A 71,291-nucleotide genomic window follows, 5' to 3' on the forward strand; every position below is an offset into this window, starting at 1 on the left:
GCTGATGGTGGATCTTAGCTCCCTCCCTGTTAGTTGTTTGGCCTGAGGCAATGGAGCTCTGGAGGCTACAGACTCTTTGGTGGGGCTAATGGGGTGCTCATGGCAAGGAGTTCTTCCTGGAACTTCTGCTGCCAGTGTCCTTGACCCCACAGTAAGCCACAGCTGCCCCCTACCTCTGCAGTAGACCCTCGAACACTAACAGGTAGGCCTGGTTCAGTCTCCTATGGGGTCACTGCTCCTTCCCCTGGGTCCTGATGTGCACACTACTTTGTGTGTGCCCTCCAAGAGTGGAGTCTCTGTTTCTCTCAGTCCTGTCAAAGTCCTGCCATCAAATCCCACTAGCCTTCAAAGTCTGATTCTGTGGGAATGCCTCCTCCCTTACCGGACCCCCAAGTTGGGAAGCCTGATGTTTGCCTCAGAACCTTAACTCCAGTGGGTGGACTTCTGTGGTATAATTGTTTTCCAGTTTGTGAGTCACCTACCCAGAAGTTATGGGATTTGATTTATTGTGATTGCGCCCCTCCTATCATCTCATTGTGGCTTCTCCATTGTCTTTGGATGTGGGGTATATTTTTTGGTGAGTTCCAGAGTCTTCCTTTCAATGACTGTTCAACAGTTAGTTGTGATTCTGGTGCTCTCGCAAGAGAGAGTGAGCCCACATCCTTCTACTCTGCCACCTTGAATCAACCTCCTCCTTCTCATATTTCAAATATTTCTTCTGGAAATATTTAGTGATGTGCCTTTTCCCCAGTAATTTAACATAAAGTGTGGGAATCCTATACATTTGCTAACATGAATTTTTTTTAGGTCAGAATGTTTTCTCCTGTTATGTCTTTGATTGCGACCAAAAGCTCTTGCTTTTTCTTAAGGTGCATTACTTATACTCACAAATTTTTATTCTTTATTGTCCAAGTCTGTCACTTTCTAGTACTTTTTTTAACATCTTTATTTTTTCACTATAAGCTGTAAGATAATTTGTAAATCTTTGCAGCAAATGACTGATTACATTTTCTTCTTCGTCATTTCTGTATTTTACTACCTCTTGTTTCATATTTGTTTCCTGGAAGTGTTTCCTATTTATATCCATTTATAGTCCATCCTATTGACTTTTATTTTAGATTTTGTCTCTTAACAGTGAAATAGCATTATAATGGCCATATCTTAAATTTTATTGAATGTGCCAATTTGTTTTCCAAAACTTTTTTTCTGATTTTCAAAATAAGCCTATTTTTAGAGATTTCTTTTTAGGGTTTGTTACTTCATTGTTTACAATACCTTTTTCAAAAGCTATATATATATTTTACTTTGATTTTACTCAAATGAGGCAAGATATTTCCAGACTTAATATTTACTAATGAAAGTGACTGTGGGTTACCTGAAGCTGAGACATAATCAATTTTCTCCTGCTTTTTTTCATAGCGGGGATTCAAGTTGCACAGCACCTAAATGTCTCTAATTTTTGCAGGCATTAGTATATTATTTAATAACCAGTGGAGCATATGAAATGCTACACCACTTAGTTGGCACTGCTTTGGGTCTTTTTTAAATCTCTACTTGACCTAATGCACTTTACTCCTAAAAACTATCCCTCTCAATCTCAAAGCAAGCGTATTGTTAATTTACTGCTCTCTTGGCTTTTGTAATTTGCTAAATCTGAGTGGATGTAGATAGCTGGGATTGAAGAAACAAGGACAGGAACAGTCTTCAGGCATGTCCCAAAAGCAGCACCTTATGAACAGACTTCAGTTGGCATAGGCTGTGTGTCTCTGAGTTAATGAAAAATACAACATATCTTAAACAATTTTTTTTCAGGCAATATCCACTCAAAAATGAAGCATGGAAACGCTTTTTCCAAATCAAACTTCATCTGCCTTACACTTGGTGGAATTTCTCCAAGATTCTGGCATATGTTTATCTTTCTTTCTTTGGTATTAATATTCGTGAGTTTTCTTTTTTCTATTGTCTCTTTTCTCTATAGCTTTTTTAACGTTGGAACTTGCGAGGATCTGCATGGAGGATTAAAGCTAAGGTCAATTTAAATATGTCCATGTTTTGATATTTTTAGAAAATATAGTGCCTATGAATTATGTATTTGAGCTATGTAAAATCACATCTAATAAGAAATACATGACTATATTGTTGACAGTTTCTAAATCTGTGAACAAGTATGAACTAATGGTTTGCTAATAAACAATAGCAAAAATGATAAGAATTAATACCTTAAAATATCTCCAAATTCTGAATATAAGTTTATATTTCATAACATAATATCAATGTAATACAAAGCACTCAAATAATATCCAAAATGGCATCAATGATTGTGACCCCAGACTCAGAGATTCAGAGCCTAGAAGGATCAAATTCTGTTGAACTGTTTCCTTGTGTGCTGCCTCCTGCTGATCCATATTTGACCTTCCAGCTTTAGTGCTAGCTGGGTTTAAATTCTGCTAGGGATTTCTTAATTCTAATGCTCTGATTTCTGCTAAAGCACCTGAATGAAAGCCTTAAAACTCTCACTATCTGTTTATATCTTCCTCTGAAGGGAATGTAGGTTTGGGAGAAAGGATGAAGGGGAAAGATTGAGGAGGGAGGCTGTATCACCAGGGTGAAGAGATGACATCACTATTACGGAAAAAAAAAATCAGAGAACACAGAAGACAAAGGATGAGCGTATTGAAAGCAAACTTTGCCCATGTTAGTTTTGCTTACAGTGACCCATTACCTGACTCCTGTTAGTCCACAAATGATCTCTTATCCACTAGTCATTATTAGCTTATTGATATGTGGGGGTGGAGTGTTTGATCAGACAATGTTCAGGAGGTGGAATTTACTGACTTTGTTCAGTTGTTGAGCATGGTTTTGAGGTTTTGAGATGTCTTATTTGTCACAGCTTTTGGAATAGCTTTTATTTCTCTGAACATGAGTGTACAAATTAAAAAAAAAAATCTCATTAAAAACCAAGCTCTACAAAGACAGGGCATTTGTATTTTTCCCTTCTGTATTCCTGGCATTTAAGAGGGTATTTGGTACATAATAGTTGCTCAATAAATATTTATTTATTGAGTAAGTGGAAAAATGAGTGAAGTCAGCAATCATCAAAGTGCAGTATTAAGGTTGTTGGATTATAGAAAAGTCTAAACTTATGGTTACCAGAGGGGAAAGATAGGGGGAGGGATAAATTGGGAATTTGGGATTAACATATACACACTACTGTATATAAAATAGATAAACAACAAGGACCTACTGTATAGGACAGGGAACTATTTTCATTATCTTGTAATAACCTATAACGGAAGAGAATCTGGAAAAGAATATCTTGAATATTCACTTTGTTGTACACCTGAAACGTTGTGAATCAACTATACTTCAATAAAAAATGAAAACAAAAGTCTCCCCTTGTCAAAAAAAATGTTGTCTAATATAACGAATAGAGCCCTGAATGAGACATCACAATTGGATTCTCCTTCCTGTCATGGGACTAAATTTCTTTGCAACCTTTCTCCCATCTAAGTTTTCTCTTTTGTAATCTGAGTGACGAGAGAGTTTCTAATGAAGATAATCAGCATAAACTTCCCCACAAACTCAAGTAGCAAACCACATGTGTCATATTAGCCAGAAAATATCTGCTACTTTCTTCCTATAGATCTTTTGTTAACCTCGGGGCTTATGCACTGCAAAGCAGGGAGAACATTGCTGCTCTTGCTTTGCACTGCCACGTGGTATCACATGTGACAGATGATACCAGTCCACCCAGTGATGATGCTCCCTTGGTCCATAAAGCTGACCCTTCTACTGTGGTTCTGCAGGGAGGGAGGGTAATTAACAATCACTTGAGTCAGCCTGGGCAGCTCTTAGGTTGAAACAATTAGTTCTCAACTCTTTGAATCCTAAACCCAGCTGACTCCCAGCGTGCCCAACCAGGATGAAGACATGATTTAGTACAGTATTTGCCATCTTTCTGAACCAGAACCACCTCTTTCTTCCTTTCACAGCCTTCACACCTACAGAGAGTGGGCTGCTTTCTTTTAAATTTCAGAACATAAATTGTCTGATAATCCTATCTGTTGACTATAAGACACTCCTGTGTTTGACATATCTCAATTTAAATTGTAGTGCATTTAAGTACTGCTCTTCACTCTCCTCCAGGCTGGGTCTTTTAACACAGTATTTCATCACCCCAGGGTATTGTCAGATAGTCAAGAAGGCCACCTAGAAATCCCTTGTAGTCAAAACCTGATAGTCTCTTTTATCTGGGAAGGTGGGGAGAATAACTGAGATCAACTCTGATTAGGCATTTGGGAGCAGCTGGCAGCATATTGGTACAGAGGGGATAATTATATTTTATACTCTGGCAAATATGGTAACAAACCCTTTCCTTGGGCAATGGGGCACTTTGCCAGCCTTTTAAGAAAAATATCTCCTGATGCTTCCAGAGATTCCCAAACCTACCCTTTGGAAGGAACTCGGCTTCTTTCCAAAGATAATTTACCATTTTAGAAATTAGAATAGGAATACACCCTTGTTATCCATCCCTGGGCAGTGTGAATGGAGAAAAACAAAGCATTGTTCGCAGCATTGGCAAGCTATGACATGTCTGAATTTAATTTTGAGTCTCATTGTCAAAGCCAATTTGAGGAAAAATTATGAAACAGATAGAGACCAAACATTAACACCTTGCCCTCTACCTCATCAACTCCCTTTCCCATTCAATTTATCCTATACCCTACAATTGTAATACTCAAGCCCCCAGGAAGGACCTCACGTATATATGTTCCCCTCTGTCTTTCAGTGGGTTTTCAACTAATTCCTGGTAAGGTTTTAACTAGTAACTAAGGTAATGTTCACTGGTAAATACTACGGAAAAATTCTGTACAAGGAAGAATTTGCATTGCTGATTCTTTTGATAGATTATGGTTTTAATGTGTTTAGGGAGAGTGTTGCCTAATATTTCAAATTGACCTGGCCACAGAAGCCCTACTATAGGGGATTGGGGAAATTTAGGGTCTCCAGCTCGATCTCACAGACTTGTCAATAGGGACTCTCTGAACATCTGGTCACGGCCTGCCTGGTTGCATCAATAACATTTTCTTATACTCATTCTTCCCACAGGAAATGAAACATGATGCTGGAAGCTCACCCATAAAGCCTACTTTGGGTGTGGGATGGGGTGGAGTTGAAAAGTTTGACACTTTAGTGATCCCCTTCCCCTCCCACTCTCTTTTTTTTAATTGAAGATTAGTTGACATACAATATAATATGTTACAGGCATACAATATAGTGATTTACAATTTTACAGGTTATACTCCATTTATAGTTCTTATCAAATGTTGGCTATATTCCCTGTGCTGTACAATATATCCTTATAGTTTATTTTGTACATAATCGTTTGTACCTCTTAGTCCCATACCCCTATATTTTCCCTCTCCCTCTCCATCTCCCCACTAGTAACCACTAGTTTGTTCTCTATATCTGTGAGTCGTAGATTCTACATATAAGTGACATCATATAGTATTTATGTTTGTCTGACTTATTTCACTTAGCACAATGCCCTCCCAGGCCATCCATGTTGCTACAAATTGCAAAATTTCAGTCTTTTATATGGCTGAGTAGTAGTCCATTGTGTGTGGGTATATATATATATATATATATATATATATATATATATATATATATACACACACACACACACAATCTTTTTTATTCATTCATCTGTTGATGGACATTGGACATTCAGGCTGTTTCCATATCTTGGCAATTGTAAACAATGCTGCTATGGACATTTTCGTGTACGCATCTTTTAGAATTAGTGTTTTTGTTTTTTTCAGATATATACGCAGGAGTGAAATTGCTGGCTCGTATGGTAGTCTTATTTTTAGTTTTTTGAGAAACCTCCATACTGTTCCACAGTGGCTGCACCAATTTACATTTCCACCAACAGTGTAGGAGGTTTCCCTTTGCTTCACATCCTTGACAACTTTCATTATTTGTGTTCTTTTTGACAATAGCCATTCTGGCAGGTGAGAGGTGATATCTCATTGTGGTTTTGATTTGCATTTCCCTGATGATGAGCGATGTTGAGCATCTTTTCGTGGGCCTGTTGGCCATCTGCACTTCCTCTTTGGAAAAATGTCTATTCAGTTCTTCTGCCCATTTTTTAATTGGATTGTCTGGTTTTTTGATGTTGAATTGTATGAGCTGTTTATATATTTTGGATATTAACTCCTTATTGGTCATAACATTTGCAAATATTTTCTACTCTTCAGTAAGTTGCCTTTTGTTTTGTCGATGGTTTCCTCTGAAGTGCAAAAGCTTTTAAATTTAATTAGGTCCCATTTGTTTAATTTTGCTTTTATTTCCTTTGCTTTAGGAGACAAATCCAAAAAAAATATTGCTATGGTTTATGTCAGAGTGTTCTGCCTATGTTTTCCTCTAAGTGTTTAACTGTCACTGCTTGCAGATGACATGATACTATACATAGAAAATCCTAAAGATGCCACCAGAAAATTACTAGAGCTCATCAATGAATTTGGTAAATTTGTAGGATACAAAATTAATATACAGAAATCTGTTGCACTTCTATACACTAACAAACTATCAAAAAGAGAAATTGAGGTAACAATCCCGTTTACTATTGCATCAAAAAGAATAAAATACCTAGGAATAAACCTACCTCAGGAGGTGAAATGCCTGTACTCAGAAAACTACGAGACTGATGAAAGAAATTGAAGATGACACAAACAGATGGAAAGATATACCATATTCTTGGATTGGAAGAATTAATATTGTTAGAATGACCATACTACCCAAGGCAATCTACAGATTCAATGCAATCCCTATCAAAATACCGATGGCATTTTTTACTGGAACTGGAGCAAATAATTTTAAAATTTGTATGGAAACACAAGAGACCCTAAACTGTCAAAACATTCTTGAGAAAGAAGAACAGAGCTGGAGGAATCATGCTCCCTTGCTTCAGACTATATTAAAAAGCTAATCAAAACAGTATGGTACTGGCACAAAAACAGACACATAGATCAATGAAACAGAATAGAGATCCCAGGAATAAACCCACACACTTCTGGTTAATTAATCTATGACAAAAGAGACAAGAATATACAATGGATAAAAGACAGTCTCTTCAATTAGTGGACAGCTATATGTAAAAGAATGAAATTAGAACATTCTCTAAGACAATATACAAAAATAAACTCAAAATGGTTTAAAGACCTGAATGTAAGACCTCCCCCATTCTTCTAGAGGATCTACTCTGTCTCATCACATTAGTTTCCACAACACCATAGAGGTAGCGAGTAGAATGAAGAATTGGGAGCTTCTTCAGAAACGTTATTTCACTAAAGCAAAATATTATTATCTACATTTTCCTGTTTTTCTTTACTAATACACATGCTTTCTTTCACTGCCTTAACCAGTATCCATTATAAAATTAAAATTATAAGCATATCCAGTTGAAACTTACATAGTCAATGCTGTGTCAATTTTTCAGACCATCAGTAGAGAGCCTCCAAGGGGTGGTAAGTCTTTTATGACAGCCAGACTATGGTAACAATTGCCAGAATAGCCTAGAAATGCTATTAAATGAAAGTACTTTGAGCAGCTCTTCAAATGTAGGATGTGTGTGTGTTGGGGGCGGAGGAGTACTTTTAAATATGGTATTGCATTTTAAGAGACATTCCCACCGTTAGTAGAGATGACAAAATTTACAGAGAATGAAAGCAATGGATCCAATTTTAAGTATGATCACCCACATAATTCAAGTTCTAAATGTGTGAGTTGTCAGTTTTGAAATCATTTGCTTTACAGTCAGGTTAGATGTAAGAGCTGGGGGGGAAAAGAGGAGATGACACTAACCTGAGCTGTAACCTGATTGTACAATGTTCCATTCTTATTTCCACTTAAACTTGTGGGATATTGGTGTAGGCTGTATTTGAAATCTGTATCTCCAGCACGCACCAAAGCCCTGATTTATTTTTATTAATAATATAGAACACTTTTCTTTTTTTGGAGGGGTGAAATAATTGCATAGACTTTCTTCAATTACATTGTACCATATGTTGTAAGATAAGTTATATGAGCATATGTATTTCACTATGAACATGAGCACATCAAGAAGAGAACACAGGATATTTGGACACTTTCACTGTATGCCATCTCTTCTCCAACCTCATCAAAACCCCTGAAATCTCAGGAAATTTGGATGCTAATCACCTGTGAATCTTCTCACATAAAATTTCCAGTAGTTCCTGAAGTTAATACGACCAAAAATGCCAATAGAACAGACTTTGCTATATTACAGAACATCTGGTTCTGATCCTGGCAAGAGAAAATGAAAAGTAATGGAAACCAGTATTTTGCCAGAATATGTTTTTTTCAAGGTTCTTTTTTAGAAATGGGCAGAGATTCAATGGGCATCAATTCCAGGAATTGCTGGTTCCCTCCCCATTTTCGTTTCTATAGCTCTTTCAATTATGCACACACCCAGATTTATATGCAGCCATATCTTCTTTTATTTGTAGAGCAAATCTTCAATTCACTAGAAATTTCTGATCTATAACGTGGTACACTTGCAACAGAGTCAACATGATAAACCTTTCATGAAACAGGATTATAGCTACTAATTAGAACATGTTTTGCATTTACTATTTGAAAAACAAGTGGTGGGTGTTCACGATATGTCAGTGACACTGACCTCTTTTATTATATTCATATTTCTCAAAGCTTATAAATCCACAATAGATCTTATATTTCACAGAAACAATACTGTTCTAAAGACAAAATATGTTATTATGTTTGCTGTTAAAAAAGGAATTTTTTAAAATGCTACATTTAAACACAGAAAAATAATAGTGTAAATATATATATATATACTCATATATATGTATCCACATGTAACAAATATAATTTAATTTCATATAGAAGAAAACATCACTCTCTTTTGGATCCTTTAATGAAAAGGAATAAATTTGTCCATGGATTTAATATTATAGGAACACTTATCAATAAGCTACATTCCTAGAAAAGTATGAAGAGGTGTAACAAGGCATAATAAAGTGTTTGTCTAGGGATGCTTTACATTTCATTTTATTTGAAATTAAAGCCAAAGAACAGTCAGATGTTTATGACTCTGCTGGAAAAAGGAGAACATTTTCATTTTCCCATCTCTGTATATCCCCGCCTGCCCTGTAATCAAAGTAAATTTCTTGTGAAAAGTGGAATTTTAGATACCTTGGACAGGGAAAGAGAACTCAGTGAAAACAAAGGGATGATATGAAAGAAATCCGATAGGACATATGGGGGGAACAGGGATGGAGAGAAGGCAGGAATTCAGAAAATTAGAACTAAGTACTTTAAAGCAACCTATGGCATTATGAATGTTTTATTGTTAAACTAAAAAACATATTTCTATCACATTTATATAATTTCATTGTTTTGTGGTTCACATTACTGAAGGTTCTGATAGAGAGATTCAATCTTAATAAATTCAAAAAGCATTTCTCTTTAGTATTTCTATTCAACTTCTAGTTTTAGAAGAAAAGATCTGTAAAATATTAGGAAAATAAACAATTGGGGGTCTTTCCAAGTTTTCTCACAGTATTGACATAAATCTGTGAAATATGCCCTCCTCTGTGTCTTTCAGCTTCCTATTAGTAACATGGATCTATAACCCATGGTGCTGCCTTCTTCCCAAAGCTTGTGTTTGTTCAAGGACAAACACAATCCTATTTTTCTCATATCAGCAAATTCCCTAGGATTGAAGAAAAATTTGCACTAAATCCTTCAAAACATTAAATCCTGTGTAACCAAAATTAAACTTACATAAAATATTTTTCAAAGTTTTCAGCACTCCCTGTTATCCTTCCATATGTTCAGTGTTTGTTTTTCGTGCTGAACAAATAAAAAGGGGAAACTAGTGTTAAGAGAAGGATATTCGAGTTACTTTAGTGAAGTACTGCCTATCTATCAAAGCCATTCCCAGTTTTGGTGCAAAACTGGATGCAAATTTTAATTAACCTAATTAATTTGTGTATTCAGTGAAAAATGTGTGCACCCTAAAGGTTTAGGCAGGCCATGACCTCTCAGGTAACTACATGTTTTGATATGTGTCCAAACCCCAAATAAAATTTTGAAACCATTTGGGAAGGTCTCGAGTGAATGTTCTTGATATTTAAAATATGCTCTGCCTTACCATATGTTTGTAGAATTCTGAATATTGGCCAGTTTCTCTTTGCGAACAGTTGCAGTGCTAGGACTGACTTTTAGAAATTCCTCACTACAGTAGAGTGTCTCAAGGATCTTGTGAGTTTTGTGCGTATGAACTGTATGAATTTTTAAGTTTGGAAGGGGGGCAGTGGGGCTGGTTGAAATTCGAGGAGTAGGAGGCAAAATAGGTTGCAAAGAAGGACGTTGTACCCTTTGGAAATGGTGGCAGAATACGCGATGGGCAGCAGCACAGGTCTCTTTCCTTTGTGAGCAGCTTGGCCAGGTCTTGTGTCTCTGGACCACTGGCATGTAGCTGAAAGCAAAGTGCTGTGAGTCCCATGTGGTCAGGAGGAGAGCGCTGTGGACAGAGGCCACACTGGTGGCTGAAGGCCACCAGCTCCATGTCTTAAGGAGAGTTGAGGGCACTATCCATGGAGAAATAGAATGAGAGCTTTCAGAACCAATGGACTGGTTTTCATTCCAAGTCTGTCTTTCTAACTGGTGGTTCTGGGTAAGCTGCTTAACCTCTCAGAGATTTGGGTTCCCCATCTGTAAAACGGGGGTCATGGAATTTGTCTATACAGGGTTATACTAAGGATGAATGCTCTCCAAGTAAATGTACTAGTACCTAGCAGTCTTTCAATCAAGACTCTTCTCCCTCAGCCTGTTCTCCCTCCATCATCTTACCCATGCTTGAGGTTTAAACTGAGATATTTGCTGATAATCCCCAAATCTATGATGCAACTGTGTAATAAACCCTCCTCTTTAGTGTTTCAGACTCATAAAGCCAGGCCCCCCCTTCTCTCTCAATTGAGCTAACACAATAGTTCTCTAAACAGTCTCCCTGCCTGATGCCCTCAAATGCATCCTCCACGCATTTGGCAAAACGACCCTAAAATGCAAACCTAACAGGTCTTTCCCTTTTGAAAAGCACTCAATCATGCCTCATCACCTATGCAAGGTCTGCAATCTATGGTCCAAGGGCCACACACACACACACACACACACACACAAAGAGTGTGCAAGAGGCTGATTGTGGTCTGTAAAGTCTAAAATATTTACTCTCTGGACCTTGACAGAAAACATTTGCCAAGCAGGATACGCTTCAGGTCCTGACTCACACACAGCTCTCCCGGGTCTTCTCTTGCCCCTCTTACCTTCAGCCATACTGACCACTTGTATGTTGTTTAGTCATAGAGAATCTATAATTCCATGCCCCTGTGTGTGGCACAGCCTGTGATCTCTGTCACAAATGCCTTTTCTCTTATCTTCAGCGGGCTAACACCTACTCATTCATTAATTTTCACATCAGCTCTCTCCTCCTCCAGGAAGCCTTCTTTGAATACCTGCCTCAGGCATGCTGACCAAACAGAGTTCATTGTCCTTTCTTCTGTACTCCCATCATCGCTTATGAATATCCCTAATATTATAACTCACATTATATTATTTTTCTCATATGGGTCATACTTTCCAGCTTCTTTGTGTGCCTGATAATATTTGATTAGATGCCAGACATTGTAAATTTAGCCTTGTTAGATATGGATATTTTTGTATGGCTTTGCTCTGAGACACATTTAAGTTACTTGAAAAGAGTTTGACTCCTTGAGGTCATGGTTTTAAGCTTTGTTAAACTGGAAAAGAGCAGCCTTTAGTCTAGCGCTAATTTGGGCCCACTACTGAGTGATGCTCTGTGAGCTATGAGGTTTGCCACTCTGGCTGGTGGGAAAACAAATTATCCTCAGCTCTAAGTGAGCACCAAGTATTATTTCTTCAATTCATTCAGATGGTTCTTCACTTGGCCTTGGTTAGTTCCCTCGGCAACTGTGCTCTCAGTACCCTATGGAAGATTAGAGGGGTCTCCAAGGCTTGGGCCTCCAAGGCTCTCTGTGCAGTGCTCTTTTCTCCTGCAGTCTACCATCTACCATGAGAACTCCAGCTGCTTGATCTCCTAGAACTCTCAGCTCCAACTCCTCAACTCAAAGAATCCACTGAGCTCTGACTGGGTTCGTCCTCCTGGCATGGTGGCCTGGAAACTCTGCAGACAGTAAGCTGGGGCTGTCTTAAGGCTCACCTAATTAATTTCTCATCTCTCAGTAATCACTTCCTTTGTTGCCTGATGTTCACTGTCTTAAGAATCATTGATTTATAGATTTTGTCCTTTTTTAAGTTGTTTCAGCAGGAGGCTAAATTCTGTTACTTCATCTGGATCAGAAGCGGAAATACCACATTATTTTACCACTATTAACTTAGGACTGTATTTCCCCTTGCTAAACTGCGAGGTCCTTAATAGCAGGGCTTTCATTTCTAGCACCTAGTACCATGTTGTATTTTACACATAGTACTTTCTCAACAGGTTTTTTTAAACAAATGTTCAGGGAAAAAGAAAAGCATGAAAGAGACAGAATTAAATGGATCTTCCGTCTTCTGCAGGGTTCCCCTGGACACCGTTATTGCTAGAGCTCTCTTTAAACACACGGCTGAACTCTCTGCAATACTAATCTTAAAGCAACGCTGCTTACAAAGCCACTTCAAAAATGGTACTCAATACATAAAGTGGTACTCGGTACATGTACTGTTTATCACTATTCATCAGAGGCCATAAGAAACATGGTATTAGAATACAAAAATCAAACAATATTGCTTGACTTAGTCTGATAATAATAAGTACTAAAGCTCCCTGAATTACAGAGTTTCTTTCACTGATAATGGTTTGAACTTCTCTGGTTATACTTCCATGTTGTGGGAAGACAATTATAGGATGTTTAGCTAAAGAAATGTTTCAGTAATTGCTTTCATTAAACATTTCATGTAGATTATTATATCAGACATTATTACCTGACAATCTGACAAACCTGCACTCTTTAGTGGAAGAAAATGATATTGGATTGACAATTAATAACATTAAATGCCTAGTTTTACAAAAAGCTGTTGCTAGTGAAGATAGCTTAGAATACCATTAGGGATTGAATTATGTCCCCTCAAAACTTATACATTGGCGTTCTAACCCCCAGTATCTCATAATGTGACCTCATTTGGAAATAGGGTCACTGCAGATGTAATTAGTTAAGATGAAGTCATACTGGAGTAGGGTGGGCCCCTAATCTGATATAACTGCTGTCTTTTTTTTTTTTTTTTTTTTGTGGTACACGGGCCTCTCACTGTTGTGGCCTCTCCCGTTGCGGAGCACAGGCTCCGGACGCGCAGGCTCAGCGGCCATGGCTCACGGGCCCAGCCGCTCCGCGGCATGTGGGATCTTCCCAGACCAGGGCACGAACCCGTGTCCCCTGCATCAGCAGGCAGACTCCCAACAACTGCGCCACCAGGGAAGCCCCTGATGTCCTTTTAAATAAGGGAAATTTGGATACACATAGGGAGAACTTCATCTGAAAATGAAGGCAGAGATGGGGGCGATGCTTTTACAAGCCGAGGAATGTCAAAGATTTATAGAAAATCACCAGAAGATAGGCAAGAGGCAGGCAACAGATTCTCTACACAGCCCTCAGAAGGAATCAATTCTGCTAACAACTTGATGTTGGACTTCTAGCCTCTAGAATCGTGAGACAATACATTTCTGTTGTTTACACTACACCACTCAGTTTGTGGTACTTTATGATGTCGAACCTAGAAAACTAACACAGAGTTTGAGTGAGGATGTACATCTATTATCTAGTTGTCCTTAAACATAAGGATAAGAAGTTGGAAATTAACATCTCTTGCACATCTCTGGTAATATTATCTCATTTAAACATCACATTTCTATAACATAGGTCTTCTCATCCTTAATATACACATGATTGAATTGATACTCAGGTGAAATAACCTGTCCAAACTGTAAAATCAGAATTCTAAACCCTAGTTTATCTGATCCAAAGCCCATATATTTTTCTTTTATATCACCATACCCAGGATACATCAAATATGGAAGAAGCAGGAAACGTGAGTGTAGAATTTAGCTGATGAGCAATCTTAATTCCCCTTTGCCATGTAAGGTTAAAAATTCACAGGTTCTAGGGATTAGGACGTACACGTCTTTTGGGGGGGGTAGATTATTCTGCCTACCACAGGGTCTAAGGCAGGTTATATGGGGCTTGTAATAAGCCCATATAAAAGAATCATAGCAGAATTCTTCAGAGTTTTGAAATGAAGCCATTTCATCTTTGTCAGATATTTTTTCTCCTTTGGGGAAATAGCTAATTGTTTGACTTGCTAGTGAACTTTGATGGAGACTGACTCTTTAACGATGGAATATCAGGTGAAAATGTGTTGGAAGACAGTTCTCCATGGGTCTTTCATGTTTCTGCACATCTCATTTTCAGGTCTGTGTGATGTGTCCCTTCAGTACAAAGTTTGGGCAGTTTTGCTAAGAGCCCCTTTAAAAGCCTGGGGTTTCCTAAGTGCAGGGTTCCTCAGCTGTGACACAACGAATTATGTGTGCAGCACCCACCTGGGCCCTGTGGGATTTGGGGGACAAAGGAACTGATGCAAACATGAAGGTTTGTCTTTTTTTCACTCTGCCATGAGTAATAAAGTCCTTTGTGTCTAACCCAGGAATTGTGTATCTTCTGCCAGCAGCTCTGAAACTGTAGCAGCCTAACTTGTTAGCTTGCCAGAAGAGGAAAATCTCAGACCCTTCCAAGTTCATGAGCTTTGGTGACAAGGATGGGACGCTGACAGAGACATACAAGGCTTTCTGGAAAAGGAAAGAACAAGGGCTCCTCGTGGACTAGGTTAGGCGATCTGAGGAGCCTTCCCAGGATCCAGTAGCAAATGCTCTCACTCAAGTGGTGGGTGATATTGGAGAGTAAAGGTCTCTTCCTGTCTTACGTTTCAATGAGGCTGAGCGCCAGGATGTAGGGTAGAAACAGGCTGCCTCAGTGGTGTGTGTCTTGTTGCTCACTTTCTTCCAGGCAGGAAGAGGAAGAGTTAAGCAGGCTGTAGATCTAATATAGCGCTTTGCGTGGAACGGCATTAGAAGTTCATTTGGTTGAGTCATGATAACTCACTCAAAACCAGATGTGCCTTGCTTACTGCCCTGGAGTCTCTCTCTCTCCAACCCTGTTCCCTCATTTGCACCAGACCCCAACCTCAGCTACTTCCTCAGTATGCTGGAGAATATTGGAGAGGGAAGGATTCTGTCTTATATGGTTCTGTTAGCCATGAGAGCCCAGTCTCCATCCTACAGAGACCCAGCAGAGAAGAGGTGCCTGGATCCCACTGACAGGTTTTTGATCAGGGATCAAATGGGGCAGAAAAGCTAACAAGACCTGTTGAGTGGGGTCTTTTGGTCAGTTCAAAGTATTACTTTTGATGTTTTACAAATTGATGTGTTATACGCTTGTACTTCCTTGTCATATAAGTACCCAAGGAGATTATCCCAATCTGGATAGAGAGAAGTGCTAGTGGGACAACCTCCACTGCCACTTGCCACCAGAGGGGCTTCAGGATTGAATATGAGTGTTATTCTTCCCTCTGATATCTAAAGCTTTCATTATAGAGATGATGCTTTTTTGTTTGGCAAATTAGAAATTTCAGTCTCAGTAACCCTGACGAGCCCTGATGAGTTATCCTATAAAGATGGATTCACAATGCTCAGTCCATCCAGCAGCCAGAAAACAACTGCTGTGTCTTTACCAAAAAGGAGGTCCAGCACCTTATTTGACACATCGGGTACTGGAGATTGTACAAGTCTCTGGAACTTATGCTTTTGCCAATAGGAGCCTCTAGCAAAGGGATGCAGCCTCTACCCGGAAGCAGCCCTTGGGGTTTTAAACTTGTGTCCTCCCTGACATGCTACCAGGCATACACCTTTAGAAAATCAGCTACTAGCTTGCTACTGAGTTCTTGTCAAAACTTAATATCTGGTCCGTGGAGTCCTGACTTGACATTCCATTTTTAGGTGGTCTAATTTGGATTCAATGACTAGCAGTGGGAAGGGATCAAAAAGCATTGTTTGTCAAATGGAAATGATATAGTCAAGGAAGTACCCTGCCTGACCCCAGTGGCATCTCAGTTTTATATAAAAATTGGTAGCTATATGGGGATATATGTATACATAGAGCTGATTCACTTTGTTGTACAGCAGAAACCAATACAACATTGTAAAGCAATTATATTCTAATAAAGATGTAAAAAAAAATTGGCATCTATCCTTCTGGGGGAAACTTTATCCCTTACTCGCCCACAGGAAATTAAGCTCCCGGCTCACTGGGGACCCTGATGCTCAGAGATTCTCCCAAATGCCTGGGCCTGTTTCACCAATGTTGGCACTTTTTTGGGATACTGATCATGACTCCACACTAGCCCTTGAAACTAATCTATGTCATGCCTTTGCCTTTACAGAACATTTGCCATCTGATAATGATGCACCTTTTATCACAAAAACTACCTCTTCTAGTTCCCCTTCCCCTAGGCCACATACCTTAGCAATGCAATTTGGTCATTGAACGCAACAGTCCCCAGAAAGTGATAACCCTCTGTCACCTGTTCCCAGGTGATTTTCAGGATGAAAATGGTTGGGGAGGTCAAAGGGATTTATTTGAAAAATTGGGGATTCCCTTTTGAATATTATTGGGGATGATGCATCTTTCTTTTTCCTAACAGTAATCCCGGGCTAGCCTGGTCGATACATCTTCCAGGAGGGAGCCCAGCCAGAAGGGGGCCTACAGGAATCAAGCTTAATTCTGGTTAAGTTTTACAAAAGTGACCTTGATTATGTGGCACATGATCCTTCCAGGTGAAGAGACTGGGTACAAGTAAAGTATGGCTGGGAGAAAGGTGAAGTCATGCCCCAAATGGGACACACTGATTTTATTGTGGGAGAGGGGCCACCTTATACCCTGAGACATGTGGGACAAGGAAAGACATTGACAATCCTGGCATCTTCCTCCAGAAGGACTGCATCCTGATAGAGCTCCCCCAAACTGTTGCAAGTGCCTTAAAATGAACTGACTGCTGGTCTGCCATTCCTTGATAGGTGGCTTTGACCATGATTTGATCACCATTTCCTTCAGTCTTACTGTGAAGTCTATCAGAGGCAGCAGGACGTGGCCTGAGCCCCTGTGCCACTCACACAAAACACCTATCTCCAGATGTCCCCATCCCCATGCTCTGTCATTTCATGTGGTAGATTAGCTGGTGTCACGGACAAATAGGACAGATTGGACTGACTCCCCTCAGGTAGTCCCTCCAATAGGTACTGGACCCGGCTGTTCAAAATGAACTAGAATCGCAAAACCCAGTAGCCATTCAAGAGGCCATTTGGGAGGCACTGTCTACTTGTGCCACCAACTGATGTAAGTTTCGCTGAATGCCTCAACACTTGTAAACTCTTTCCTTCAAGGAACACCACGTGTAACCTCAGGACTGTGCTTCTTCTGTGGAAGCCAGACTTTTATTTGCTTACCTCCTTGAATACAAATCCACTGTGTATGCAGCACCCATTTGAGCTGACCGCCACATCTTCCCCATGGAACCAGTACAAACTCGTGGTCACCTGCATTGCCATGAGTGATCAAGTCCTGACCCAGGAGTCTTCTGCCAGCATTTATATGAAACTGTGGCAAACTCATTTCTCATCCACAAGCAAGGTAAACCCTTAGATCCTTCATAGTTATTGACAAGCCACCATCGTGAGCTGGGTACTCCTTCTGGCTATGAGGTTGAACACGTACAGCAGCAGTCAAATGAAAATAGTGTCCATGGAAACGGGATAAGCTGACCCAGAAGGTAAAAGTTAGTTGCATAAGCCAATTACTTACACCCTTAGCTTTTCTAGTGCTATGTTGTTTCCTCTTCATTAATTGGTATGGCTTTCTGGAGCGTTTCCTATGATCAGCTGGCTGGGAGTGAAGAAACTTCAAGCCTAGTCTGTTAGATTTTTCTTGATATGTTAACACAAGTTGAAGTGGGCTGCTGTGGCATACAGCCCCATTCAGCATGATCTTGAGATCTGCCCAGTGGAGAGGACTTCTTCACTTAGAAAGGAAGGAAGGATAAATCAAGGTCAGGTTCTACAGTGATTCCTGGCTAATGACTAATAGTCTGGCTGAGTCTTCAGTCCATATGTAGAAGATGTCCTAAAAATAGGACCAGAGCATGGGAATAGTCATATGCCATGTGATTATTCAACAAAAGACCTCTATCAAAGAAGATATTCTTAATAATCAGGCATTATTATTATCAGGATGGTCTACTCTGTAAATGATTGTACTTCTATGGAAGAACTTTTCTAGTTACCTCAGGGTTTGATCAATAGGTTAATGAACAAGGGGGCCATGGTGAGAGGGATAGAGGCTATTACAGAACAAACAATCTGTACTTTTTTAACCATCTTAGTTTGCCCAGGTTAGTGTAACAAAATACCATAGACTGTGTGGCTTCAACAATATTTATTTCTGACAGTTCTGGAGGCTGGAAGGCCAAGAGCAGGGTGTCAGCAAGGTCAGGTCCTGGTGAGAGCTGGCTTCCTGGCTTATAGACAGCCTCCTTCTCAGCTTATCTTCAAATAGCCAAGAGAGCAGTATGGTCTCTTCATCTCCTTATATGAGAACCTGTTCCATCCTGGAGGCTCCACTACCATGACCTCCAAATCCAATTACCTCCCAAAAGTTCTGCCTCAAAACACAACCAAATTGCATATTAGGCCTCAACTCAAATTTTGAGAGGACACAAACACTCAGTCCATAACATTAACTAAAACTGACCTGGTAACTGCCAATACAGAATGCCTATTTTCCCAGTAGCAGGGACCATTCCATTATGGAACTGTGTTGTAAGGACCCATTAGTTACCAGATGATAGGCTTATCAGGTTGAAAACATAATTATGGAAGGCAACATAACACAGGGAGTAGGAAGTGACTTGTATTCATTGGATTAGACAACTTATTTAAGGTTTTGGTTTTACTCTCCTTTCTTGTTTTATATCTGCTAGTAATATCTTCAGAGGACTTAATGTTTTTTATACTTTTTACAAGGTAAAGAATATAATACAGCTTCAAATCAAGTAAGACCTGATAATCATGAGGTTTAGTAATTTTACCATGGGTGCCTTCTCCAAGACAATGTTAGCCTTATAGAATATCCAGGATGACATATTTCTCAAAAATATCTCCGTGTAATTTCCCCAATTTTTTTCCTTATATATCTTAATTATACTGCCTTTAAGAATCTAACTTTTATAGATCAGTCATTATTTTCACAGCAAACTTGTGATCAAAATAGCTATTCAATATGTCTTATAGAAGCTACCAATGCCCTAAATTCTCAATAACTTTCAATATCTGATCTCATTTTGTCTAGCTTATCTTAATTTTATTTAGGTACCTTTCCAAATTTGCTTTTTGTCATGACATTCTACATTAAAAACTAACTTCTCCAATAAAAAAGAAGACACTAATTTGAAAAGATATATGCACCAAAATGTTCATAGCAACATGTCAAGATATGGAAGCAGCCTAAGTGTCCATCAACAGATGAATGGGTAAAGAAGACGTACATATCTGTACAATGGAATACAATTCAGCCACAGAAAAGAATTGTTTGCCATTTGCAACAACATGGATGGATTTGGAGGGTATTATTCTAAGTGAAATAAGTTAGAGAAAGACAACTACTGTATGTTATCACTTACATGTGGACTCTAAAAAATACAACTAGTGAATATAACAAAAAAGAAACAGACTCACAGATACAGAGAACAATTGAACAATCAACTACTGATTACCGGGGGAAAGGAAAAAGAGCGGAGGGGCAAAATAGGGGTAGGGGATTAAGAGGTACAAACTACTATGTATAAAATAAATGATATACAAGGATATATTGTACAGCACAGGGAATATAGCCAATATTTTATAATAACTATAAATGGAATATAACCTTTAAAATTGTGAATCATGATGCCATACACCTGAAACATATAATATAGTAGATCAACATTATCTCAATTTAAAAAACTGACTTCTCCAATTAATTTTATCTCAGTATATTTAGTTGATTGAACACGTATTTTTTGAGCTCTTACAATTTATATAGTATTTCCTTAGGATTAAGGGAATAGAAGGATGCATGAGACAAAGTCCTAGCTTTAGAGCATTGGCAGTTATAGAAATTTTCATCATTCATTTAGTAAAGCCTTCTCCCATGCCTCTAAAATGTTTGAATCTGAAGGGAATGCTAAAAAGACCCATGGTTGGAATAATACTCTTTAGGGTAGCGAAAGACAATATTAGCCTAAAGATACTCCAGCGCCAATAGACTGCCTCCCCTCATAGATATTACGCTATGAAGTCATATTTAGTTTAATTTGGGGTTCTTTATGTTCCATATTGACAGCCTCATGAACTGTTCAGTTTCTGCCTGAAAAATTGAATGCTGGTGTCTCTAAGAGCTTGAAATTTTAAACTTTGTATTTCTATTTTGTTTAATAAGCGCTTTTCATAAACCATCATTTCAACTCTTTGCTCAAGAAAAGTAAGTTCTGTTATAACATTTCACTTAACTTTGGAAGACAGTGTTAAGAAACTAGTCTCCAACAGGCAAGGAAATTATCATCTACTGCAATGTTAACTGAAATGAAGTTAAAAATAGTAAAACTTATTTCATAAATTGGCATTTTCTTTACAATTCTTCCCAATGTTTTTCTTTCTTTTTTTTTAAACAATTTACATTATAACTTTTTAAAATCTTCACAAAAGTGATATAACTGCTGCATAGCTCAATTATAATAACTGCACAGCAAGGACTTCCAAGCATCTTGCCCTTTGTTCAATTTTTTTTTTTTTTTTTGCTTCCTGAGAGAAGGTTATTGTACAGTAATTACACACCTTGTTATACCTTATGACTTTAGTACTGTACACTCTTCTCTGTTACCTTTTTAGCAAGAGGATGGGATGTGACACAGGACTAACAGCATGTATTGACAGGAATGAATCTTTAATAATTCCTGGCTCCAAACAGAAGCACTAATTATGATTAAGATAATTAGATTAAACTAATGAAAAAAGTACAGGTAATATATCCAAGTCCCTCCAGATTTCTTTCTCCTTCTTCTCCAGGATACAGACACTTTCAACAGGAAAGAGTTAAGAAAAGAAGTGTTAAGAAGAGAGAGAGAGAGAGGAATCACGAGGAGGACTTCATTTTTACCCCATACCTAACTTTCTCACTATCCAAATTCTGGTTTTCACCCAAGCAGGTTATAAAAAGAATGTATACCGGGCTTCCCTGGTGGCGCAGTGGTTGAGAATCTGCCTGCCAATGCAGGGGACACGGGTTCGAGCCCTGGTCTGGGAAGATCCCACATGCCGCAGAGCAACTAGGCCCGTGAGCCACAACTACTGAGCCTGCGCATCTCGAGCCTGTGCTCCGCAACAAGAGAGGTTGCGATAGTGAGAGGCCCGCGCACCGCGATGAAGAGTGGCTCCCGCTTGCCACAACTAGAGAAAGCCCTCGCACAGAAACGAAGACCCAACACAGCAAAATTAAATAAATAAATTAAATAAATTAAAAAAAAAAAGAATGTATACCATGCATGTGGTCCCCTCCATCTCCCAGTTTTCAGTTCTTCTTTCTTTCACATTTCAGTGAGTTAAAAATTAATTGTTAAAAGATGCCATCTCATACTTCTCTATAGTAGTTCAGGAATTATTCAGTATTACTATATCAATTTCAGATGAGTCCTAGTCCTCAAATTCAGGTGATCAATAAGCAGGTAAAACCTGGTCATACAGTAACTCATTTATTCAATATTTATTGAATGCTCATTATGGGCCAGACTCTGGTCTGGGACAACACATTTATTGGTGAGAAAAAGATATAAATAAATCCATGCAATCATGGAGCTAATAGTCTGGGAGGAGATAGATGCTGATTAAGAAATTAAGGTGAAAATCTCATAAAGAAGACGTATAGGGTGGAAGCATGTAATGAGACCTAGACTATTCTGGAATAGGACAAACTGATTTAGATAAAGTGAAGACAGGCATCCTCGTAGAAGACAATTTTAAATTAATCACAAAGCCTTATAGAAGTTAGTACAGGGACTTCCTTGCTGGCTCAGTGGTTAAGACTCTGTGCTCCCAATGCAGGGGTCCCGGGTTTGATCCCTGGTCAGGGAACTAGATTCCACATGCATGCCACAACTAAGAGTTACCATGCCACAACTAAGGGGCTTGCATGCCTCAACAAAAGAGCTGGTGAGCTGCTACTAAGGAGCCTGCCTGCCACAACAAAGACCAAGCCCGACCAAATAAAAATAATAAATACATAAATATTTTTTTTAAAAAAGGAGCTAGTACAGATATCTAGGCCTGAGAAAGGAGAGTTGATGGAGATTAAGAACGACAATCCCAGCAGAGAAAACATGTGCAAAGGCCTGGAGGTGAGGAAAAGCATACTGCAGTCCGTGAACTAAGAGCGTTAATGTGATTGGAGCATTGAGAGCAACGAGGGTGTTTCTTAAAGAGGTTCCTTACATTGCTGTCTTAAGCCCTCTTTTCATTTTACACTATGTCTATGGCTTCAATGAACCATGACTTTTATTATGATCTACAAGAAAATGGTTTACAATTTTATTTCTGTAGCTGAGACGTCTCTTCTGAACTCTACATAGTTATATACTACAGTCCACTCAAGGTCTCCAACTGACTGCCTCCAAGGCACTTCAAATTCCATATATAAAAACTCAGACTATTAACTTCCCCTGAAAATTATCCTCTTCTAATGTTCCCTGTCTTTTCATTATCTTATCTTAAAGACCAGAAATTAGGCTCCATTTTGGACAATTATCTCCATCTTCCTCCTCTACCTTACCCAATGTGTAATCAAACATGCTAATTTTACTTCTTGCCTGTCTCTTCAGTAGGTTAATTTCTCTGTACCTCCACCATCACTACTTAGTCTAAGCAATCATCAGCTTACTTCTGAACTACTAATGACCTACTCCTCGGTTCTCTTGCATCCATTTTTGGGTCATGCCATATTTATTCTCCACACTGCAACATTAAAATTGTTTCACACATTGTGAAATATCCTTTTCTGCTTAGGACAGAGAAAACTGGAAAGAAAATCACTCCCATCCTTACAAAAATGAAAACACTGGACAATCTACAAATTCACCTGTTTTCTTGAATTATTTATAGAGCAAAAGTCACAGGACAAGCAACACGTGAAATCCAAGGAAGACAGGTCCCTGAAAAGAGAGATGTGATTCTAACACTACATTATTTGAGGCAGATTCCACAGAGCAATGGTAAAAATGATTCAGCTAGAAATTTTTAAGAAACTGGTAAAAGCTGAGTGTGGGCTAACACGAGGAAAGAACTCCTAGGGGTGCAGGTATATGGGGAAAAAAAGAGTCCAGAGGACACATTACTTGTAGGTAGTACTGTGGCAAGATGGAAACAGCAGGCACTATCTTCTTTATTGAATAAAGTCCTTATACTGTAAGGAGGACAACAAACAATACCCCTCCGCTTAGGGCACTGTTAAAAATTCATTCCAATAATGAGTTGACTAGGTTGTATTTTTATTCTTGGTGGAAATATGAGAGACCAGATATGTGATTATAATGGATTTCTAGTTAAAATGAACTATCTATGACTTGTAGAAACGTGCTTTAAAAATACAAGCTGACAGGCTTCCCTGGTGGTGCAGTGGTTGAGAGTCTGCCTGCCGATGCAGGGTACACGGGTTCGTGCTCCAGTTTGGGAAGATCCCACGTGCCGCGGAGCGGCTGGGTCCGTGAGCCATGGCCGCTGAGCCTGCGCGTCCGGAGCCTGTGCTCCACAACGGGAGAGGCCACAACAGTGAGAGGCCCGCGTACTGCAAAAAAAAAAAAAAAGCTGACTATTCATAAGCTTTAAAAACAACTCATTGCAGCAGGTGGAGGGCAACAGGAAAAAAAAATCCTCTACTAATGGGGTGGCAGGAATATGTACTGTGTCAAGAAGTAAAGCTGGGAAAAGGGCAGGGGCACCAAAAAGGCCACATAACCTAAGTCCAGCAACACAGTGCTTCCTATGACTGAGGCTTAATCAGGAAAACAGAGAAGAACTCCATACTTCCTCCTACCACCATTCTAACAGGTTTAGAGGAACAAGTAGCAGCAGTATACTGATGTAAGAGAGACAGGAGCACATAGAGAGACCCTCTCTGAATGATAAAACAAAGGAGATTACAAATGATAAAACAAAGAGACTACAACTAAGATTGGAACAGATATTGAGGGAAACTTCCTGGCAAACCAGCTCCCATCTTAAGCACAAAGTAATGATAGAGGAATTTGAAGTCAGTGGTGCACTTATAATAACCATAGCAGTAACAAATACCAAATCCTGCTCAACTCTGGAAAAACAGACTCTGAATCTCACAGTAACAGCCTAGAACAAGAAAAGGCATGCCTAATTCCAGCCATAAAATCTCAGCCTCTGCTATCCTAAATATAATGTTCAAATTTCAACAACCAAAAAAAAAAAAAAAACTGAAACTGTAAGTCATAAAAAAATCAAGAAAAACAGCACAGTGGCAAAAGACAAAGCAATCTCTTTGATTTGAACCAGACTCAGACATGACACAGGTGGAAATATCAAGACAGGGACTTTTAAATAACTGTAGTTAATATTTTAAATGCTCTAGTGGAAAAGATAGAACACAAAATAAGATAAATTATTTCAGCATAGAGATAGAAACTATAAAAAAGAATCAAATGAAAATGCTATAAATGAAAAATATTTACAATAACAGAGATGAAGATTTCCTTCAATGAGCCCATAAGTAGACTCAACACAGCCAAAGAAAGAATAAGAGAAAAAGATAGCAGAATTACATTCTCTGGTGGATTGCATTTGAGGATTTCTTTATTGCAATAGTTTAATCTTCTACTATTACTAGTAAAGAACCCATTGCAATATTTAAGAAAGCTAATGACTCGCTTTAGGTAAAGGTGGTGGTGGAAATCTGAGTCTGCTTTTAAATCTGCTGAAGGCAAGGATGATGGAGCCACTTAATAAGAAATACTGGTGGAGAAAGAGGGAGAGGAGGCAAAACTTCTTCAGAACCTCTCTTCAGAAAAATAACAATTTAACTGATAAATTTTTTTTTCCAAAAATCCCATTAAGAGCTTCTGAAGATTGTTGTAAGAGCATACAATGAATAGAGAAAGAATCATTCACTACACTCTACTAGCTCTCAATGAGAAAAGCAAGAGTCTGTGGCATTTGAGTCATGGCCTTTCCCTTAACAACTCTCCCCAGTTTTGTGCTAGAGAAGCACTCTGCCAGGCATTTACTCCAAACAGGAGCAGCCAAAAAGATGGGGCTCCCTGTCCTCCCATCGTCAAGTCTGGAGCCACAGTTTTACCATAGAAGGGTCAGGCCAACAGCATTCTTTGTCCCCCAACTCCCACCCCCAGTCTCATGTTGTAGGAAGACTGTTCAAGGCAAGTGTAGTAGAAGACTGGGTCTCCTTTTCTTCACCCACTCCCCACTCATAAGATGGAAGTAATTCTCCAGGTGTGGCAGGTTGAAAATACTCAGTCCATGTTTGCCCTTACCTGATCTGCCTCCAGTTCAATGCCAGGAGGAGCAAGTCAAAAAAACTAAGGGCAAACCACCACCCCAGTGCCCATTCATAGAGTAGGAGCGTCACTCCAGTAAAAACATGATTCTTCCCCCAAGTGGCAAAGGCAGGCCATCAGACTAAGGATTCTAGAGCTCTACCTGAAAGAACCAACTGTATTTGGAACAGAGCAAGGAGATTCCATGTCTAAAGGCATTGTATAACAATGGATATCTTGGTAGAGAGCAATTAAGAGAGGCTGGTAGCTCCATGATTCTAGTAAAAGAGATGAGTAACCAAAAGTTTAATAGAAAGAACTGGAGAAAGAAACAAACAAGAGTCCTCTTGAGATCATAGTCAACTCTGGGGGTTGAGAAGGTTATGCACGTACATTAGGCTATATTCACTCAGAATCAGTCAGAGCAGAACATGGAGCAGACATGAAAGTTTTTCCCAAGCCACACTCAACCTCATCAATACAGGGTAGAAGCCTCACTGGCACAAATAGCTTAAGCACAATCTCTGACAAAACACTAACTTAACAATAAGCTACTGTGGCCAAGGGATGACTCCTAGAAATCCAGGCTTAAAAATAAAATCACACTCTCCCTGGCAGTCTGTAAGACTATGTGAACACTCAAGGCAGCACCCTCTCAAAAAAAGACCAGAGAACAAACCTCTAAGCTACTAGTCCCTAACTGAACATGGGGCAAAAAAAAAGTAAACTCCCTGATCTGTGCTAGGGACTTCTAAGTCATATATATTTTCACAGTAAAGAGTTAAAATCTAACTGGGAAAGGGAACTTAAGCATGAGCTTTAATGTATTAGTGATTCGTAATGACATGGGGGTGACCATAGATTTGAAACTAAAAAAATGTTACTAGAAATAAATAGGGCCAATTCACAAAGACAAAAGTATTAATCCATTCGGAAGATATAGCAAGTATATAAACACACATGTACTTAACAACAGAGCTACAAAATATATAAAGCAAAAACTAACAGGATTGAAGGGAAAAATAGAGAATTCAACAATAACAGTTGGGAACTTCAACACCTCACTTTCAATAATGGATAGAACAACTACACAGAAGATCAACAGGAATATTTTAGACTTGAACAACTATAAACCAACTAGATATACCAGACATCTATAGAACACTCCACCTACCAACAGCAGATCACATATTCTTCTTAATTGCACGTGGAATATTCTCCAAGATAGACCATATGGTAGGCTATAAAGCAAGCCTCAATAAATGTAAAAGGATTGAAATCATACACAGGATGCTCTTTAATCAGAATAGAATACAATTAAAATCAATAGAAGGAAATTTGGAAAATTTACAAATATGTGGAAATTAACACAATCCTAAATAACAAATGGGTCAAAGAAGAATTGAAAATAAACTAGAAAATACTTTGATATGAATAAAAATGAGAACATGGTATCTATTCGAAAATCTATGGAATGCAGCTAAAGCAGTGCTTAGAAAAAAACTGAAAGCTGCTAATGTCTATAATAAAATAAGAAAGGTCTTAAATCAAGATCATACCTTAAGAAACAAATAATAAAGGGTAGAGTGAAAATAAATGAAATAGAGGATGGAAAACTAACAGTGAATAGCAAAACCAAAAGTTGTTTTTTTAAAAAGATCAACAAAATTGAAAATTTTTTAGCTATACTGACCAAGAAAAAAGAGAGAAGATTTGAATTAGTAAACTCAAGGATTACAAAGAGGACATCACTATAATCTCAACAGAAATAATAAAGGATTATAAGAGAATACTATGAATAACTGTATACCAACAAACTAGATAACTTAAGTGAAATGGACAAATTCCTGAAAAGATACAGACTACTGAAGTAGACCAAGAAGAAATAGAAAGCCTGAATACACCTAAAACAAGTATACAGATGGAATTAGTAACTTAGAAAAAAAAATTTCCCATGAAGAAAAATCCAAGATAAGATGGTTTCAGACTTTCCTGGTGGTGCAGTGGTTAAGAATCCACCTGCCAATGCCAGAGAAAAAACACTCTTTTTGTAAGAGAAACTATATAGAATAAAGCTTAGCAATACCTTACTGAGCAGGAAGCCCACTTAGGAGATATTAAGAATCTCTCACAAAGGAAACGCTCTTAGATCAGAATACTGGGAGGTGTGTGTATGGAATTCTCTGTTTTATCTAAAGGGACAAATATCTTTAAAAGTTCAGAAACACTGATTTAAATAAGTTACTTCTTAATTTATGAATATTGTAAGTTTGAATTTCCACAGGTCCTTTTTTCCTTCAAGTGTATGTATGCATAAGATATACATGTATGCATAGACACATAATTTGATCACAATAATTGAGAGAAAATTTTTTAAATTAAATTAAAACAACTGACCTCTCCATTTTCATAAAACATTTCCTATAGTATGTTATGATATGATGATAATTTAAGAATATGGCAGACAATTTCTATCCTTTCCAGTGAGGGAACCCATCTGGTTATTAGGTGATGTTTCCAGATTAGACCATGAATCAAAGAGAAGCATGAGTACCTGTCCTGTTCAGCCACTTACATCTGGTCAGAACAACACTTTAAATAATTCAGACAGGCAAAACTGTCATTAATTAAAAACCTCTAGAGAAAACATGTATATAACCACAACTATGGCTAATAGCCTCCACTACCTAAAAATGCTCCTTACCCTTAAATGGAATCAATTGAGATACTGCATTTGCAACCCATTTCTTTTTATTCTATCTTCATAGAATATAGAGACTGGCCACCATCTTTCAAATAAGATCTGTATTACACCTCATTTTACTAAATTTTTAATTAAAATTTAAAACAATTTTAATACTTTTAAATTTTTTTATTAAAATATTAAAATTTTTAGAATTAAGAACCAAAAAATGTCCTGTTAAAACCTCATTGGTGGACTTCCCCAGTGGCACAGTGCTTAAGAATCTGCCTGCCAATACAGGGGACACAGGTTTGAGCCCTGGTCTGGGAAGATCCCACATGCCGCGGAGCAACAAAGCCCGTGTGCCACAAATATTGAGTCTGTGCTCTACAGCCCATGAGCCACAACCACTGAGCCCACGCACTGCAACTACTGAAGCCCGCCACCTGAAGCCCGTGCTCTGCAACAAGGCAAGCCACCACAATGAGAAGCCCACGCACTGCAACAAAAAGTAGCACCCTGCACGTAGCAACAAAGACCCAGCACAACCAAAAAAAAAAAAAAAAAAAATACAAAGTTTTCATTTTCAGAAAAAAGAACTGAGAAATAAATTTGAATATCTTTTCACCACCAAAAAATAAAAACCTCATTGGTTTTGGGAAAATACGTATAGATTCAAGTCTAGGTTCTTATTGGTTGTGTTAATATAACTCAACCTCTTAGTAGTAAATGGGGGAGTGGTCATATCTATCTCACGGCGAATGCAAGGATTAAGTGAGACAAAGCAAATGAAGTGTCTGGTACATCATAAACATTCAGAAATGATAGCTCTTATCAATAGTATGGATCAAAATAAGTAAGGACCCCAGAGATTTTCTCTGCCTCCTCTTTTCACATAGGTGTGAAACTGAAACTCACCAAGTTATATAATTTATCTACCGTCATCCAGTTCAATGATGGCAATCAGTACTAGAATCTTAGCCTCATGACTCCTCCCTTCCTTCCGCATTTCACTCAGGAAAAATTCCAAATGCCATAGCAAGTCATAAGGATGCTCAGTGAATGACACTTGCCTGTCTATACTCATTTCCTAGTGTGCAGCCCACCACCCACAAACCCTAGTGTACAGAATAGCACTAATGTCTCATGGGATTTTGAAATCGCCCAGCCTCCCAGACCTCCTGCTCTGGGTGATCCCTCCACTAGAAGCTCTTCGTGACTGTCCTCCTTCTCCAGTGGGACTGCCCGCTCTCTCTTCCATGCTCCACTGCTTTCTTTACAGTTTTACTCTCAAGCACGATAACTGTACTGCACTGGCTTGTTTTTATGTCTGCGTCTCTCCACTAGAAAGCAGGCTCCTCTGGAAAAGCAGTACAGTTGGTAGCACTTCTGTTTCTGCTTCTGACGATTTCAATGGAAAAAGGCAGGACCATTTGGAAGTGATCACTTGTAGCGTGAATATTCAACGGCAGCTGGGAGTCTTCCAGGAAGGTCCTCTGACAAATATCTATCTCTAAACATCACGGGAGGTAGGGGCCTGTGTCAGGTATTCAAATAAACTTTGAAGTGGACTCAGATGATAAATATTTGCTCTCTTAGGAATATAATGGTGCTCTGTATATATTATGCTCAACTGGGAATTTCCTCTGCTATTTGTTTAGTTCTCATCAAATTCATACTTATTCTAATTGCTATTACTTTACTTTCATCTTTAATAAACACACTGTGTGTGTTTTTAAACCTTTCTTGTGTCTATAATTGAAAAAGTATACTTATTACTTGGCAGCCCGCACAGTAGCTTGTTCTAAATGTGTAACCTATTGTATGTATATATGTCTCAGACCTACTTGGTAGCTGATCTACACAAGTTTTGTTTATCCTTGGCTAGGTCTCCTTTTTTTTTTTTTTTTTTTTTTTTGCGGTACGCGGGCCTCTCACTGTTGTGGCCTCTCCCGTTGCGGAGCACAGGCTCCGGACGCGCAGGCTCAGCGGCCATGGCTCACTGGCCCAGCCGCTCCGCGGCATATGGGATCTTCCCGCACCAGGGCACGAACCCGTGTCCCCTGCACCGGCAGGCGGACTCTCAACCACTGCGCCACCAGGGAAGCCCTAAGTCTCCTTTTTGTTCTTCAGATCTCTCCCTCTCTCTCTCTCCCTCCCTCCCTCCCTCCCTCCCTCCCTCTCTCTCTCTCTCTCTCTCTCTCTCTCTCTCTCTCTCTCTCTCTCCACACACACACACACACACACACACACACACACACACACACACACATCAGCCTTGGTTAGTATCTTTCTCCTCACTCTTACAGAGCTTCTGAGCTGCTACAGAGTGAGTGACAGGAAAAAGAAAAAAGATTAAAAAACTAGCAGAGATCAAAAGAAAGTATGACATGGAGATAGAAAAAAAGAAAAAGAAAAACTTCAAGCAGAAGTGAAATGAGTGAGTGGCGGGACTGAATTATGAGATGTTGGCCTAGATCCAAAAAATTGTCCGAAAACAAAGACCGAAATAATATACATGTTTCTCTGTGAATTAAAGGAGGAAGGAAAATCAAAGATATGTCAAATGTATATCAAAGGGCCCTTTCTCCCCAAAAGGCAGGTGGACAAATGCCCATAACCTCTGATCTAAATTTAGATATTTGAGTGTGTCTGTGTGTGTCTGTGTGCACACAATCATGCTTCACTTTCTGACACAGTGGTGAACTTAGGTAATCAAAACATTCTCAAAGGTGTATCACACACACACACAAAAAGATGTATCACACTCAGATCCTTTTTTCACAGGACTTAACTTGAACAAGCTAATAATTTGGTCCCCTTTGAAAATAATCGTTAAGCAATTTTCATTTAAACTCATTTAGTGAAGATGGAGAGACACCCATTTTCTATTAACAAATATTATATTCACATATAAATTTGCTTAGTGATTTGCTTCCAGTGACTGAAGGCAAAATGTTTTCCAATTCTTAAGGTTTACATTCCACCTTCCTTTTTTTTTTTCTGAACCAGGTGCATTTGGGAAGCATCATAGTAAAGTGATTAAAATTTAGGTAATAAGGAAAATCACTTGTTTCCAGTAAATAGCACTATGCAATCATTTTTTGTTTCAGAACTTCAGCTGCCAAGTTCAGGTGACTGTCTACAAGCTAGCTTCAGAGTTGGCTGGCAAGGGGTAGTTTTTTAACAAATTTCCATTCAGGGCATCTCCACTTTGGTAGGAGCAGGACCAATATTCATTTTGACAAAATTATAAGGAATTGCTTGTGGAAACCTGAGTTTTTTGGCACCATATATTTGATTTATTCCACTGAAGTTTTAGCGCCTTTTACAGATTAGCACCCCTGGTGAGAACCAGCTGGCCCCTAATCCACATGTCCCTCACTCCGAGTGTATTAGCTATTCAAAGTTGTGCTGGACTTCTTAGCACATGTACAAGAAATAGGAGGTGTAAGGACTGGAAAGGGAAAAATAAAATTGTCGGTATTCTCAGACACTATGATTAGCTATAAGAAGAAAAATCCAAATGAATCTGTAAGAACAAATTCAAGTTTAGCTAGGTTGTAGGATTACTGGTGTTTCTATATACCATCAACAAACAAAAATAAAAACTAGCAAGATAAAATGTTTCCATTCAAAAATCAGTAATGTACCTATTAATAAGTTTAACAAAATATATGTAAGGACTTTATGAAGACATTTAGAAAATGTATTGAAAGACATCAAAGAAGATCCACCCAAATAAAGTGGATCATGCATGAGGATATGAATACTCGATATTTGAACATCGAGTGTATGATATCTCCAAGTTAATCTATAAATATTATACAAATCTAAACAAAACCCCAACTTCTTTTAATGAGAACTTACTGATTTTAAAATCCTTATGCGACGGTAAAGGGTCAAGAAGTGCTAGTAATTTAAAAGAAAAAGAATAAGAACTTAACACTAACTCTGAGTCATAAAAATATATTATAAAATTATGGTAATTAAAACTGTGGTATTGCAATAGAAATAGACAAAAAGATAATTGGAACAAATTAAAGAGCTGTGGAAGAGTCCCAAGTACAAAAGGGAACAGAATTCATGATAGGAAGGGCATTACATATCAGTAAAGGAAAGGATGAAATAATAAATGGTGAAATTGTGCAGTTATTTGTTTGTTATAATATGAAATAAAAATTACACTTCTCTCCCTTACAGTTCTCAAAAACACATTCCAGATGGATAGAAACCTAAATGTGAAGAGTAAAACATTTAGAAGAAAATGTACAGACTTGACTTATGACCTCAGTTTAGAGAATAACTTTGGAAAAATGCACAAGAAGCACAAATCATAAAGAAAATCACTGATAAATTTGATGACGTTATAATAAAAGTTTCTTTTATGACAAAAAACCCACACAGACTAAAAAAAGGTATCTGTAGTGCATACAACCAATGGATGATTGATGTTCAGAATAAGTTAATAAATAAATGCCTGTAAATTATAAGGAAAAGGCAACCAGCTGAAAAGAAAAATCAGCAATGGATGTGAACATTCAGTTCATAGGAGAAAAAAATTCATGGGCCCAACAAACACTTGGAAGGTCCTCAACTTCAGGATTCATCCGGCGCGGTGGGGAGTGTGGGTTCCATGCTTCCTGTCTTATTTGGAAAGTGGAGAAAACTAAAAATACATTTCTAGACTCTCTAGCTGTGAGGATTCCAGATGGAAGTTAAGTCCTGTCTGTTAGGTGTACTCAGGGGAGATTCAAAAGGCAGAGATAAGAGGGGGCCATTTTTCCCTGTCCCTTTCGACAGTTTTGGCAGGCATGCAGAGTGGAAGGAAATGTCTGCACCAGGCTACCGGTGTCCATTCTCTAGCTGCCTGGATTGTGAGTATTTGCAGCCCATGTAGCAGTAGAAGGGACATTCTAGTCACTGAGTGGCAGCAATGGAGTGTGTGATTTCAACTCACGATTTCCAGAAGTAACCTCAGACAAGCCTAAAGGCTACTTCCCCAACTCTTCCAATAATTTTGTAAATTCCCAAATTCTCTATTAATCTCTCCATTCTCAGTATATGTAGAAAGTTTTTTTTACTTTTCCTGCACCAAACGTTGCTTGATACGACAGATAAATGTTCATTAAAGGTTTACCTGTTTATTTTTGTGTATGATGTTGGGTGTGTGCATAAAGACGTAGACATAGAGAACTGACTTGAGAACAAGGGGTGGGCGAGGGAGGGGGTAGCTGGGGTGAAGTGAGAGTAGCATTGACATATATACACTACCAAATGTAAAATAGTTAGCTAATGGGAAGCAACAGCATAGCACAGGGAGATCAGCTCGGTGATTGGCTATGACCTAGAGGGGTGGGATAGGGAGGATGGGAGGGAGGCTCAAGAGGGAGGGGATATGGGAATATATGTATGCATATGGCTGATTCACTTTGTTGTACAACAGAAACTATTATACTCCAATAAAGCAATTATTGTGAAGCAATTATACTCCAAAAAGATCTATTTAAAACAGAGTCATACCCATTTCACAGCCCTCTTAAAGACAATAATTTTAAAGTCTGATTATAACCAAACATTGCTAAGGAGAGCTGGAAGTAGGGGTGAATGAGAAAGCTATCATTTGTAATTTTTAAAATCAAAAGGATAGAGAACAGGCAATATAGTTTAGTGACAGGGCAAAGGTTTCAGATCCAGGTAAATAATGGTTCAAATCATGGCTCTTCTACTCACCTTGGCAAGTCTTTTTCTAAACTCCAGTGTCCTCAGCTCTAACATGTAGAAAATAATATCTCCCTGCAGTGTGAGAATTAAATGAAATAATGAATTATTATTTACTGAGTCTGAATTTGCATAAATGGTAGACATCATATTATATTTCTACTAAATGAAACTGGAAAAAAATACAAAATCAATGGAAAAAAGAAGAAATTCTAGAAAATAAAAAACCTTAGGATATATTAGAGTTTAGGAGGAAATGAAAAATGCCTACCTCCTGGACTTTTCAGACTGCGGCTAAAGAATGAGATTCCCCATCCTTTTAATACATAGGTTGATTATGATATACTTCCCCACTGATATATTTGTTAAAACCATCACCCCCAAACTGTACCCCTCAGTTTATATCGCTGCAGGCTTATTGTCTCAATGTCACATTGTGGCCATTGCTTCTGACCTTCATGGGATGGATGCTCTGCTGGGCACCAGTCTCCTCCGTATCTGATGAAGCCACACTGGCCATGGAGAAGGAACACTGATCTTTCAACCTGCCATAATATAACTCAGACAATAGGGAGAAAGTAAACAAGACTTGCTGAAAGCTTGAGAAAAGAGACACACCAAATTGCTTATATCACTTTAAGCTGTCTCGTCTTAGGACTCCCATAGTCTAAGCAAAATTCACTACCATCACCACCGGCAGACCTTTAAATGGCGGAGTTACCGCCCTCCTCCCATCAGGAGGTTATCCCCACGCAACAAAGTGCAGGCCCCCCCCCAGATTCTCTTTTGGTCCCAGAAAATGGAAGTTCACCTCAGTTTTTGTTCCGGATGATCATGGAAATTTTTCATTTATTTCAGGGCAAATCCGATACCTCAATATATATATTTTTTTACCCCAGATCTGTTAAAAATGAATTACAATGTTTTACACTGCTAGGTTTTCTGATATTGAACTTCCTTTGCATTCCAGGGATGACCAAATTTGGTTATGATGCATTGTTATTGGGATGGACTGCTGTATTAATTTAACATACATAATTTTGTATCTACCTCCATAATGAAATTATCCACCAATTGATTTTTCTGTGAAGTTTTTGCCCGGTTTTGTATTAAAAATTACCAACCTCAAAAAGTTAGTTGCATGGGCTTCCCTGGTGGCACAGTGGTTGAGAGTCCACCTGCCGATGCAGGGGACACGTGTTCGTGTCCCGGTCCGGGAAGATCCCACATGTCGCAGAGTGGCTGGGCCCGTGAGCCATGGCCGCTGGGCCTGCGTGTCTGGAGCCTGTGCTCCACAACGGGAGAGGCCACAACAGTAAGAGGCCCGGGTACCGCAAAAAAAAAAGTTAGTCGCATAATTACCATCATATGTCATATTGTAAAACAAATTATGAAAGATAGGAATATGATCTGTTCCTTGATGGTTTAGTAGATCTCTCCTATAAAATCATCTTTGTCTGATGTCTTTTGAAGAAGGATATCTTTACCACCATTTTAGTTTCTCTTACTGTAATTGGTCCATTCAAAACATTTTTCATTAATTTATAGCTCTCTAATTTTTTTCATTTTCATTTTATCTAGACTTCCAAATTTTTATTAAGTAAATTTATTTATAATAGTTGCTTATGGATTTTAATATCTCTACTTCTCTGTAGTTATTTCCTCTTTCTTATTCCTGTTATTTTTACTTTCTCTCTTAATTAATTTTCCAGGGTCTTATCTACTTTGTTAGGCTTTTAAAGAAGGATCTTTTGGATTTGTTGATTATTACCATTGGTTTTAGTATTCGATTTCATTATTTCTGTTTTATATTTACTTCCTTCCATTTTATTTGAATTTATTTTACTTTCCTTCTGACAGTTTCTTGAGCTGAACACTTATTTATTTTTATTCTTTCTAATTTATTAAGAAGTTTGATATATGGTGTTTTCATGGGCATTTAGTTGTAAGTGTTTATCATTTCTATTTAGGTTTTCTTTTTAATCCTGAAGTGGTTTATAAATGTGCTTTTTAGTTCCCAAATAGGGAGGCCTTGTGGTTAGTTAATGAGTTTTCTGCAAAACACACGAAGCTTTACATGTTTCTTTTTACCTCAATAATAATATTCCTTTCATTACATGGTTTGTTATTATAATTTGGTAATATAATATTCCATAATGCCATTGTTTTGTAATTTATATAATCATCCTCCTAGCACTAGACTTTAGCTTGCTTTGAATTTGTTGTTGTTAAAGTTAATGTTTTAATAACTTCAGATAAATTTTTTCTCTTCTGGATTGAAAGGGGAAATCTGGGAATATAGGTTTTTAGTAGGGAAAAGATTTAGGACAGTAACCTAATACAGGATTAAATGTGGGGCGGAATGCTGTCAGCACCACTAAAGGAATTATTTTCTCTCTCAAATAAGAGGAAATTAAGGGACTTAAGGAGGGATGAGCACCATTGAATTTAGTAAGTCATAATGATGATTAAAGCCATGAAGACAAATCAAGATAATCTTTTAAATACAACCCAGCAAGTTACATAAATTCATAGAATTCATGCCTATAAAAATGGCTTCCTGCTCCCTCTTGGATTTTGAATATGATGTGAGTGACCAGTTGCTTCTGCTTTCAAGATTTCAGCATTGAAGGCTGTTTTCCCCAAGCATTTCACAGCCCATAAAAGAGTCGGGGCAGTGAGGCACGGATCTTACCACCTTTGAAGACCCCTTCAACGCGTGCCATTTCCTGAGGCTCAGTGTCCATGATGCCTCCTGCTCAAGGCATTTCCACGTCTTCCAACTTCCCCTCCTTGAGGGTTTTCTTCTTAAAATTTAATTAATTTGGAGTTATTTTGGTTGTTTCTGTTTGTTTCTGTTTTTAACATTCAGACCTTTACAACAAAACCATGTAGATCTCTTCTTTGGAAGAAAAGATGCTCTCTTCTTCCTCGACAGTCCATAGTACCCAAAAAATCAAAATGCATTTAGCTTTGGTTTACCCTTCATAACTCCTTGTGATAGACGCATCAAGAAGCCTCTCCAATGTCACCTTTCAGAGTGTCTTAGTGAAAATGTAAAGACAGCCTAAGTCCTTGAAGTCAAACTAGGGATATTTTGTTAATGTTTGCCTGAAAGGAATCTCTTACCTCCCTCTGTTATGTGTGACTTTGCCCAGCTCTGACCTGGAGCTCTGCCCAATGTCTACAGTCATATACGGCAGAGACTGTGGATTTTAAATAATGTTTCCCTTCATAAGAGAACTGAGAAAACACCACCATTTGGGCAGTTCGAATGTGCTGTTAGTGCAGGTAATATTAGCATTATCCTGGGAGGAAATTTGAAACTTGGTGGTTTCCTGAGTCACTCAAGTTAAAGTTTTAGCAGATTCAACATTAAAAGGGACTTGGGAACTATTAAGGGAGCACAGAAGTGTTGCTGTTCTCAAGGCTTCCCTGTTTTTGGTGACTTTCTCTGCCTCCATGACCATGCCTCCTTCCTGACTTCTATAAAGAAGATGTAAAAACAATTTTAAAAGAGAAGTATCTAATGTAAAAGGAATAAACTCAGTAAAATAAAGAAATAAAGATGATTAAACAAAGTGGACCCCCCCCAAGATAAAAGAAAGGTAACTTATGGAATAAAAGTAAAATAATTAGAAAAGTAGTTAACATTTTTAAAAGTTGAGGAATAAAACGAACTGAAAAAAAATAGCAAAAGTGTAAAAACATAAAATTCTCTTCCAGAGCAAAGTTAAACTATAAAATCTTGCAACAAGATATAAAAGGATACACATGAACAATAATCCAAAATTGAAATAATAATAAAAGAAAAATGAAATTACCAACTAAAAGATGGGGAATAAACAAATAAATTGAGAAGTACAGTATTTTAAAAAGCAAAAGTTTGTTTTCAGCCCTCAGAGCCCCTTTCAATAATTCCTCCTTGTTCTCCAGCCCGAGTCATAATGTTTCCCCTTGATTGACAATGCCGTGATGGGGAAAAGACCACTGTGCTCGCTCTTACCATTACGTGTATCTCCCATCCTTTCCAGAGTTCTTGCCAGACCCAGATGCACAAGGAGTTTGTCACATTGATTCTCCAGTTGGCACAGACATGTCTGGAAAAACAACGTTTCTCTTCAAATTGGGCATCCCAACATGGCCACCATGTTTGTCATCTCCCTGGACTCCCCACGAGCCTTGGGATTCCATGCAAAAGTAAAGAGGATGGAGCAGAAAAAACAACTCCTTCCTAAGGTGCCCCTCGGGAGACAAATCAGAGTGTCACTTCCAAGAAGAATTTGCTACCACGGATGCTTCTATGCCCTCATCTTCTTTACCATCTTGAGTTTGTAGAAATGTAGTGAGTTTTGAGGAGTGAATGTTGGCAAAGGAGCCCTGAGCAATGACTTAGTGTCAGAAGCTAATCTCAAACCCTGAAAAACTGTCCCCTGGAGTTGACTGCCACCCTGAATTAGTCCTGAGACATCCCCACAGCCTCGGTCACACTCCGATGAAGGCTCCTGAGGTAGCTAATATCCATCAATGCCTTAACCTCTAAAGGTACACTAGGAAACCCAAGGTCTAAGTAAATAATACAAACAAAGCCTCCGAACAAATTCTGCCAAGCTACCTCTCCCTGCTCCCCACCCAACTGCTGTGCCCAGACACCTCTTACACAGAGATTCTGGAGCCATCACACGCTCCGGTAAAGCAGCGGCACTAACCATGGTGGCAATGGTGTGGCCACGTCAGGGGACCTCAGAACAGTACCTCATAAAAATCTGGACAGAATGGCAGCTTTGGTACTCTGAAGTGGCCTTGTTTCTCTTGATAACAGGAACCAGCTACAGCAAGAATGGAAATATGCACATGTACTATTGATAGTGGAGAAAATGAAGAATAGCCATGTGAATTTGTTCATGAGTATACATGAGACATCTTCCTAGGACCCCAAAAATAAACGGGGAAGATACAGAGCAGGGCCTTAAAGAACTGTAGTGTTCAGAGGGTGATAAGAAAGAGACAAGGAAATACTCCTATCTACCTCATTTTTACTCCAAGTGGGCTGTGGCTAGAGGGAAATGTACAAAGACATAAAGAAAGTAACTTAAAATGACAGTAGCCTGAAGTCTACCACCAAGACGCAGTCTGACATAAATTGCACAGCCTACATTAATTTCTCAGCCCTCAATTCTCTAACTGCCCTGAAGATTTTATTCCTTGGGAATCACTCTCTGCCATGATATAATATCAACTTTTCCCTACCAGTTTGCAAAAAAAAAACCCAAAAAGGAATGTCATACTTACGGATTACTTGGAGAGGGTCCAAAAGATCATAACAAAAATGATCAGGGCTATTAAAATGAGCAATTAGAAAATGTTAAGGGAATCAGAATGATGTGTCCTTGAGAAAAGATAAAAACTTCATAAAAAGTTCAGGCATTTCCTTTTTAGTCCTGAATGAGAGTTTTTGATAAGGTGAAAGGGATAGAGAGAGGGGAAGTGAAAGAATGTTAATGCAGTCAGGGGTGTGCCTTGAAGGATGGTTCTTCCGGCAAACAGTGAAAAAATAATCAAAGCACCATCAGGAAAAAAAAAATGTATATGTGCTGACATTCCCTTTAAAAAAATTAAAAATCTACGTTAAATTCAAACTCAAAATTTAGAAAGCAGTTTAGATAATATTTGAAATTTGGGGTGATGGTTATACTGTTACTAGAGACATAATAATTAAGGGCATGAATTATCTCTGCCTTTTCGGACCTGGGAGTGGTGCTCTAGACGAAGATCTAGAACAAGTACAAAAAGGCAATCCCTGGGACAAAGCAGGGAAGACCTATATTACTAAACTTATTCCAGAGAAAATCATTTGATACATGTAGAAAAATATATGAATATAATATCTGGAAAATAATCCTGAGCTGACATAAAGTTCTGAAGCCTGGGGCTTAGCAAGCCTGTCTATCTTTTTAATATGAAAGAGAAAGAATCGGTCATGGGATGTTCTTCCTTAGGCAATTATACATTTCACATGACTGTTAGGCAGCTGTCAGTGTCAGTAATGACACTATGAAAATGGAAATCTTAAAAAAGAAAAGATACTGTTTATATTGATAAAAAAACCCTCTACTAACCGAGTGAAAGAAGCACAATAATGAGAAAATATATGAGTAGTGAACCAAATACACAGTTCTTTATTATCCTTGAATTTTCCCAAGAAAATTCTGCTGAAAAGAAAGCAAATCTGAATTTGTGGTAGAAGAGGAGAGAACAATCTCAGATTTGAGTCAAAAGGAGATGACACTGACCCTTCTGATTCTTTCTAACAATGAATGTGAAGTCACAAATAAAGATTTACAGCAACACCTCATCTTTTCATATCATCTTACATACGAACTAGGCAGGAAGTAACATCAAATGACAGGTTTGGAAGAGATGGTCTGAATCAAGCCCGAGGTGTCCCCAGACAGGTGAGTTTCTGCACTGGACAAGTGTGTCCATCCCAGTCTTAAAGATCACCATTGTTACAGTTCCAGAGTCTCAGTTGTGCATTCCTACTTTAAGAGTTCTTCCTTTAGTCTAACCGAAGTGTCTACATACACAAATCAACCACGTTTTCCCAATTACATAAGGCTGGTCTTTGCTCTTTCATTTTCTCTCTCCCGGGTGACATAGTGCCAATTCCTATAACCTTTCTCCAGAGTCCCTTTAACCTTTCTTTGATTGTTCTTGTCTAGACCACTTCAAACTTCATAGGCTCTCATGGTTTGGAAACTTAGGCTTTTACAAAACCGTGACACTGGACTATGAAAAAGCTCAGGACAATATTAATAAGGCAAGTAGCTTCCCACAATTATACATTTGAGTTTTGTTTATTCAAGAGTGTTACCTTGCTGGTCAGATTGAACTAGCTTCAAATGGGCGGAATAACATTCGTGATGGTTGGATAATAGATCACATTACCTGGGGAAGAGGATCCCCTTTAGAAAATAAAAATTCACATTATCTCAAAGGAGGTAATGCTGCAAATAAATAGAAATGAGTTCATGAGATACTTTCTACATTCATACACAGAAACCAAGCACCAAATTAAACCCACAACTAACTCTAATAATAAAAGTGGAAGAAGAAGCAAAATGAATGAATGTTCTTTCTTTCCTCTGTGGTTTTTGTATTCTTTGCTTCTCACTCAAGATCTCTCTCTCCTCAGAGCTACCGCTGAAGTACCATCAAAAGAAGTGGTCACATTCAGTCCAGACACCCACCCGGGCCGCACTCTTCTCCCTTACCTATGCCACCTGAGGCGGAATGGCAAATAGGCAGCAGACAGCTGCCTACTTCAAGGTGGGAAGTAACGCACGTGCTATAGACGCATTTATTCATGTCATGGTATAATGAAATTCTAGAGCAAACAAAGATTGAGTTTTAATTTTGTATCAAGTGCTATCTAGCTACAATCTCTTTTCTCACCCTGGGCTTCAGTCCATGCCCTCCGCTTGGCCAGTGTCAATCTGTCTCCTGCCCTTACCCAATGCTTGACATTGTCAGCCTATGATCCCCACCTCTGGCGCACTGCCCTCCCCCTAGTTTGCCAAATTCCTCATCTGATTTCTTTACATAAAGACCTCTTCAAGCTCCACCTCCCTGATAAGATTTTTCCTCATTAACTAAAAATGAAGCTCCCTCTCAATGGATGACATAGAGTGCCTTTTTATATCCTAATCTATTGTACATTACAGCTCAATTTTTTTCTTTCTGTTTGCTTGATGCTTTAATTTCAGTACATGATCTTACAGTGTTATCAGTTGTCTCAGCCTATTGTCATCTGTTCTCAATTGTAAACTTTAAAGAGTAGCAGGGAGCGTGTCTGTGCCCTGCTCTGTATGGTGTCTGGCCCCGCAATGCGCAGAGGTCAGTGTGGACTGGATGTTCATTAATGGCAGTGTCCAGGAGGTTCTGCCCTCCCAGTTCCCTCTTTTATTGAACTGTCCACTAGTGAAACAGCATTTTGGAAAGTGCTTTTGTTAGAGTCTAATCAGAATGCCACAGAACTGTTTCACTCTTTGTGTCATGCCCTACTGTGGCCCTGGCATTTGAGTATGGGGCAAAGGAGAAAGAACAACAATGTTTCACATAGGCAATGATAGGGAAAGTTTAGGAAGTAGTGTTTTATTGGTGTGGCGTTGTGATTTCTGTTTGAATTGCACCAAACTCTCTTCTGTAAAGGGTCTCTCTTTCTTTCTTTCTTTCTTTCTTTCTTTCTTTCTTTCTTTCTTTCTTTCTTTCTTTCTTTCTTTCTTTCTTTCTTTCTTTTCTTTCTCTTTCTAGACTTGTTCAGCTTTCAACAATTACAATGGAGAAGATTTTATATCACCAAAGACATAATTACATGGTGAATGTACGAAATAACAGTTTGGCTTCTATAGAAAAGGTATTTTGCATTGTTATTTCAAAACCTTTCCTCATCTTACCTTGAAAGAAGAGCTCTTTCAAAGAAGCATTTGGCTTTTTCTTGTCTATCTGTTTAGCCATCGCTCCTTGGTATATGCATACGTGAGTGAACAGAAACAACCCTTTTTGTTTCTCTTGAAGATATCTAAGTAAAGTTTCAAGTAGCCAATTAGCTTTTTGACCTAAGCTTTGTTGGCTGCAGAAAGCCTGAATCCCAGGAACATTTGGTTCTCAAGGCATTTGGATCTCATAAGAAAGCCTCGGTGCCAGCACCAATCAGAATGGCTGCCAGCTGTTATTCTTCTTCACAACTGGCGGCCATTTCCAGCACTGTTACCGAGCCGTGATCAATCTCTGCACCTGTCTATCAGTGGATGTTCATAGAGAGAACTGTGTGGGCTGCATCTGCAGATACCACATGTAACCAAAAGGGAGAGGGGAGGAGGGAGAGTATAACCCCCTACGTACGTAAAGTAAGAAAGGCTACAAGGAGAGGAAAAAATACAGGAGAATAGGCAACAGCTAGGTATAAGTCAGAGGAAAAGAATGCTCTGTAATGGGGTGTTTATGGTGGGAATGCAGTTTCCACCCCATCCATGAGCTTAGTCATTAATTTAACCCTTGCACAGGTTATCTCAATGTTCCATGGATATGCCTTGTCTTTGCAATAATACTTCAAGTTCTTATCGAGACAGAGAATCTTGTTATATTTCTATGTCCTATATCCTATGTTATTAGACTCCTTCTGTGCCTATAGTGACATGTTTGTCATCGCTCCTTGATGTATGCACATGTGAGTTAACAGAAACGACTTGGCATGTTGATTGTTTTCTATGTGTCTGGTTTAAGGAGAGTTTTTGTTTGTTTGTTTTGTAAGTTTGTTATCAACTTCTTTCCTACAAACCAGGAAACTGAGTAATCATTTTGGTAATTAATAGAAGATTTTGCGATATGTCTTTATGCAGGAGACCATAAAGTGGTGATTATATACACCTGTATTTTATGTTTGTGAAAGGTGTAATTTGTTCTTGAGACCTGAAACATGAAATTCTAAGTGATATATTAAGACAATTTAAAAGCATTGCTTTTTTTCCCATCTTTGCAGATGCATATATTTATGTCTCATATGTCTAGTGCAAGCTGCAATGTATGATTTCTGAAGCCCTTTAATTTTGTGTTGAAAGCTGAGTTCACATTGCATGGAATTTCTGTTGAATTGCCCTGCAATGAACTTAGCCCCTCAGTGCTTCTCTCTGAGTGAGTTTAGAATGCTTTACATAGTCAATCAATAAAGTTAACAATTCAATGTGCCTGCTCTTATTTCATGATGCTGTTTTATAAGTATTCTTTTCAACTTCTGCGTTCAGTAAAATTCCCTTGAATAAATGGATTCGTGTTAGTTTAAAAATGAAAGAGGAAAAAGCACTTGCTAAAATCTTAAACCTAGCAAGATGTTTGATATTGTTGAAAGAACAGTCTAAAAGAAAGAGTGAAAACACAGAAATATTTCAAACCTAACAAAACATTAAAAAAAATACTCCACATCTGTCCAGGGATCTCAGTCCTCTCTCAATACCAGTTAAATCAGATCAAGCAATAGACATTTTGGAAAGGAAAAGTATATATGTAGGGAAAATTATATCTATGTCTGTCTATCCATCTATATTTCTTGAGATCATGACTATATAGATCTCTAAAGGGAAGAGTACAGAAAAAGTGCTCTGGAACTCTAGCAAATAGAATACCCAGATTGTATGCAGTTAAATTAATTGATTTAATTCACAATATCTGTAGACTCTCCTATACAAATCCAAGCTCAGATTAAATATTATTCTCGAGTAATCCTACAGCTCAGTTCTTCATTTGATAAAGCTTGGTCCAAAAGGAGGTAAGTTTAAAATTTTTCAAAGTTCAGCTATGATTTTCTTCTGCAATAACATTTGCTTTTATCAAGTCTACCAGAGCCTAATGAGAATGGAGGCAGAATTTTCCTTAATAAAGTCTCACCACTTCCAGAATATTCTGATTTGTTTTAATGAGGAAGAAACCAGGACTTCTAAGAATCCAAAATAAAGAAAATGAATAAAACAGTGCTGAGAATTTCAAGAATCTGAGGGTTTAAGTTGAAGATAGGGTCATCATCTTTTTTTTTTTTTTAGAATATTCCTTAGGTTGTATGGAACACAACTGGGGGGAAAGCAAAAGATATTCTTAACTGAATATCATTTTAAGAGATAGATATCCAATATTACTGTTCTGGAATTCAATCTTTTTATCTGGGTAGGAACAAAGATGAGCCATCTCTTAAGAATTCCACAATTTATTTGCTGTCTATTAAATGCTCTAAGCCTTAGTCCTGAAATGATACTGGGCCACCAGGGAGTAAGGAAAGAGAGTAGAGGAAGCCTCTGGGCACTTTACTGAGGTGAAGGTGGTCTTCAGCACCCTCCATCACTTTCTGTGTGCACACTTCCCTGTTAGCCCTACTGGAGTACCAGTACTATCAGAGGACTCTTCCTGGGCAGTCTAGTGATCAAGATCTTGCTCTTACCTTCCTCAAGGAGAGCGTCCCCTTTTGAAAGTTGCCCACTTCATGTCTAAATCCCTTAGAGTTTTACTGGAAAACAAAACTAAACTGATAAAATTAACTGGATTTAAAATTTGAGTGGCTGGAAACGATTTTACCTGATGTTCTTCCCAGATAACCTGTCCATTACAATAAGAGGATAAGTAGCATGGAGATTTTAGGCATGATGACAAAACAAGTGAGGGGCTATTTGGGGGACAAGAGTTTCAGGGGCTATAAAATCAGAACAATAAAGAAGACCACCTTTGCAAGGAGTCACAGTTTTTGCACAGATGCTGGGCCTTGAGGACGAGCAAGAATGCCAGTCTTCACCTCTTCCAGCCTATTGCTTTTGCTGTAATTCTAAGTCCTTATACAACAGCAACAGCCCAGTTGACTCACCAGCTATCTTTTCCCTCTTAGAGTTTAGGGGACGAAGGTCCTCCGGGACTAACTTAATGTAAAACATGATGGGCAACATCTTACTAGCAAGTTCTTGACCTCCCGCTGGCTTTAATTCCAATCCTGTATCATGAGTCTCTGCCTCCCTGCTTCGCCCTCTGAATACTTCAGCTTCACTTTCCTCCCCTGAACTGCCTGGCTGGCAGTTGTCCCCAGAGGTTTGCTAAAAAGTGAAGGATGAACGAGCAGAAGATTTATTTTTAGACTTTTGCATGCCTTTAATGAGGAAAAGGGAGTTTTGTACCGCACCACAGGTCCACATCCTGACAGCACGGAAGCGTACCTCCATATGGCATTGAATCCCTGTTGCAAGGAGGATTCTAGAAGAGAAGATAAGGAATAGAAGAGACAGTCGCTTTTATTGTTATGTTGCCCATCATTATTTTCTTGCTGGAGTTTAGAAGTGACATGCAGAGAGAAAGTCACAAAGTACAATTTCATGAAGACAACAGAACTGCTTTGAAGCCAAGTCAACTTCTGTAATGACAGCAACATATCTGCATTTCAGTGTCAATGAAATGTGATATTAGCAAGTAGCCTTTAATTAAAAAATAAGTTCGTTTGGTAAGTGAGAAGTTAATTCTCAATCTAGAAACTGCAGAGAGGGCCCAATTAAATTAGTCATTCATTTCACTAAACCTCAATAGAACATCTACTCTGCACAATAAATACAGGCATACCTCAAAGATATTGTGGGTTCTGTTTCATACCCATGACAATAAAGCGCGTCACACATTTTTTTTGGTTTCCCAGTGCATACATAAGTTACATTTACACTATACTGTAGTCTATTAATTGTGCAATAGCATTATGTCTTAAAAAACAATGTACATACACCTTAATTAAAAAATACTTTACTACTAAAAAATGCTGCCCATCATCTGAGCCTTCAGTGAGTCACGGTAGTAACATCAAAGGTAATTGACCACAGATCACCATAACAAATATAATAAAAATGAAAAAGTTGAAATACTGAGAGAATTACCACAATGCGACGCAAAGACATAAAGTGAGCAAATGCTTTAGTAAAAATGGCGCCGGTAGACTTGCTCGACTCGGGGGTGCCACAAACCTTCAATTTGTAAAATACGCAATATCTGTGAGGCACGGTAAAGCGAAGCACAGTAAAACGAGGTATGCCTGTATAATATGTGAGTGTTTATGATGAGTTTTAGATACACTAACTCATTTAATTCCCAAGATAACCCTCTGAAAAATCAACATGAGATCCAGAGAAATTAGGTAACTTGCTAGTACTCATAGCTATTGCGGATATACAGATGTATATATATGACATGTTTCTTGCCTTCAAGTATTTTCATTTCAGAAAAATCTCATTTAAAAATTATGATCATTGGAGAAGCTGCGCGAGGGCCGCCCTGGAGGCATCGGCTGCGCTCGTCTCTTCGCGCTGCTGGGCTCGCGGCAGGGGGTCCGGCTCCTCCGTCGCACCCGTGCCTGTGACGGGCCGCTTCCCGATCCGCTGCACCCCGCAGTACCTGCGCCAGGGAGACGTGGTGTTCAAGGACTCGTGAAGGTCATGACGGTGAACTACAACACGCACGGGGAGCTGGGCGAAGGCGCCAGGGAATTCGTGGTTTTCAACATACCTCCGATCCAGTACAAGGACCCCTGGGTGCAGATCATGATGTTTAAGCACATGACACTGACACCCTTCCTGCGGTTCTACTGGGATTCTGGGGAGCAAGTCCTCGTGGGCGTGGAGACCAAGAGCAATAAGCAGATCGTGGAGCACATCAAAAAGATTCTGGGGAAGAATGAGGAAACCCTCAGGAAAGAGGAACAGGAGAAAAGTCAGCTTTCTCACCCAGCCCACTCTGGGCCCTGAAAGTGGGAGTGCATCTGTGAGATGAAGGGGCAGGTGTCCTGCCCGGGCCCCGTGCCGTTGCCCAAGGAGATGACAGGGAAGTACAAACTCTCTCTGAAAGCCAGTGCCCAAGACTGAGGCCGGAGAAAAGCCCCTGGTTCTATTCCCTGAGAGACTGAAAATCTCTTTGCAATAAAAGGGTCCCCTTTACACACCTGTGTAAAAGCACGTGGGGGGAAGGGAGGAGGTGGTCTGCAGCCACGCTGCCCAGTGATCACCCTGCACCATCAGGGCAATAAATGCTTCAGAATCACACACAGAAAGAAAAACTTATGATCGTTGAAGATGGGTTAGGCACTTCCTATTCTCCTGTCCTCACTTCCTGGCAGAGTACTTGGAAACTAATATATATTCAGAAAAATTGGGGGTAAGAGTAAAGTAATTAATATAGTAACTCATCGTGAGAGGCGTTGCAAGCGTCTGAGAAAGGCATTTGAATTGGTAAAGGGTCTCTGTGTGGAGAGTCAATGATGATGACTAGGACTCTGCGGTTTAACATATCTATTACCTTCAGACTGTTTATTAAGATCCATTTGTAAAAATCCTGTATTTAAAGTAAATGGGACTAATTTCAAATGCTTTTGATGGCATTGCTTTTTAAAAGCATCATCCGGTTACTCTGACTTGCAAGTTCCAGTTTTTACTTGAGAGATAAGTCAAAGAATCAGACATGTTCTATTACAGGATAATAAAAGATAATCTAAGTAAAAGGTAATCTAAATATCAAAAGGCTGGAGGAAATTTAAGAATAGAAAGCAACTAGAGAATAACTTAAATGTTATGAATTAAGTCGTGGGATCCTCTTATTCTCTACCTTTAAAAATCACCGGTGACACCTTTCTTTTTCTTTCTTTCTTTTTTTTTTTTTTTTTAATTTTTCCAACTTGCATGTAATTTGCGGAGCAAGTCTTGTCCTTCGGGTGCTGTCATCCTTGTGGAGAGAGTGCTTGTATTCAGAGTCTAGTCATTGCCCCAGGCCAGGTATGTCTTGCTACCATTTAACAGGTCAATATCATTTCATGTTTTATGTTCGATTTGGTAATACAGATGGAGATATTAAAGTTCCAAAGGTTAAGTCAATCCTTTCTTTTACAATAGAATAAAATCAATGTCTTAGCTTAGTATTCAAGGCTACAATCTAATTCCATCGTTCAACACCAAACTCAAAACCCACCTCCCCTATAAAATCTTCCTAGATTCTCCCAGAGAATTAATTTTCTATGCCCACTTTGGCATAGATAAATTAATTAATGTAATATGTAGCATTTAATTAATATACTTTTATACTAATATAATATACTACCTTGTATTAGAGCATTTTGTGTTGTCTCCACTTTAAAATTTTTTACGTACAGCAACTAATAAAACAAAATGACCAAGAAATGTTTGTTGAATAACAGGAACTTGGAAATGGGTAGATAGAAAGCATTTTTGAAGATATGATTATTTTTTAAAAACCTAACTATTAACTGTCTGTGTTCATGGTATATAAAGTTTGGATTACTCCAGTGAAGAGCATAAACCTTTCAACCATTCATTTTGGGAAGGCTCTATAGAAGTAGAAATTCACAAACCAAACTGGTTTCAATTCAGTGCCTTTTTGTTTTCACTTTCTGATAAAGACACTAACAAGAAAAGGAATGGTACTAGGGCATCCAAAAGCTTCAGGAAGTAATGATAATAGTGGACCAGAATAACCTACACACTGAGCCATGAGCCTCTGATTACTTAAAAATGGGGTCGGACCGTGCTACAGAGATACATCTGAATGAGGTGAAAGGAGAAAATTGTAGAAAAGACACTTGAATAGGACCAGGACAGAAAGGAAATGACAAGAAAGAAGCTCTACCATGTCATTTTTCCCCCTTATATCTTGGGAGTTCATGTTTTGAACAAGAGTGGTTTCTATAACAATCAATGAAACAGGTACTAACCTTGGAGCCCCTGCTGTGTGGCAAGTCCTGTTTGGTTTTGAAATCATTGAAAGGTTTGACTATGAGGAAGATGTCATTTAGGTTCCATGAAAGATAACGCGGGAATAGGATTTATTGAAACCAATTCTGCGATCAGAATCACTTCTTTTATTAAGGACTACTGAGCTAAATACAGCTGAATTTGGCAAGCGCCAGTATGTACTAAAGTTTCATTGATACCTCAGAGGACAAAGAGAAAAAGTGTGAGAATGAACTCTTGGCTAATTTTTAAAAGACACCTCATACCAAAACATTCTCTCCATTTTTACGCTAAGCCTCTTTTCCAATCAAAACCCTACAAAAGCATTAAAATATTTAAATTACCTGACTTTGGCCTTGGCTTTTTCCTGTTCCTCTGGCTGCTTTTCCACTTTATGCCTCCATTTTTCCTTACATAAAATGAGGATAATCTGCCAGATTGCATTATAGTATTGTAGTGAGACCGAACAAATATACACATGGGACTGATAAATTTTTAAAACACACGAGCAATTATTGTCAGTTACATTGTAATGTATTATTTAACTGTACTAACGGCCCCAAAAAGGAGCAATAGAGCGAAACAAGAGATGTAATTTAGAAATTGATTGTTTCTCACTTTGTCTAGAAATAACATTATAAAGAAAGCAAAATATAACACTGTTCGTAGTTCTTATGGATGAGAAAAATGAGCTTCATCCTGACTCTAAATTATGAACCAGGCTACTTAAATACTCATTCAATTATTTGGAGAGGGGAGAAAAAAGCTTTTACCTTTTGGCTTTCCATTACATAGGGGAGCAAATAAGGTGAGGATTCCCATTATGTATGGGAGTTAATATGAAGTTTAGACGGCTTCCAGAAAAGCATACCCTATGCGTCTTTAAAGGAAAGAACAGACATAAAATGTTGAAATTATCCGTTTGTCAGAGGAAACTAACCTTGGGCTGAGGAAAACATTGACTGTGTTTACACATCGCCAGAACAGGCTGCTGCTTTTTTTTTTTTTTTTTTTTAATAAGTCAGGTAAAACAGGTACTTGGCCTTGTTGTTTAAGGGAAAACGAAAAGTTTCTTTTAGTTGGACTGATTAACTGCTTTGTTTATTTCGCTTTGTTTCTTAATCCAGCCAGTTAGTCCCAGATGCATAAGTGGAGTGAACTTGCCCTGGAAAGCATGGTTGAGGGGTACAGCTGGGTGTCTCCCCTCAACACAATCTGTGATTTCACCCTGCAGGCAACAGGGGCCAGCTGGGTCTGGGGGATATTGAAAAAGCAAGAGTATTGCACCATAACAAAAGATAGAAAGAAAGATGAGGAATTGCCCGAGAATTGTCTTCAGTAAATTAATGTAGAAAAATAAAAGGACACCATTTAAGAAAAGCAGGAAATACCATAAAATTTAAGGGGAGGTCATGATCCTCCTTGCATAGCAATTGTTACTTTAATTATTCATTTCATGCAGTAGAAAAAAGAAATGAATGATCTATCATGAACTAAGAATTGTTGACATCTCTTTTTCCACAGGGTGGGTTTTGTTTTTATTGTTTTTTTAACGTTTATGAGATAATAGATGTGTGAGGATTAGACAATATCTATAAATGTCTTGAGATTCTCCAATATAATATGAATATACATAGTTACAAGATACATTATATACACCAAAAGAAATGTGTAAATAAAAGCAAATATATATACATTTTGGAGGGGAAGGGTACTTGACTTATAGTCTTGACTTTAGAATAATAATTACCTTTTATCTAAATTTATCCTTCTTGGCCACAAGAAGGGTAATTTAGAAAAATTGAAATGAATTTTGAAGATGACACCCTCACTGATCTTGATGATTTAGGGAGGCTGGATGATCCTTCCTTTCATGCAGGATCACCTTTAATGTTTTCCAGGGGAACTCAAGTGCATCCATGCAGGGGCTCCCTAAATCTTTTGCTTTACAAAATAACCAGCCGATGTTCTTGGGATGGGCTAGGAAAGAGGCAGAGACATTAGGATTCTCCAATGTACTAATTGATTTAGCAGCAGTTTAAAACAATGTTGAGCCTTGTCAGAGATGTTCCTTTGAGGTATTAAATCAAGTTTCCCAAGATGGATTGCATGCTAACAACACACTATCTAAAAATCTCAAGGGCTGTTTATTGTTCTGCAATTTATGATCATCTTGTTAAAGGATTGCACATCAGCTTCCCTCGAGCCCAGGAAAAAACAGAGACAAATAGCATGCAAACTATATCGAACAATTCATTATATTATATTGTAGAAACCTAAGCACAGTGTGGAGATAACCTTTTTATGCATGCTGCCTTATTGAACAGTAATCACTCTGTAATGCTTTAGATATTTAAATCATATTTATAATAACACATATTAATGTAACATCCCTCATAAAGTTCTCAAGGCATTTTATGGGGTATATAAACCATGGAAAAATACAAAATTTTAGAATGCAGATATACCAACCTTGGGGTCTTAGAGGCAACCTAATGAGGAATACATACAAAATCCCAGGCTGACAGTTTAACTATTTAAGTAGCATATAGAATAACTCAAACACATTTTAAGATATTGCTGGTTACAAACTCATTCTTTAAATATTTGGCCAGGTTGTATAAGTGCTTATTTTCAGTTTTACTGTTATGGGTAGGAAGAAAGAGAGATTAAAAATGTTTAGAACATTTTCAATCAAAGCTTTCAAATTCACTTGCTGGAAAATCGATCACTGATTTGGGTTTACGTGTTCTGTAGTTACCTTATCAGAGCAGCGGGGTTAATTTTAAAACAAACGAAGGTATTTATCTTGGCATGGCTTGCCTAGATTTGGCGTAATGCTGTGCCTCTATGTGTCTGGTAGATAATACAATAATTAGTTGTTGACTGATTAATCCTCAAAGAAATGGAATGGGGTACTTTGAGGTTTCATGAGGATATTCTATCCCTTTCACAAATGGGAGGTAAGCCATAGGGGGTCTAAATTGATCTAGTCACTTCGCCTGAATTTTTCTTTTAATTTTTTACCCTTTAGTGGGTCAACGTATAACTATGGAAAAGTTTGCAATCAACCTAAGAACATACAAGGCAGTATTAGATGCTCTGGGGTGGGGGAGGGGTGGGGGAGAGTGCAGGGAGTTCAGCATTTTCTTATTTATAACATCCAAAGCAGGAATAATATGAGTTAAAGAATATTCTCATTTATAGTCATCCTGCTTTCAAATGAATGAGATATATAACATTTCATTTTCTAAAATGTAACTTGTTCGAAAATCAGATGGAGGAGAGAAAAATCACAGAAAAAGCAATTTTCTGACTGTAGGCCAGTCTCACCATTAGCGGTTATACCACCAACTGCAGCTTTTCAGTTCCCTTTATTGCACTTGGTTTGATTCTACTGTGTACATACTTTATTCAGAGGCTAGGAGCACATCAAGTGTTCCAAGAAAGGAAGAGAATAAATGCAGGATAACCAACTCCCAAGTTGTTCAGTAGTGGTTCCAGGGTCACAACCCTTTCTTGACAACATCACCTGCAACACATTAAGACAACTTCAAATGTTTCACGTGGAGGACACATGCTAGTGTGACTAAATGGTTTCCTTTTTGTTGGGAAAGAATTCAACCCAGCAGGAATCGGTTATTAGCACTGACATTCAATTGTTTAAATATAATGAAACTTTTCTCAGGGGTATCCTGCAGGCTGTCTGGTTGTGTGTTCTTAATTTTTAAGAAAGCTGTTAAATCTAGAAGTCTGCTCACTAGTATTGCCATCTTCTGTTTAAGTTGCAGTGGATCCAAACCACTTTTTATGAAAGTAGGGCTTTCTGGAAACATGACTAAGCTCAGGTCTAACTGCAAACGAAAGACTCTTTGGAATAGATGAGCTGCTGCGCTGTTTTAACAGGAACTGTCTGGACCATTTATCTCCAATTTTCTTAAATTCTGAACTCAAGACTTTGGAGTCAAAGCATAAAGCAACAGGAAAGATTTAAAATATTTCCAGAAGTTCTGTAACTTAAATCTCAATTCACTCCTGATCATCATGTTTATGCAATTCCTGGGAATGATTACCTATCGCATTTACTGTGCTTCACTCAATGACTATTTATTTATTGAGGACCTGCTAGGTGCAAGTTTCTGTGCTGAGTATTGAGAATTCAGCAACGAACACAGAATCCCTGACTGCGTGGGATTTCCAGTCTAAGCGCTTTCAATTTCCAGATGATTAGATGATTTGGGGGAAAGAAGTTGTATATGTGTGCAATCTCCAGAGCAATTTTATGCCTGTTTGTTTCAGTAAACCTGACAGAAGCCTGATGTGGGCTTTCTTATTTTAAACAACTGGTCAAACTTACTCATGCTCTGGTAATCCAGAACACTCCAAATAATGTTACTACTTGAATTAGAGCGAGTGACACTTGGTTAAGAACTTTTCCTACATATGCATGCTAAGGATGCTGTGTGTGCTAAGGTTCCGTGGACATCTCCCTGATAGATTTCACAAGTTCCGGCTTCTTCCCACTGCCAGTGCTGCTCTTACCCCTTTAATAGTTCCCCCAACAACAACTACAGATGCACATTGAAATGTTCAATGTCAATGAAAATAAATTAAAGGGACTTCTGATATAGGTTTTCATCTGGTGCTCTGTTTGTGAACTTCATTCCAGAGAAGCTATGCATGATAGAACATTCACAGAATGATGGCTGATTAACAAATTAACTCCAAATCTGTCTCCACACTGTAACTTTTATTGACGGGCCGTTATTTACGTCTTTGGATCAACCCAGAGTCAGCCTCCTTCCTTTATCACATGACAGCTCTTAAAAAGTTTTAACTCAGGGCTTCCCTGGTGGCGCAGTGGTTGAGAGTCCGCCTGCCGATGCAGGGGACACGGGTTCGTGCCCCGGTCAGGGAAGATCCCACATGCCGCGGAGCGGCTGGGCCCGTGAGCCATGGCCGCTGAGGCTGCACGTCCGGAAGGGGCCACAACAGTGAGAGGCCCGCGTAAAACAACAAAAAAAAAGTTTTAACTCAATTGTAATGTTCCTACTAACCTTCTCTCTATGAAGCTAAATCCATTGAGTCTTAAGAAAATCTGCGTCATTTGATGCGATTCAGAGATTTTCCAACATTCTAGTCATTTGCTTCTCTCTGTTTCAATGCAGATACCTCCACACTCCTCTACTCTGGCCAGATGTTATTGATGAAAGTTCTGAGGTAGAGAATCTTCCATATTGCTTGCTTATTTTGTCTATTAATCTGTAATCTTACCATAAGTTTCCTAAAATAATTTGATCAGTAATCACAAAACGTTGTATGGTAGTGGTTAAAATGTGTCTCAGGAATTAAACTTCCTATCTTCAAATCTGAGCACTGCTGATTACTAGCTTTGTAACCTTGAACCAGTTCATTAACTTCTTAAGGCACTTTCTGAGTTTATAAAATGGGGACGGTAAGAAAAATACGTAGCTCATTTGGCTGTTGTGAGAGAATTACAACAAATGAGGTAAAGTAATAAACACCCACATAGGAATGGAAACACAGAAAGCACTGTTAGAACTGTTAGCTATTTTTACTAACACCAAGAACACTTCCAGAAATGACAAATAACATGATGCTTAATTCAGGTAATCAAGCTCCTTTTTCTCTGATTATTTGAAATGTTATATTGTATCAGACGTTGATGTCTAAAATGAGTGCGAGTCTGATAAACCCTTTGTGAAATCAACTTGTGATTTATTTTGATACTTGGAAACTCCAATTCTGTTGCACTTTGAACACACTAGCTCATTCCAAAGGTTATAGCATAATTGTTTTAAAATGCCATTGTCCCAAATGTAGACAGGTTTGATTCATATATTTTAAATATATCTACTTTTTGTACAAGATTGGGAAAGTTTTAGGAACACAGTTTCATTTTTCTCAACATACTCTTTGAGTTTAAAATGAGGAAGATGGAAGTTATTCATATTTAGTAGATGGGGAAACTAAGGAATTGAAGGTTTGAGTGAGTTGTGAAAGACCACTCTGACACTTAAAAGTAGAATGAATATTATTTTTTTAACATCTTTATTGGAGTATAATTGCTTTACAATGGTGTGTTAGTTTCTGCTGTGTAACAAAGTGAATCAGCTATACATATACATACATATTCATATCTCCTCCCTCTTGCGTCTCCCTCACACCCTCCCTATCCCACCCCTCTAGGTGGACACAAAGCACCCAGTTGACCTACCTGTGCTAAGCGGCTGCTTCCCACTAGCTATCTATTTTACATTTGGTAGTATATATATGTCCATACCATTCTCTCACTTCGTCCCAGCTTACCCTTCCCCTTCCCCGGGTCCTCAGGTCCATTCTCTATGTCTGCATCTTTATTCCTGTCCTGCTGCTAGGCTCTTCAGAACGATTTTTTTTTTTACATTCCATATATATGTGTTAGCATACAGTATTTGTTTTTCTCTTTCTGACTCATTTCACTCTGTATGACAGTCTCGAGGTCCATCCACCTCACTACAAATAACTCAATTTGTTTCTTTTTCTGGCTGAGTAATATTCCATTGTATATATGTGCCACATCTTCTTTATCCATTCATCTGTCGATGGACACTTAGGTGGCTTCCATGTCCTGGCTATTGTAAATAGAGCTGCAATGAACATTGTGGTACATGACTCTTTTTGAATTATGGTCTTCTCGGGGTTTATGCCCAGTAGTGGGATTGCTGGGGTGTATAGTAGTTCTATTTTTAGTTTTTTTGAGGAACCTCCATACTGTTCTCCATAGTGCCTATATCAATCTACATTCACACCAACAGTGCAAGAGGGTTCCCTGTTCTCCACACCATCTCTAGCATTTATTGTGTGTAGATTTTTTGATGATGGCCATTCTGACCAATGTGAGGTGATACCACATTGTATTTTGATTTGCTTTTCTCTAATGATTAATGATGTTGTGCATCCTTTCATGTGTTTGTTGGAAGTCTGTATATCTTCTTTGGAGAAATGTCTATTTAGGTCTTCTGCCCATTTTTGGGTTGGGTTGTTTTGGGGTTTTTTTTTTTTTTTGATATTGAGCTGCATGAGCTGCTTGTATATTTTGGAGATTAATCCTTTGTCAGTTGCTTCATTTCTGAATATTTTCTCCCATACTGAGGGGTGTCTTTTCATCTTGCTTATGGTTTCCTTTGCTGTGCAAAAGCTTCTAAGTTTCATTAGGTCCCATCTGATTATTTTTGTTTTTATTTTCATTTCTCTAAGAGGTGGGTCAAAAAGGATCTTGCTGTGATTTATATCATGGGGTGTTCTGCCTATGTTTTCCTGTAAGAGCTGTATAGTGTCTGGTCTTATATTTAGGTCTTTAATCCATTTTGAGTTTATTTTTGTGTATGGTGTTTGGGAGTGTTCTAATTTCATTCTTTTACATGTAGCTGTCCAGTTTTCCCAGCATCACTTATCGAAGAGACTGTCTTTTCTCCATTGTATATTCTTGCGTCCTTTATCAAAATAAGGTGACCATATGTGCGTGGGATTATCTCTGGGCTTTCTATCCTGTTCCATTGATCTATATTTCTGTTTTTGTGCCAGTACCATACTGTCTTAATTACTGTAGCTTTGTAGTATAGTCTGAAGTCAGGGAGCCTGATTCCTCTGCTCCATTTTTCTTTCTCAGTAGCTTTGGCTATTCAGGGTCTATTGTGTTTCCATACAAATTGTGAAATTTTTCTTCTAGTTCTGTGAAAAATGCCATGGAATTTGATAGGGATTGCATTGAATCTGTAGATTGCTTTGGGTAGCATAGTCATTTTCACAATGTTCATTCTTCCAATCCAAGAACATGGTATATCTCTCCATCTGTTTGTATCATCTTTAATTTGTTTCATCAGTGTCCTATAGTTTTCTGCATACAGGTCTTTTGTCTCCTTAGGTAGGTTTATTCCTAGGTATTTTATTCTTTTTGTTGCAATGGTAAATGGGAGTGTTTCCTTAATTTCTCTTTCAGATTTTTCGTCGTTAGTGTATAGGAATGCAAGAGATTTCTGTGCATTAATTTTGTATCCTGAAACTTTACCAAATTCATTGATTAGCTCTAGTAGTTTTCTCGTAGCATCATTAGGATTCTCTATGTATAATAGCATGTCATCTGCAAACAGTGACAGTTTTATTTCTTCTTTTCTAATTTGTATTCCTTTTATTTCTTTTTCTTCTCTGATTACTGTGGCTAAAACTTCCAAAACCATGTTGAATAATAGTGGTGAGTGTGGGCAACCTTGTCTTGTTCCTGATCTTAGTGGAAATGATTTCAGTTTTTCACCACTGAGAACAATGTTGGCTGTGGGTTTGTCATATATGGGCTTTATTATGTTGATGTAACTTCCCTCTATGCCTACTGTCCAGAGGGTTTTTATCATAAATGTGTGTTGAATTTTGTCAAAAGCTTGTTCTGCGTCTATTGAGATGAGATGGTTTTTTTCCTTCAATTTGTTAATATGGTTTATCAGATTGATTGATTAGCATATATTGAAGAATCCTTGCATCCCTTGGATACACCCCCCTTGATCATGGTGTAAGATCCTTTTAATGTGCTGTTGGATTCTGTTTGCTAGTATTTTGTTGAGGATTTTTGCATCCATGTTCATTATTGATATTGGCCTGTAGTTTTCTTTCTTTGTGGCATCTTTGTCTGGTTTTGGTATCAGGGTGTTGGTGGCCTCATAGAATGAGTTTGGGAGTGTTCCTCCCTCTGCTCTAATTTGGAAGAGTTTGAGAAGCATAGGTGTTAGCTGTTCTCTAAATGTTTGATAGAATTTACCTGTGAAGCCATCTGGTCCTGGGATTCTGTTTGTTGGAAGGATTTTAATCAAAGTTTCAATTTCAGTGCTTGTGTTTCGTCTGTTTATATTTTCTATTTCTTCCTGGTTCAGTCTCGGAAGGTTGTACTTTTCTAAGAATTTGTCCATTTCTTCCAGGTTGTCCATTTTATTGGCATAGAGTTGCTTGTAGTAATCTCTCATGATCTTTGTATTTCTGCAGTGTCAGTTGTTACTTCTTTTTCATTTCTAATTCTATTGGTTTGCCTTCTCCCTTTTTTTATTGATGACTCTGGCTAATTGTTTATCAATTTTGTTTATCTTCTCAAAGAACCAGCTTTTAGTTTATTGATCTTTGCTATCATTTTCTTCATTTCTTTTTCATTTATTTCTGATCTGATCTTTATGATTTCTTTCCTTCTGCTAACTTTGGGGTTTTTTTGTTCTTCTTTCTCTAATTTCTTTAGGTATAAGGTTAAGTTGTTTATTTGAGATGTTTCTTGTTTTTTGAGGTAGGATTGTATTGCTATAAACTTGCCTCTTAGAACTGCTTTTGTTGCATCCCATAGGTTTTGGGTTGTTGTGTTTTCATTGTCATTTGTTTCTAGGTATGTTTTTATTTCCTCTTTGATTTCTTCAGTGATCTCTTGGTTATTTAGTGGTGTATTGTTTAGCCTCCATGTGTTTGTATGTTTTACAGATTTTTTTCCTGTAATTGATATCTAGTCTCATAGTGCTGTGGTCAGAAAAGATAGTTGATATGATTTCAATTTTCTTAAATTTAACAAGGCTTGATTTGTGACCCAAGATATGATCTATCCTGGAGAATGTTCCATAAACACTTGAGAAGAAAGTGTATTCTGAAGTTTGTGGGTGGAATGTCCGATAAATATCATTTAAGTCCATCTTTTTTAATGTATCATTTAAAGCTTGTGTTGCCTTATTTATTTTCATTTCAGATGATCTGTCTATTGGTGAAAGTGGGGTGTTAAAGTCCCCTACTATGATTGTGTTACTGTCTATGTCCCCTTCTATGGCTGTTAGCATTTGTCTTATGTATTGAGGTGCTCCTATGTTGGGTGCATAAATATTTACAGTTGTTATATCTTCTTCTTGGATTGATCCCTTGATCATTATGTAGTGTCCTTCTTTGTGTGTTGTAATAGTCTTTATTTTAAAGTGTATTTCATCTGATATGAGGATTGCTACTCCAGCTTTCTTTTGATTTTCATTTGCATGGAATATCTTTTTCCATCCCTTCACTTTCAGTCTGTATGTGTCCCTAGGTCTGAAGTGGGTCTCTTGTAGACAGCATATATACGGGTCTTGTTTATGTATCCATTCAGCCAGTCTATGTCTTTTGGTTGGAGCTTTAATCCTTTTACATTTAAGGTAATCATAGATATGTATGTGCCTATTACCATTTTCTTAATTGTTTTGGGTTTGTTATTGTAGGTCTTTTCCTTCCCTTGTGTTTCCTGCTTAGAGAAGTTCCTTTAGTATTTGTTGTAGAGCTGGTTTGGTGGTGCTGAATTCTCTTAGCTTTTGCTTGTCTGTAAAGGTTTTAATTTCTCCATTGAATCTGATTTAGATCCTTGCTGGGTAGTGTAATCTTGGTTGTAGGTTTTTCCCTTTCATCACTTTAAATATGTCCTGCCACACCCTTCTGGCTTGAAGAATTTCTGCTGAAAGATCAGCTGTTAACCTTATGGGGATTCTCTTGTATGTTAATTGTTGCTTTCCATTATTGTTTTTAATATTTTTTCTTTATAGTTAATTTGTGATAGTTTGATTAATGTGTGTCTTGGTGTGTTTCTCCTTGGATTTGTCCTGTATGGGACTCTCTGCACTTCCTGGACTTGACTGACTATTTCCTTTCCCATATAGTTTTCAACTATAATCTCTTCAAATATTTTCTCTGTCCCTTTCTTTTTCTGTTCTTCTTCTGAGACCCCTAGAATTCGAATGTTGGTGCGTTTAATGTTGTCCCAGAGGTCTCTGAGATTGTCCTCAATTCTTTTCATTCTTTTTTCTTTATTCTGCTGTGTGGTAGTTATTTCCACTATTTTATCTTCCACGTCACTTATCTATTCTTCTGCCTCAGTTATTCTGCTATTGATTCCTTCTAGAGAATTTTAAATTTCATTTATTGTGTTGTTCATCACTGTTTGTTTGGTCTTTAGTTCTTCTTGGTCCTTGTTAAACGTTTCTTACATTTTCTCCATTGTATTTCCAAGATTTTGGACCATCTTTACTATCATTACTCTGAATTCTTTTTCAGGTAGACTGCCTATTTCCTCTTCATTTGTTTGGTCTGGTGGGTTTTTACCTTGCTCCTTCATCTGCTGTGTATTTCTCCATCTTCTCATTTTGCTTAAGTTACTGCATTTTGGGTCTCCTGTTCACAGGCTGCAGGTTCATAGTTCCCATTGTTTTTGGCATCTACCTGCAGTGGGCAAGTTTGGTTCAGTGGGTTGTGTAGGTTTCCTGGTGGAAGAGACTGGTGCCTGTGTTCTGGTGGATGTGGCTGGATCTTGTCTTTCTGGTGGGCAGGGCCACGTCCAGTGGTGTGTTTTGGGGTGTCTGTGACCTTAGTATGATTTTAGGCAGCCTCTTTGCTAATGGGCAGGTTTGTGTTCCTGTCTTGCTAGTTGTTTGGCGTAGGGTGTCCAGCACTGTAGCTTGCTGTCTTTGAGTGGATCTGGGTCTTAGTGTTGAGATGGAGATCTCTGGGAGAGCTTTTGCCATTTGATATTACATGGGGCCAGAAGGTTGCTGGTGGACCAATGTCCTGAACTCAGCTCTCCCACCTCAGAGTCTCAGGCCTGACACCTGGCCAGAGCACCAAGACCCTGTCAGCCACACTGCTCTCAAGAAAAGGGGCAAAAAGAAAGAAAGAAAGAAAAAGTAACTAAATAATATAAAATAAAGTTATTAAAATAGAAAAAAATTATTAAAAATAAAAAATTTTAAATTAATAAAAAAAAGAGAGAAAGAAAGAAGAGAGCAGCCAATCCAAAAAAATAAAAAAATATCTACCAATGATAACAAGTGTTAAAATCTATACAAAAGACAAACAAAAAAATGGACAGTCAGAGCCCTAGGATAAATGGCAAAAACAAAGCTATACAGACAAAATCACACCAAGAAGCATACACATACACACTCACAAAAACAGAAAATGGAAACAAAATATATATATATAAAATTAAAAAAGGAAGAGAGCAACAAAATCAATAAACAAATCTACCATTGATAATAAGCTCTAAATACTAAACTAAGATAAACATAAAACCAGAAACAAATTAGGTGCAGAAAGCAAGCCCCAAGTCTACAGTTGCTCCACTGCCTCTATTTTGGGATGATTCGTTGTCTCTTCAGGTATTCCACAGATGCAGGGTACATCAAGTTGATTGTGGGGATTTAATCTGCTGCTCCTGAGGCTGCTGGGAGAAATTTCCCTTTCTCTTCTTTGTTTGCACAGCTCCTGGGGCTCAGCTTTGGATTTGGCCCCGCCTCTGCATGTAGGTTGCCTGAGGGGGTCTTTTGGGAAGTCTGAGGTCTTCTGCCAGCATTCGGTGGGTGTTCTGTAGGAGTTGTTCCACACGTAGGTGTAGTGTTGTTGTATTTGTGGGGAGGAAGGTGATCACGTCTTACTCCTCTGCCATCTTGAAGGTGCTCCCTAGAATGAATATTATTTTAAAAAGTGTTTCCTATTTCCTGTGACATTTGTGTACTATTTCTCCTAAGACTATTTTGAATAAGAAATCCTATATCTCTCTAAATCTTGAAAGATTAGCTTAGGGAGGAAATGAGCAAAACATCAGGTAAAGAAAGAAAGTAATTGGCATTGCTTAAAGTTTAAAGGAAATGGGACACCGGTTGCCAAAAATACAAAAAATAAATGACATAAAAAGTAGTTAAACAGGGATATTAAAATATCACCAGTAAGAGCGAACACACAGTGAAAACTGAGTGTGAAATTTGTGTGACTTTGAAATGGCCAAGATAGTCAATTCATTATTCAAAAATCTCTTTAGTATAAAAGAAGAAATTGTGCTGCCAAGTCATAAAATCTTGCAAAAATATATTTCAACCAAAAGCCTGTTTGCAAAGTGCATTTTCACTTGAATGTAGATCAGCATGTTCATATGACAGGGATCCATGGGTATTAATGTAAATGGCAAGTGAATTGTCTAAGCTTCTTGCAATTATGTTAGAAATCTCATCTAGTCAGAGTATTCTAGGAACTGTCTTCTTGCTTTCCCCCTCTCAATCTCTTTTAATAAGTAGGTTGAAGTAGCTATTTGGGAGTCACCTATTGATTGCCTGAATAAAAATGCTTGAAGGTTTAAGTAGCTCAGAGACTTTCATTTTCTAGATATTTTAAAAACCACACTACAGCAGTTTTGTTTATCCATAAAATGCCTTGTTAGCAGATTTAATCTTTGTTCACTTAAACCTCCAATACCACTATTCCTTTAACTAATTTTACAATTCAATCAAAAGAACCAGTTAGTTTGTATGTCACATCTAATACATGTGTGTTAAATCAGGTGCTGCTTAATTTTGAGGTTCTTGGAGAACATATTATTTGAGCCTGGATTGAAGTTGCAAGTCTAGAAGAGAAGAACTAGAAAAGCTGGTTTGTAACTTTGTTATGCCAATTTGAGCAAGTCTCTTCCTTTCTCCTAGTTTTTGTTTCCTCATCTGTCAAATGCTCTATCAGTCAGGCTAGGCTAGGCTATGCTACAGTAACAAATAATCACCAAAATGTAGTGATTCTTTATGGTAGTCACTCAAAGACTCAGGCTTATGGAGGCCATATTTCTGTGCTCTCATGATTGCTACAAGAGAAGAAAAATTACTTCATCAATTGTTTTTTCATGGAAATGATATATGTTACTTCTGATTGGATTTCATTAGTTAAAGCGAGTCACGTGGCTATATCTAGCTTCAAAGAAGTAGGGAAGTGCAATCCTACCATATGCCTGAAAGGAGAAAAACTATATTACTTATAAATTAAAACTACATTACTTATAAACTACATTACTTATAAATATAAATTTTATTTGTTCTCTAGAACAAATAAAATTAATTATTTGAAAATGATTGGAATACAATATGCTTAGTCAATGACTATATTTTTTTTCTCTCTCTCTTTCTTTTTAATTGAAGTAGAGTTGATTTACAATGTTGTGGCAATCTCTGCCAAACAGCAAAGTGACTCAGTTTTACACATATTTACATTCTTTTTAAAATGTTCTTTTCCATTATGGTTTATCCCAGGAGATTGGATATAGTTCCCTGTGCTAGGGACCTTTTTGTTTATCCATTCTAAATATAATAGTTTGCATCTACCAACCCCAAATTCCCAGTCCATCCCTCTCCTGCCCACCCTCCCCCCACAAGTCTGATCTCTAGGTCTGTGAGTCTGTTTCTGTTCTGTGCCGTATTTTAGATTCCACATATAAGTGATATCATATGGTATTTGTCTTTCTCTTTCTGATTTACTTCACTTAGTATGATAACCTCTAGTTGCATCCATGTTGTTGCAAATGGCATTATTTTGTTCTTTTTATGGCTGAGTAGTATTCCATTGTGTATATGTACCACATTTCCTTTATTCATTCATCTTCAATGGACATTTAGGTTGTTGCCATGTTTTGGCTATTGTGAATAGTGTGGCCATGAACATAGGGGTGTGTGTATCTTTTTGGATTATAGTTGTATCCAGGTATATGCCCAGGAGTGGGATTGCTGGATGCTATGGCAATTCCATTTTTAGTTTTCTGAGGAACCTCCATACTGTTTTCTATAGTGGCTGCACCAATTTACATTCTCACCAAAAACTAGATTACTTATAAATAATACTATTGCTCCCTAGAATAAATAAAATTATTTATTTGAAAATGCTTGGTATACAATATGCTTAATCAATGACTATATTTTGTTCATATTTATTTTTATAGTAAAAGAAAAAGAAACTGAATATTATAAGAATGGTACCATATGACATAGAATACCTTAATAGGCTTAATCACATGGTAACTTCAGATTTTATAATAATTTTACAAGATTCTTATGCACAAAGACTATGAGGATGCTTGAGGCTATCCAAAAGCACAAAACAGATTCATTTTTAAAATTAAGGTACATTTTTTAATTTATAAAGTATAAAACTTTTATTTAAAAATTAAGAATGTTAACATTAAATAAATAACTGAAAAACTTTTTTCTCAAATTTACCTGTATATGGGGACCTATTTCCTTATGAGCTGTGTTTGTATCTATGAAAAATATTAGAGAATCTGATCATTCAAGCAAATATTACTTTTCCTTCATTTTCCTGTAGACAGAATTACCTGGATAAATTACAGCAAAAGTAATCAGAGGTGCAGTGTTTAAAAATAAAATGAGTTGCTTTCCTTAGTTTGGATGGCATCAGAGTCCTCCCATTTCTGTGTCTTCAATTTTCAGTGCAAAGAAAGCTCCAAGCATGTAGAGAGCAAAACAACAGGGCATTTCACCCAAAGAGAGCGACCCTCACAGCAGGTGAAGGAAGCCAGAGGAGCCATGGAGAAGTTCATCTCCACCCACTCATTCCTCTCCTGTCTCCATTCTGAGTTGAAGACTTGTTAATGAAGAAGAGTTCTCAGCTTAGGGTGAAGAAAGCACGCCGATGCAAATTCTGTGCTTAGTAAGTCTTGTATACATTGTTAGCAAGGTGATTCTATTTCGTGAGAAGCACACCTCTGTCGCCTACATAATGTGCAGCTTGAGCAAATGCCTAAAGCTGTCCACATCTCCATTTCCTCACCTGTGAAATGGTTAGATATCACTTGCCTGTATACTTTGCAGGGTTGAAGAGAGAATCAAAAGATATGGTGTTTAGGGCTTCCCTGATGGCACAGTGGTTGAGAGTCCACCTGCCGATGCAGGGGATATGGGTTCGTACCCCGGTCCAGGAAGATCCCACATGCTGTGGAGCAGCTGGGCCCGTGAGCCATGGCCGCTGAGCCTGTGCGTCCGGAGCCTGTGCTCCGCAGCGGGAGAAGCCACAACAGTGAGAGGCCCGCGTACCACAAAAAAAAAAAAAAAAAAAAAAAAAAGATATGGTGTTTGTAAAAGTGATCTGCAGAGGGAAAAATCAAATAAATGTCTGATTATCTCTTCTCCACCAATCTGCCCTCAACCGATGTTTATTTTTCTTTCTGTACAAAAGGGATGATGTTGCTTTGCGTGGCGCAATCTAAGTACAAGGCCCAGTGCTCAGGGTCATAGATAGCTGCATTCCATTACATTCCATTGTCAAGGAAGCACAACATAAGTCAAGTGAAAAGGAGTGATATTATTACAGAACAAACTGAATTCCTGTAAATTCATACTAAAAACTAAGTACTTTTCAAATATATGGACTTGTAAAGCATTAGTGGCATAACTCACAATAGATTACAGCCCATCAAGGGATTCAGACTCTGGTAGAAATCTACATTTACATTAATTTAAGAGAAAGACGGCATGCTTACAGATCAGAGGGCCATCCACCCTCTCTGTTGTGGCCCAAAGAGGTGGTATTTGGAACATCGATCATTGACTCAAGGGGTGAACAGCAGCAGAGGCCACAGTTACAACAGTGAAGGCAGCATCCCCACACACAGCTAACAGTCACTCCTAAGGTAGGCAGTGTTTACCCAAGCGTAAGAATCTGGCAGGTCTCATTACTGGTTGAATAAATTATAGTGTGTTAGAGAAGGCAAGGATGGATAACAGGCTTGTGTATGTCCAACTGTAGGTACCATTGGAGCTCTCACAAAGGGCAGCAGTCATAAGAAGAGGACAAATGACAGAGACATTCACCCATGACTTTCCACATCATTTCCCCAACCCTTTTTCACCTCCCATCAATTCCAAAGAAAACGACTATTTTAAATCCTAACCTGAATGGAGTGTTTCCCCCCACCCCCCACATCTTGTTGTTGTACTTTTTTCCTGTCTAGCCATAATATGCACCAAAAACAACATGTGAGGACAACTTTACTTAGGATATACGCTGCGGCTTGAGCACACGGTTCATTATAGAGCTGCTAGCAGTCAGAGGTTGGCAGTCTTACTTAATGGAATAACAGATAGAGAGCAAGAATAATGGCTCCCTTGTCTCTCAGTCTATTAATAGTGGAACCATTAATATTGCAAAATGACTGGTAATAAGAATATTTTAAGGGGGGAAAGATTTGGCTATAAATGAACTTTTATAGCTAAAATGCTTGTGAGAACGTAGCTCTAACTCTTAAGAAAATAGAAGCCCAGTTTACTGGATACACATATTTATTACTTGCTGTTATTGTTTGTTTACTATGTTATTCTTCCTTTCTAAAAAAGATGTTCAGTCATTTCCCTCTTAGCATCAGTGTCCAAAAAATACATGGCAACTCATGACCTAGGAATATATTTATATAACATCACAAACGTTTTCCATGGCAACAAGCCTTGTCAAGCTGTCAGATGCTGTGAGACAGACTTCTGAGCAGTTCCCAAACAAATATAATTCTAATATAGAAACGAATAGGATTCCTGCTGTTCCACTGTGTTATCTAATATTGAACCCACAAACTACAGGACTGCATGCTAAAAAAATAAAAGTAAAAAGGAGAAAGTGATTTCCTTTCCTTTAAAGATGCATGCCAGATTATGTTGCCTCCTTGAGAGATGACATTATCATCTTCTAAACGTCACTTACTTGGAGAGCAGTTTATTTTCAGAAGATTGTGACTATTGTCTTGAAGTTCTGATGATTTTTCTTAATCAACCATATTTTATGAAGAGTTAAAATTCAATAAAAGTTTTAAACATTCAACAGTCAAAGTCAAAACTGCTGCCATTGATATCCTCCTAATGAGAATTACAAAGACTTAAAATTGAGGTGACCAGAAAGACCAAATTTTGCCATTTTCATTCCACCTCTCCTGTATTTCCTGGTGGCTCAGAAAGCCACAGAGTAAAATAAATGTTTGATATAATTCTAGTTCTCTGATATAGATTAATCAAGAATAAATTGATGAATGGGTGGATGGACAGATGGACAAAAGGACTGATGGCAAGATAGATCCATCTCATGGTTAAATAACAGGTAACTTTCAGTAATCTCAGGATATATAGTATGTTTTAGTCAAGAAGTTCATTATTATACACATTTTGTGCTTGAGCAAACTGGGCACAAAGAAGTATAGTTATTCACCCTGCATTCTTTATTAAGCTTTTGGGAAAGTTAGAAAATCTAATAGCATGAATTTCTTGCCCTAGATGACCTTAGTTCTAGAACTCTGAAGACCTAGATTCTTGTCGTCCTTCTGTAGTTTTTTTGATTAGCTATTGATATGTAATATATCACCCTAAAACTTAGTGACTTAAACAATTATCTCTCTTATGATTCTATGGGTTTTCTGGACTCAGTAAAACACAGTCTTGAGTCTTGAGGGTGATCACCCGTTGCTGCATTCAGCTGGGGTTGGGGAGAGGGGGAGGTCACCCGGGATTGGGACACTGGGTCAGCTGGACTTTCTCTCTCCCCGATGTCTTAGGTCATCTCACTCTCCATGTCACCGCTCCTACAGAATAGCCGGACTTCTCAGTGGAACTTAGGGATTCCAAGAGCACGGAAGCAGAAGTGCCCAAGTCATCTTAAGCCTTAGACTTGAAAGTAGCACAGTATCACTTTTGTCGAATTCTATTCATTATAGGGAATCGTAGCTTCAAGAGGAGGGAACAGCACAAGTGCGTGACTATCAAGAGGTGTGGTTCATGAGGGACCACCAATATAACAAGCTACTTTATCACAAGTAGTGTGACCTAAAGAATTGTTTCCTCAACTGTCAGATGAAGAGGTTGCACTAGATTCAAGTGTACCTTTAATAGTCCAAAGTTCCCTGAGCCATTCAATACAGTACAGTATACTATTTCAGGAAAATGGACTCCAAAACCCATACAATCTTAGGCTTATTTTCAAAGCCACACTGACCCTTTTTCATGTCTAACAGATTTGGCAGGCAGCTCAAACTGAGTATGTCATAATCATGACTTTCCTTTTATATGTTCCCCTATCCCTAGAGTCCATATTGCAAATGATGGCACTCTGTACTCCCAGTTATCCTTGTCAGAAATCTGGAAATCATTCTTGAAACTTCTTGTCAATAATGTCTACCAATCAGTGAGTCATAACAATGCTATGATAAATATACTATGATTATCCCCATTTTTCAGAGGAGAAAAATAAGACACAACTAGGTTATAACCTGCTAGGACATATGCAGAACTAGTAAGTGGAGAAGTCTTAACTGTGACAGTATACTAGGAATAAAGACCCCTGGCTTCCACAGTATGTAAAGATCTGAAGTTAGGCAATGATTACAAAAACTTGAAGGTTTTTTGAAAGTACAATATACACCCTTGAACTGTTTGAGTGATAGATAATTTGTAAATCAGCAAATTTTTCAGTAGTAGTGTTCCTCTGGAAGGATGGCTTAGGGAAAAGGTAAGTTGGCCATCTTAAAAATAATTTGCAGCACTGTTATCTCACACACACACACACAGACACACAAACAAACACCCACACACACACACACATTGGAAAACAAAATAAAAATAATTTTTATTTTTAGTTAACTCTTACAAAACAAATTATATGGATGCTGTAACAAATTCTGTTTTATGGGTGAGGAAGACTAAGACCTTCATATAAAATGACTCAACTCAGGGGAGCTGGTGCTTGAATCAAGTGTAGAAACTGCTAGCAATAAGTAGCTAATAATTAATTAGCTGAAGGAACTGGACATATGGCACAGGTTAAAATTATTCAGAAGGCCATCATTCTGAGGTCAGACTCTCAGTAACAGAATTAATCTGTTACTTTGTAACTATTTTAGTTAAAACCTCTGCAGAGAAATGAGAAATGTTGGGGAAGGATCATGTGCTACAAACTTGAAGTAACTAAATAGTTTTGAAACTATTTTTAATGCAATGTTTGTGTTGGGGGTACAAGATAAGATCCTTCAGACACTTGAAGTATATATAAAGTCTTTTCTGGAAATAAGGACAACTATCCATGGAACTGTTTCTTCTCCTGAGAGTGAAATAAATCAACAAATTGCTATTTAAAGCATGTGAATAATTCCCTTCCCTCAGGCTTTTCAAATGACTTGCTATGGCTTTGGATATTTTTTTTCCACTAATTTTCATTGCAGAAAGAAAAATACCACATTGGCAAGGATAAGGAAATTTTCTTTGAAGCCACTGAATAGTTACAGTTTGGCTGGTCACACTCTCTCCCTTCTTGTCTTCTGGCTGCTGTTTGACAGTAACACGGAGGGATCATCCCTTGGGACTGGCAAGGAATTTCTTCCATCTTCGATGTTTCCTGATGGCATACATTAAAGACAATTAAGAAAGGAATTTACACAGACCTCATATACACAGATCTGAACAGTTTCCTCAAGTTCACGTGTGCTCATTTCACTCAAGGATGGGTTAATTTGATTACTGTTCCTCAAATCTGCCCTCTTTCTGTGGGTCTCAATTTCATCCAGGCTTAATATCAACTACCATTTGGTTTATGTTACCCCCTACTCCATCCTAGCCTTCTGGCAATTCATAGGTCTACTACATCAAAATTCATTTATTGATTGCTATTAAACTCCTAAAAATTGATATGTCAAAAATACACATTAGTAACCATGAAAAAGGAGGGATATGGAAACCTCAGTTCCTCCCACTGCCCCAAATTAAGTGTGGACCATTTTTTAAACTTGCAGTGTAGTCATCTAGGGCCATGTCACGAGGAGAGAGCAGCAAAGGTTTATTAGGATGCTTTGGCCTCAGGTCTACACAACTTGTCCAATTTGCTACCCCATGCAAGGTGACCCAGTCAGAGCACTTTTCTCATGACATCTCTGACTCCATCCCAGGGAAACCATACTTTTGTATAATGCATAGTTCAGTTGTGTTTTCATCTAAGAGATGTAAGTTCCCTGAGTTTATTTTTGGGAAAGCAGAAACATAGTTCACCCACATTCTGAGACCCAAATAGGAGTTAATATATTGGTCATAGAACTTCAAGGCTGAAAATGACTTCAGAGAGTATACAGTCCAAGTTCTAATGATTCTTCCTCCTCCAGATACCTCAAAATCCATCCTCTGCTTTCTTTCTTCACAGCCACTACCTCTGTGTCTGTGGTTTTATCTTCCACGTGGGCTACCAATTCCTAGCCCACTTCCAGGCATCACACAAACACACACACACACACACGCACACACATACACGTCTGCTGCCAAAGTAATCTTACTGAGACATAAGCCTGACCCACTTATTCCCTGGCTTAGAAATCTGCAAAGATTTGCCATTCCCTGTTGGATGAAGTCTGTAAACAAAAAACATGGGCTTTCCCGTCTGTTCCAGCACCCCTCACCAGTCTTATCTCTATCCCTTCCTTTCTGTCTCCTTCTCACAGACCAGACATTTCACTGTTGCCCCAAAAGCATCACACTCTTTCACACCTCAACCTCTACACAAACTCTACTCTCTGTCTATATGACCTTCCTCCCCTTCTCCTCCCAGTGACCTCCTGCTTGTCTTTAAAGACCCAAATTAAATGCTACCTCCCTGGGAGCCTTTCCCAGTACTCACAGAAAGAGTTGGTATATAGCTGCTGCAAGCTTCAGTACCACCCTGTCCAGATATCTACTAGAGCAAACACCACACTGCAGTTCTCTCTCACCACTAGGCACCGAGCATGGAAGTCATAGTTCATACATCATTCTGTCTATTGTGCCTAGCACAGAGAAAGCACTTCAGTCATTATTCATTCATTTGTCGAATGAACATGGTGTTATTGATGGTTTAATATTGAAAAACATATTAAACATGGTCCCTGCTATCATAGATTATAGTTTAGTCAGGGAGAGAGACACTAGATAAACACACAAATGAATATACAAGTGTTATCTGTG

The 71,291-nt window shown here is 38.2% G+C and overlaps 1 pseudogene; it reads left to right on the forward strand.

The window, feature by feature from the left end:
* Positions 1-46,933: 46,933 nt before the first annotated feature.
* LOC132434248 (small ribosomal subunit protein mS25 pseudogene) lies at positions 46,934-47,604 on the forward strand (annotated as a pseudogene).
* The last annotated feature ends 23,687 nt before the right edge of the window (positions 47,605-71,291 follow it).

The sequence above is a fragment of the Delphinus delphis genome, chromosome 11 (genome assembly GCF_949987515.2).
Source record: "Delphinus delphis chromosome 11, mDelDel1.2, whole genome shotgun sequence".
NCBI classification, from domain to species: domain Eukaryota; kingdom Metazoa; phylum Chordata; class Mammalia; order Artiodactyla; family Delphinidae; genus Delphinus; species Delphinus delphis.